Source organism: Erinaceus europaeus, chromosome 2 (genome assembly GCF_950295315.1).
Source record: "Erinaceus europaeus chromosome 2, mEriEur2.1, whole genome shotgun sequence".
Classification (NCBI taxonomy): domain Eukaryota; kingdom Metazoa; phylum Chordata; class Mammalia; order Eulipotyphla; family Erinaceidae; genus Erinaceus; species Erinaceus europaeus.
Window position 1 is genome coordinate 140,127,234 of NC_080163.1, and position 60,948 is coordinate 140,188,181.

At 46.3% G+C, this 60,948-nt stretch overlaps 2 protein-coding genes and 1 non-coding gene across 9 annotated transcripts in view; all 3 read left to right on the forward strand.

Moving 5' to 3' along the window:
* The window catches only part of RANBP10 (RAN binding protein 10), a 73,450-nt gene extending 50,971 nt beyond the window's left edge, over positions 1-22,479 (forward strand). For all 5 annotated transcript variants that reach the window (XM_060185337.1, XM_007517723.3, XM_060185338.1 and 2 more), the window contains 10 exons: positions 5,381-5,403; positions 7,190-7,374; positions 13,411-13,523; positions 15,518-15,626; positions 15,736-15,884; positions 16,080-16,284; positions 17,180-17,301; positions 17,916-18,061; positions 18,297-18,408; positions 18,867-22,479. In XM_060185337.1, the coding sequence (XP_060041320.1) occupies positions 5,381-5,403; positions 7,190-7,374; positions 13,411-13,523; positions 15,518-15,626; positions 15,736-15,884; positions 16,080-16,284; positions 17,180-17,301; positions 17,916-18,061; positions 18,297-18,408; positions 18,867-18,997 (1,295 nt within the window). In that variant the 3' untranslated portion in view covers positions 18,998-22,479. The remainder of the gene's footprint in view (positions 1-5,380; positions 5,404-7,189; positions 7,375-13,410; positions 13,524-15,517; positions 15,627-15,735; positions 15,885-16,079; positions 16,285-17,179; positions 17,302-17,915; positions 18,062-18,296; positions 18,409-18,866) is intronic.
* Positions 22,480-31,713: 9,234 nt separating this feature from the next.
* GFOD2 (Gfo/Idh/MocA-like oxidoreductase domain containing 2) lies at positions 31,714-60,049 on the forward strand. Of its 3 annotated transcripts, none has more exons than XM_007517724.3 (3): positions 31,714-31,886; positions 51,955-52,300; positions 58,551-60,049. In XM_007517724.3, the coding sequence occupies exons 2-3, from the start codon at positions 52,042-52,044 to the stop codon at positions 59,447-59,449; spliced, it is 1,158 nt and encodes a 385-aa protein (XP_007517786.1). In that variant the 5' UTR covers positions 31,714-31,886; positions 51,955-52,041; the 3' UTR covers positions 59,450-60,049. The 3 variants fall into 3 exon arrangements, with proteins under 3 accessions (XP_007517786.1, XP_060041283.1, XP_060041284.1); XM_060185300.1 differs by lacking the exon at positions 31,714-31,886 and adding an exon at positions 32,472-32,493; XM_060185301.1 differs by lacking the exon at positions 31,714-31,886 and adding an exon at positions 38,614-38,716.
* LOC132537297 (U6 spliceosomal RNA) lies at positions 41,104-41,205 on the forward strand. The gene has a single exon (XR_009548754.1). It is a non-coding gene; the product is annotated as a U6 spliceosomal RNA (small nuclear RNA).
* Positions 60,050-60,948: the final 899 nt, after the last annotated feature.

Genomic DNA, 60,948 nt, shown 5'->3' on the forward strand with positions numbered 1-60,948 from the left:
TTTTATTTTATTCCCTTTTGTTGCCCTTGTTGTTTTATTGTTGTAGTTATTATTGTTGTTGTTGGATAGGACAGAGAGAAGGGGAGAGAAAGATAGACTCCTGCAGACCTGCTTCACCGCTTTTGAAGTGATTCCTCTGCAGGTGGGGAGCTGGGGAGTGCATGGTTTTTATAGACCCCATGCAAGAACTCACATACTTTATCATTGAACTTCCTTTTAGGAATATATTGATTGTTCTGGCTCAAATATTTGGTATCCTTCTTCATCACTGTATTAACCTATTATTTGAAAAATATATCTATGTATTTTCATCAAGATATTGATGAAAAATACTGGAAGAGAGAACTGAGGAGATAGTGCTGATATAGTGCACTTGCTTACAAGAGGTCCCAGTTTTGATTCCTGGCACCACTAATAGCAAGAGCTGAGCATTGCTCTGATCAAAAAAGGAATAGGGTGTCAGAGCTAGCTCATCAGGTAAGGTGTCTGCATTGCCTTGTGAACAACCCAGGTTTGAGCCCCACTACCACATGGGTGGTGCTATGATGATGAAGCATTGGTGTTACAAGTCTTCCCTGCTCTCTCTGTCTGAATGAACAAAGTAGCCTACAGCAGCAATCATGCTTCTATGAGGCCTCAGTCATACAGCGCACACAATATATATATATTCCCCTTTTTTGCCCTTGTTGTTTTATTTTGTGTCATTATTATTGTTGTTGTTATTGTTGTTGTTGTTGGACAGAGAAATGGAGAGAGGATGAGAAGACAGGGAGAGAGAAAGATAGACATCTGCAGACCTGCTTCACCACTTGTGAAGCGACTCCCCTGTAGGTGGGGAGCCGGGCGGGGGCTCAAACCAGGGTCCTTATGCCGGTCCTTGAGCTTTGCACCACCTGCGTTTAACACACTGATCTTGTCAGTTGAACTTGTCTGGGTAGACACCAGCTAAGAATCAAGTTATAGGTTAAAACATATATATTCTTATCTTACCCACAAGGATCTTCCTAACACCTTATTAGAAAACATTTTGGGGTAAAAGCCTACAGGAACAGTTGTGCCATCTGCTTTCTCCTGTTGTACTCATTATGGGTAGATGACATGTTTCTTCCTATAAACCTGGACTACGTTGCCAATCTGCTGACCTTTATAGTGTCCTCAAACAGTTTGGAGTTCTTCACTCATGGATGTGGACTATATATTACATTGCTTTCTCAACTCTTTGGAAAGAGAGGAAGACATCATATTCCTGCAAATGTGGGGAGGTGCATTAAATGCCTTTTAGGTTTTTGACCTGATCAGATGTCACCAAGAGATTGAACTTCCTTTTGGTCATTGGTGCTTCAGTAGTGGTGCAAAAGAGAAGAGCCTTATAGTTGCTTTCCTAGTGCCTACAACAGGGCCTGACTCTTGGAAGCTCTTAGCAGGTATTTGATAAAATGATAAGTGAATGAATGAGTGGATGGAGACAGGAGCCCAACATTCTCATGCACAAGTCATCTGTGCACTTTATTATAGAGTCACTTTTATATAGCAGTGTGCTCATTCACAGGCTATTTATACTACCTCAGCCTCACAGACCCCTGACCTTTGGCTCAAGGCAATTATCAGCAAGTCTGAATGTCCTGCTTGCTTCTTGGATCTTTGCCTAGACCTTCTTTCCTGGGACAAACTAGGTCTTGCTGTAATACAGTCTTTCAGAGACTCAAAGACCTCCAGGGCTTGGAGGTGGGGGAGAGTAGTAGTTCCCTTAACCAGTGCAGTAGGGGTTGGAATAGCTTCTTTCTCCATCCTCCTGGAAGCACCCCCAAGACCTTGTTCTTCCTTAGTGCCATTGTTACAGAGAACCAGGAGGTCTGAGTCAGTTATCCTCTGCCCAGAAATGTGATGGTTGCCTCACTGTGGCACAACTGTAGCCGACTTGTACCTAGACCTCAAAGTTTAAGAAACCGAGTGCCTTGGTTTTTCCTTTCCTTCTTGAGGTGTTATCCCCATTTTTCAAATGGACTCAGGTTTGGTAACTGCCATAGGTGTCACTGCAGAAGACTGATAGCATGTGGACTCCCTCTTCTTTCAGGGGGTCCTCCATGAGCTGGGAGTACTGCAGCAGCAGACTGGACATGTTTAGGGTCACAAGCACAGCCACTGTGCAGACCCAGAGGGTGGACATCTGTGTCTCTTCTTGTTACAAAGGGGCTTCCTGATTCCATCCTGCCAGCCCTGTGACTGCTGCCTCTGCTGTGGGACTCAGAAGTGACCTCAGGCAGACGGATCATGGAGTTTATTTCCTTCCCTGAGAAGCAAAATAACCTCAGCAAACATAAACAATCTCTCTGTCATTTGACTTTCTGCATCTATAAACTAGTAGCAGAGAGGGTCGGGCGGTAGTGCAGTGGGTTAAGCAGAGGTCACGAAGAGCAAGGACTGACGTAAGGATCCCGGTTTGAGCCCCCAGCTCCCCACCTGCAGGGGGGTCGCTTCACAAGCTGTGAAACAGATCTGCAGGTGTCTATCTTTCTCTCCCCCTGTCTTCCTCTCCTCCATTTCTCTCTGTCCTATCCAACAACAGTGATATCAGTGACAAGAATAATAATAACCACAATGATAAAACAACAAGGGCAACAGAAAGAGGGCGACTGGCCTCCAGGAGCAGTGGATTTGTGGTGCAGGGACCAAGCCGCAGCAATAACCCTGGGGGCAAAAAAAATTATTTGTAAACTAGTAGCAGAGACAGAGCACATCTTCCAAGATTGTTCTGAGAATTCAGTGGTTTCTTGTAAGAGCCCAGTGCCTAGCACAGAAGAAGCACATGACACATACCAACTAGCTGCCAGGAGTCTAGCCCCAGGTTTACTGAAAGACCTATTGCATGCCATTATCTTTTCTTTCTTGTGGAGTTTTAGTTTCTTTTCTGAGTAGTAATTGGTTGAAGGGAGTAAATTGGGACTTTTACGAGTCAGTGGTTCAAAAAACTTTTTGGTCCAGAAGCTCAAGAGCTTTTAGAAAATAGAAAACTTTGACCCTTGGGGGCTGGGCAGTGGTGCACCAGGTTAAGCACACATAGTGGGAAGCACAAGGATTCTGGTTCAATCCCCGGGCTTCCCACTTGGGGGGGGGGGGGCGTTGCTTCACAAGTGGTAAAGCAGGTCTGCAGGTGTCTTTCTCTCTCCCTCTCTATCTTCTCTCTCAATTTCTCTCCTATCAAAAATATGTGTGTAGGAGTCGGGCGTAGCTCAGCGGGCTAAGCACAGGTGGCGCAAAGCACAACGATTGGCATAAGGATCCCGGTTCGAGTCCCCGGCTCCCCACCTGCAGGGGAGTCGCTTCACAGGCGGTGAAGCAGGTCTGCAGGTGTCTATCTTTCTCTCCCCCTCTCTGTCTTCCCTTCCTCTCTCCATTTCTCTCTCCTATCCAACAACGATGACAGCAATAACAACAACGATAAACAACAAGGGCAACGAAAGGGAAAATAAATAAATAAATGAGAAAAAAATTTAAAAAAAAAACAAAAATATGTGTATGTATGTATATTTTTTGGGGGGTGGGGTGGGGGAGTGGCCACAGGAGCTATAGATTTGTAGTGCAGGTGCCAAGCCCCAATGATAACCCTGGTGGCAATAGAAGAAAAAATTAACCCTCCAAAATGAAAAGCCTGTGAAGACCTTGGAGTCTACTTTGGCCCTGGGTTATTTCTTAATCTGCAGACCACAAATAACTCTGCTGGAAGTATGAAGTCCCTCTCCTGCTCAGGCCATCTCATTTATTTGGTGACCCTGATCCTTCATCTAGATTTCTAGTTCAGGGATGACGTCTCTGGAAACATTCCCTTCTCTTGGCAGGAAGTTTTATAGGAATTTGTAGAAGTCTGACTGGGAGTGAACTGCAGATGGGCAGCTAGCTGCCACCATTCCTGCATCCACCTCTCTCTATCAGTTTAGAGATGAAGTTAGAGCATCAGTCTAGCATTCTTTTTTTAAAAAATATTTTTATTTATTTTATTTTTGAGAGAGAAACACCAGAGCACTGTTCAGCTCTGGCTTATGGTGGTGCGGGGGATTGAACCTGGGACTTAGGAGCCTCAGACATGAGAGTCTGTTTACATAACCCCTATGCTATCTCCCCCGCCCTCAGTCTAGCATTCTAAACCAGTCCCACCACTTCTGCACTTTTATGATTCTTGAAAATTCATAGACTGTCTAAGACTTAACTTTCCTCATTTGTAAAATGGGGACAAGAATGCCTGATTCCCAGAGTTGTGGTATAAAGCATTAGATGAGGTGGTGGTAGGCAGGGATCTGGCATCCATAGTAGTTCCCCATGTATGTGTTGGGTTAGGTCTATCTTTCAGAGATAGATTTGCTTAATTTAGTCCTTCCTAGAAAACTGTCCAAGGGAGTGGGGCAGTAGCGCAGCATGTTAAGTGCACGTGGTGCAAAGCGCAAGGACCCGCGTGAGGATCCTGGTTTGAGCCCCCCGGCTCCCCACCTGCAGAGGAGTCACGTCACAAGTGGTGAAGCAGGTCTGCAGGTGTCTATCTTTCTTTTCCCCTCTCTGTCTTCCCCATCTCTCTCCATTTCTCTCTGTCCTATCTAACAATGAAGACATCAATAACAACAATAACTACAGCAACAATAAAAAAACAAAAAGGGCAACAAAAAAGGGGAAAATAAATAAGTAAAAGAAAACTTTGTCTGAGAGGGTGGGAGTGTCATAAACAATAGCCCAAGTACCTGTAGATTTACCTTTTTAAAAAATATTTATTTATTTTCTCTTTTGTTGCCCTTGTTTTATTGTTGTAGTTATTGTTGTCATCGTTGGATAAGACAGAAAGAAATGGAGAGAGGAGGGGAAGACAGAGAGGGAGATAGAAAGACTTGCTTCACTGCTTGTGAAGGGACTCCCCTGCAAGTGGGGAGCCGGGGTCTTGAACCGGGATCCTTACTCTGGTCCTTGTGCTTTGTGCCATGGTGTGCTTAACCCGCTGTAACCCACTGTGCTACTGCCTGACTCTCTACTTTTAAGCCTGACTCCCTACTTTTAAGTATTTTATTTATTTTAATTTTGAGAGAGATGCGGAGAGAGAGACACAGAGAGAAACACCTGAGAGACACAGAGCTCAGCTCTGGCTTATGGTGGTGTAGGGGATTGAACCTGGGACTTAGGAGCCTCAGGCATGGCAGTCTCTTTGCATACCACTATGCTATCTACCCCCATGTAGATTTACTTCTAACTAGGCTATCCAACAAAGGGACAGCCAGGGTCTAAAGTCACCGACCCCAGCATAGTGGAGATGTGGTAACTTGCACCTCCCTATTCCTTCTTTTTGGGCAAATGAGGGTATTGGAGACCAAGTAACCTGATAATTCTTCCTTTCTATCTGCAGGTATAGCCTTCACAGACCTTCCAGTAAGTACAACTATTTGAATCTCCTTATTGTGTATTTGTGGGAACTGACGGGGGCATAGGGCATGCTGGTACCTGCCAAGTGCAAATTATGGCATCTGGCCTTTTCTCCAACCAGACACTTGGCTATCAACATGAGGATACCCACAGAGGGCACCTGCTGACCTCTCTGGGCACCAAAACCTGGTCTTTCTCTACCGAGCAGTGATTTGTGGCAGTTCCAAAGGCATTTGGGGGCTGGGAACACTGCTAGTGAGATGTTAGTAGCTCCATGGTTCTGTTGGTCTACACCAGCTCCATGAAGCTTACAGCCAGTGCAGAGAATTGTTTCTAAACCAATAGGGAGTCAGGCCCCTATGTGTACCCCATAAGAGATCCCCAAGGAAAACCCATGAGTGCCCTAGGGAATAGAGCTGCTGCCACACAAGATGCCTCCAAGCCACAGACGTGAGCTTCATAGGTCTGTTCCTTGAAGAGGGTAATAGTCCTGGTGGCGTAGTTCAGAGGACATCCTCACTTCCTGCACCCCAGTCCTTTATTATGAGGCATTGTCTCATGTAAGGCTTCCACTCAGAATGCTTATGTGGCTGTCTGTGCCCTGCCTGGTTTCTAGAAGGCAGCAAGATTTGCTGATACTGGTGGCAGCTTTGGGTTCCTAGTGAACTCCATGATGCCCTTTGGGGGGGGGGGGGCATGTTATGATCTAAATAGCCTTCTTAAGCTTAGTTTACTTTACTTTACTTGGGATCCTGTTGGAGCCTCTTGTCTATGTGTGCACTCTACAGGATGAACTGCCACCCAGTCCCAAACCTCTTATCTATGGATCAGAATCCTTCCTCTCCCAACTAGAAGTCCCAGAGAGAGGACACAGTTCTATGAAAAGAGAACAGACACAGAAGATTTCTGATCTTTGCTGTGCAAGAATCTGATTGTGGAGACACAAATGTGTGTGTGTGTGTGTGTGTGTGTGTGTGTGTGGAGTGGGGAACAGAATGGAGGGAAACAGGCCTTATGGATTCAGAGCCCATGGTGGATTAACTCTAGTGTGTAGTAAAGGCAAGTGATAATCAGGACAGCCTGGGAATAGGAGATGGAAGAGAGGACTAGGGAACTTTGACAATGGGGAGGAAGCTAGTGAGGGCCCTGACATACTAGTGGAGAGCAGTAGCGGGCACTGAGTGAGGGTAAAAATTATTCCTACCAGAGAGCAGATGGAGAGCAGAGAACTCCACTAGCACAGAGAAACATGCCTCAGAACCTGCTTCTACAAGAAGAGCCTCTCTTTGTCAGTCGGGGTGCAATGGGAGAGACCAAATCACCTAACCCCTTTAGCATGCTCTACTACCCTTCCCTCCTTTCTTGTCCCCAATCCTTTCCTGCCCCCTCATATGCCCCCCCCCCCCTTTTTGGTGACAAAGAGATCCAGAGTCCCTTTTTTTTCTTTAAAAAAAAAAAAAACCATTCCACTTCTGCAGCTCTTCATTAGCATGCCTGCAGGATGATAGAGTCTGATTGAGGACACAGAGACTGCTTCAGGTGGGGGTGAGGGCTGGGGTCAGGGCAGGCCAAGGCTGTCTCTAGTACAAGGCCAGTAAACTGAGCCTGGCTTGCTTTTCTTTTTCTTCTCAAGCTTCAGCAATTGTGTCTCAAGTAGAGAGATGGGCAGAATGGGCCTTGCAACTCTCTCAGAGTACCACCTACATCTTTCTCCTCTGCACAGAGAGTAGGGGGAGAGAAGGGAAGCTCTGCCTGACATTGCCTTTGCCTGACATTTCCTTCTCCTCCTCAGGCCAATCTCTACCCCACTGTAGGCCTGCAAACACCTGGGGAGATTGTGGATGCCAACTTTGGGCAGCAGCCCTTCCTGTTTGACATTGAGGACTACATGAGGGAGTGGCGTACCAAGGTCCAGGGCACTGTCCACTGCTTCCCCATCAGTGCCCGGCTTGGCGAGTGGCAGGCAGTGCTGCAAAAGTGAGTACACTCTCTCTCTCTTTCCATCTCTCTCTCTCTCTGCCCTGGGCTTCACACACACACACACACACACACACACACACACACACACACACACACACACACACACATCACTCTCCTGCTAGCCCCAAATGGCCTCTAGTGGTTAGTGTGCCTTCTGAAAGATAGACTTCCAAGTTGATTCTGCCTGCCACCTTTCTGCCTCCTTTACCCGGGATACTCAGTTCCTCTCAGTTCTGCAGAGCTACTCCTAGTTAAGCCCTTGTTCCTTCTACTGGATCAGAATGCTCCAGTGTGTAATAGCCCCAGCAGAGCTGCTTTCCTTTCCCAGGTCTTTTTGCAGAGGTTGTGCTACAATACCCTATGGTCTCTTTTTCTGTGGACTTTCTTTTCTTTTCTTTTTTTTTTTTCTTTCCTCCAGGGTTATTGCTGGGCTTGGTGCCTACACCATGAATCCACTGCTCCTGGAGGCCATTTTTTCCCCCTTTTGTTGCCCTTGTTGTTGTAGCCTCGCTGTTGCTATCATTATTGCCATTGATGTTGTTTGTTGTTGGATAGGACAGAGAGAAATGGAGAGAGGAGGGGAAGACAGAAAGGGGGAGAGAAAGATAGACACCTGCAGACCTGCTTCACTGCCTGTGAAGCGACTCCCCTGCAGGTGGGGAGCCGGGGGCTCGAACCGGGATCCTTAGACCAGTCCTTGCGCTTTGTGCCACATGCGCTTAACCCACTGCGCCACCGCCCGACCCCCTGGACTTTCTTTTCTAAATTAAAACTATCCATCATGCTCTGACCTGATGTCACCCCTCGGGGTCAGCACCACCTAAGTTCCAGACACCCATGACAGTGATGGCAGGATAAATCTACCTTGGGCTCAGCCTTCCTGGCTCTGGGATGATTGCTTTCCAGATTGTCCAGCAAGTCAGTCTTACTGAGACTCCCAAATCAGACTAGGTTTGGGTCTCTCTTCCTTATTACAAACTAGACCCAAGTGAGGCAATGACCAACACCTAACTGCCAGCAGGTAGGGCATCTTGCGAGCTTGACCCCCAGGAGTAGGAAGAAGTGGCACTGAATTTCTGCTACCCCTAGTCATTTGTTGCCCTGTAGACATGAGGGTCCTTCTTCTTCTAGCGTTTGCCCTTCTTCCGTAGCCAGTTAACAGCATCAGGTTGAGCCTGATGTAAAGTTTCGAGACCTCCTTTGAATCTGGAGAGGTGGCAGTCGTTGACTATGTGGGTCATAGTTTGTCTGTAGCCGCAGGGGCAGTTCGGGTCGTCTCTGGCTCCCCAGCGATGGAACATAGCGGTGCACCGGCCATGGCCTGTTCGATAGTGATTGAGGAAGGCCCAATCATAACGTGCTAGGTCAAAGCCGGGTTGACGCTTGCAGGGGTCTGTGATGAGGTGTTTGTTCTTTACCTCAGCTGACTGCCAACTCTGTTTCCAAGAGTCTGGAACAGAGAAGTTCAGTGTAGGCGTAGGGGGCCAGATTGGATGACGAGACGTCAAGCGTTGGACAGGGTGGGCGAAGATATCCACGTATATTGGCAGGTCCGGTCGAGCGTAGACGTGGGAAATAAACTTAGATGATGCCGCATCCCGACGAATATCTGGCGGGGCGATGTTGCTAAGAACTGGCAGCCATGGAACCGGGGTGGAACAGATGGTTCCAGAAATTATCCTCATGGAGGAATATAATTTGGAATCGACCAAGTGGACATGGGGGCTACGGAACCATACTGGGGCACAGTATTCTGCAGTGGAATAGCATAATGCCAGAGATGATGATCGTAGTGTGGAAGCGCTCGCGCCCCAGGAGGAGCTGGCCAGTCTTGCAATGACGTTATTCCTCGCGCCCACCTTTGCTGCAGTTTTTATGAGATGTTTGTGAAATGACAGAGTGCGATCGAGAATAATGCCAAGATAGACTGGCTGGGCTTCATGCCGGATTCTCGTATCACCAAGCTGCACATTAAGCTCACACGAGGCCGAGGCATGGTGTAGATGGAAAACAGATGATACCGTTTTAGCAGTGCTAGGAATTAGTCGCCATTTTGTAAATAGCGTAGGAGCCAGAACAGAGCCCTGGGGGAGGCCACTTGAGACAAATCTCCATCTGCTAGACTTGTCACCCAGATGTACCCAGAATCTTCTGTTTTGGAAAAGAAACGATATAGTGTTGGCCACCCATGGAGGCAGGCATCTTGAGATCTTGACCAGGAGACCACGGTGCCAGACCGTGTCATAGGCTGCTGTGAGATCAACAAAGACAGCACCCGTCTTTAAATTCTTCTGGAATCCATTTTCAATGTAAGTTGAGAGGGCCAGGGCTTGTTCACAGGTAGATCTTCCTGGGCGGAAACCAGCTTGGGCGGGTGATAGGAATTTCTCTGTAAGAGGAGAAATACGTGACAGAAGCAGCCTCTCAAGGAGTTTGTAACACACGGAGAGGAGAGAAATTGGTCTATAGCTGGCGGCCAGTGTTGGGTCTTTCTTTGGTTTCAAAACCGCTATAATCTTCGCACGACGCCAAACTTTGGGCATAGACTCAGATTCCAAGATGTGGGACAGGAATGAAGTGAGCCACTTCTTTGCCCAGGTTAAGAATGAGTTCTGGGGTGATGTTATCATAGCCAGCAGCTGTTCCCGGTTTAACCCTCTTCAAAGCATCTTCCAGTTCAGACAGTGTAAAGGGAGAGAGTTTTGGAGATGGACAAGATAACCGGAAGTGGGATGACCACTCATGAGAAATTTCTCTTTTCCAGACTGGGTCTTAGCACGTCCAACTTGAGTTAGGTGACTGGCCACTGAGTTTGGAGATATGGGAGGATGGGAGACGGGAGGGGGTTGGCTACCGGCACCCAGTCTGTGAAGAAGCTTCCAGGCCTTCTTACTTGAGTGGGTGAAGTTCAGACTTTCCGTGAGTTGTTGCCAGCGGGCTTGGCGTGCTGCATCCAGGGAGGCAATGAGATGGTCAGCCACATCTGGGTCGCTCGACTCATCATACTGCTTTAGTAGTTGCTCGCATTCAGCATCAAGACAAGGCGTATAGTTAGCACGTCTCCCACGAGGAATGGCTTGGGAAGCTGCTTTGAAGATGGCTTGGCGGAAGCGCCTGTAGGAATCTTCAGAGGGGATAGAGTTAATTGGAATTGCAGGAATAGATTTGTTGGTAAGATCACTGAACAGACGCCAGTTTGCTTCCCGAAAGTTCCATCTTAGTTTCTCCGAGCACAGAATCAGTGGGAGCTGGAGACCAATGTGGATGATAGCTGGGCGGTGATGACTGTGCAGGAAGATCTTGAGAACTTGTCTCGTAGCGGGAAAGGCTTGGCCGTTGACTATGCATTGGATGCATTGGATTGACCTTCCCATGGTGCATCTCGTGAGTACCCATTCATTGGGGAAACTGACGATCCTTCCTAGCCGACTGAATCCACATGGATCCCAGTCACTTTCAAAGCCAGCAACAAGCAGCTCCTGCCAGCTTTCAAGCTGTTGGTCCTGCTCTTCGAGTCCTCCAACTTAATGTTGAGGGCTGTCCTTTGCCAAACGTGTTCTTATTGGTCAATTGGCGATACAGCATCAGGCAGATGTTATCTGCCTACAAGAAACACATATAGCAGTCGATGAAGCTGCTCGATTCACCATCAGTGGATTCGATTTAATATGCTATAATCTCCATCCTAAACATGGCCGAGCCATCTACGCCAAATCATGTCTTGCGGACGTTTACCATACGGCCTCTTCGACCTTCTACTACTCCATTACTGTTGGAACTATTCAGCTCGTCAATGTATATAAGCCTCCCAGTGCCTCATGGGATAACGAGGTCCTGCCTAGCCCGAATCACCCAGCCATTTACGTTGGAGACTTTAATAGTCATCACCAAGACTGGGGATATTCCTCCACTCGTGCTGACGGCTCTATCTTAGCCGACTGGGCTTCAGCGAATGACCTCTCCCTAGTATACGATCCCAAACAACCAGGCTCTTTTCACAGTGCTAGATGGAATAAAGATTCATCACCCGACCTGTGCTGGATTAGCACAGTCAATGGCCAAGCCTTTCCCGCTACGAGACAAGTTCTCAAGATGAGGGTCCTTCAGTTGAGGTACACACTGTGTTCTTTGTGCCGCCATTTTTTCTTGAGTTATTGGTATTGAGGCAAGCTCCTGGGGAGAGCCAAGGCAGGAGTTAGGTGACCAGACCCTTCTCAGGTCCCAGAGATAAGGAAAAGGTCTTCTCTGGATGGCCAGCACAGTACTCATCCCCACAGCAGAGAGAGGTGGAGCTGTCCCAGCTGTGTGGGGGAGGGACTGATTGGCTTCAGCTTGTAGGACTTAGGCTCAGTATACGGGCGTCTTTGTTTGCATGTGTGTATCTGTGTGCCTGTGTATGTTCGTCTGTATTCTTTGCCAAGACCTGTATTTAATATATACTCTATGATTTCACATAGCTTTGATTTTATGAACATAACATTGTCAACAGTTATTTGCCACAAGTCCCAATACGGGCTCCTCTCTGTGCAAGACTCTGGTTATTTACTCTTTTGTTCATTGTTGTTAAAGTTCAGAGGCTCCAGCAGGCCAGGCTAGTGTCGCGGCGTTAGACAGAGATAGAGACTCGGGGACACACGGCTGGGCTGAGAAGCTGCAGTTTAACCTTTATTCACGAATGGGCAAATCACCATACCATGTGCTTCCCTATCATTCTCCCTCTGCAGCTGCTGCTGGGACTCTGGACGTCCTTAGCATAGGGGGCGGGGAGAAAGCGGGTGCGAAACTAGCAAGGGCCAAACCAATTCTCTCAGAGGTGGGGGGGGGGGAAGGGGAGCAAACCAATATGAACATACCAACAGTTCATGTAGCTACTCCTTTTTTTTTTTTTTTTTTTAAGTAAAGAGTTTTCCTTATAGTCAAGATTATTTTTCTGGTATCCTTTCAAATGGAATTACTGAGTCAAAGGAAAAACTGTACATTGTAGCAGCATGTACTTAGCATATGAACTCATCTGGACTGTTCTGTTAAAAAAAATTGCCTTATTATTCAGAATATAGTAGTACAACTGTATATTTTCATGATAATAGGTTGTGTTTATTGACATCTTTGTGCCAAGTACTTTATGTGTTTACCCTTAAAACATGAGGACACACAACTGAACTTCCATTTCTCCTGTCAGTCCTACAGATACTTGTGTTTGTTGGTTACAGTGACATCAGAAACATGTGCACACCAAAATAACCACCCTGTGCACCTGAGTGTGGGGGTTCACACACATACTCAACATGCCACTGTCAAGACAACTTCAGGTGGGATTAAGTGGTCACTGGACATCAGGCTTCTCCAGACCACTCCCCCACCAAAAAAAAAAAAGTGTTCTTACTGGATATGCTATTGTCCGATACCTTGGCTTCTTAGGCTCCTGATTTGTGGAATGTAGCAGAGTAACTTGGATGTGGGTTAGCTCCCCATCACTCTCAAGAGCCAGCACTCCTGAGGATCAGGCTCACCTGGTGAGCCAGAATGCTACTGTCAGGTGCTCGGGGCAACCTGTGGAGTAGCCCCTGTGTCTGTAGAAGGTATGCATATTGCACATGTTATCTTTGTCTGGGCAGCCGCCAGACTACTTAGTTGATTGTCATTTTATGAAGCCTTCAGAGACACTGCTGGCCATCTCCAGGCTTGCTGCAGCTCACAGGAGGCAGCACTTCTGTAAGCAGGTGGTGTGTGCACTTTAGTTATCATATTCGCTTACTTGTGGGCAGCATCTCACAGAGAAGCTGAGGCTATTCCTCCAGACTGTGAGCTGTGAGCACTGACCGCAGTTCGTGTCAAGCCATCCCTCCCCAGCCTGACTGCATGAGCCTTGGGGGAAGTTTTCTTTTTGTTTCAGTCCCTTTATTCTCATTCTGTGAAAGGTGTACCTCCAAGATGTGTGTAGAGAAGACTTCATGGGGAGGTAGTCTGTCCCTTTAGGTGGTCAGTGAGAAATGCAGTTCTTGAGTATCACCTGGAGCATTTCCTTTCTTCTAGCATGGTCTCATCTTACCTGGTGCATCATGGGTATTGTGCCACAGCCACCGCTTTTGCCAGAATGACTGAAACCCCGATTCAGGAAGAACAAGCATCCATAAAGAACAGACAAAGTAAGGTTAATTCTCCTCTCCTTTCCTCTTCCACCCCCATCCCTTCTTCCACACACAAATACCTGTCCCTAACTCTGCTCTTTGGCTCATAACAGTATTGGTTGACCTGCCAGGAGACCATTTGACTCTGGTCCATACCGTCAAGCTACTAGCCTAGCCCCAGACCATTCCCTGGGCCTCCTTTCAAGACAGTGTTGACTATATGGCAGCTTTTACAGCATGAGGATTCCTGTGGTCTCCCTAAGGCAAACACTCTGCTGCTTATCTTCTTACCCCTGAATCCATGGTCTTCAGGCAAGAATGTGTTTGCATCTTATCAGACCAGTGCCCTGCCCTTGCCACCATTTACTCCACTTATTTGGTAGTGCTTGCAACTGACCAGAAAGAGAGAACTGACGTGTCCTGCTGCTGTAGTAGCACTTCTCCCCATTTCAGCTTCTGGTTCTGCCCTTTAAAGGTAACTAGACAACTAAAAGATGGAGCCAAAGCAAGTCTACTGACCTGTGTACTACTTAGGGTTGTATTTTTGTTTTCATGGAAGTGGATACTGAGAAAAAGGAAATAGCTCAAGAGAAAAAGATTGAAGGAAGAAAGAGGGTATGAGTGTGTGTGTGTGTGTGTGTGTATGTGTGTGTACATACATATGTACATATGTGTCTGTGTGTGCTTGTCTCTCTGAGCCTGTCATCTCTTTGTATGTGCATGTATCTGTCTTTCCTAGATAAGCTGTGACTAGACAGAAAGAAATTCCAGACTTGGGACCTATGAATGATCTGAATCAGAAGTTACTCCCAGCAAAAAGCACCAGGCCCCAGGGCAAGAGCAAAATGCTGGTAACCTAAGCAGTATCAATATTAGAGATGTCAAAGAGCCACCCAAGAAGTGGGACAGTGGATAAAATGTTGGACTTTCAAGCATGAGGTTCTGAGTTGGAACCCTGGCATCACATGTGCCAGAGTAATATGCGCTCTCTCTCTCTCTCTCTCTTCGCTCTTCTCGCTTTCAAATAAATAAATTTAAAAAAGAGAGAAAGGAAAAATATGCCTCTCCTAGCAGGAAGCATACTGCAGCCTCTGAAAATTGCCAAGATGTGATCCCCAAGAATACAGATCCTGGAAAGATGACAGAGGACCTAGTGGAGGTTGTATTGTTATGTGAAAAACTGAGAAATATTATGCATGTACAGACTATTGTATTTACTGTTGACTATAAAACATTAATTCCTCCAATAAAGAAATTTAAACGGGGGAGGGGCAGAGGGTAGATAGCATAATGGTTATATAAACAGACACATGCCTGAGGCTCCAAAAGTCCCAGGTTCAGTCCCCAGCACCATCATAAACCAGAGCTAAACAGTGCTCTGGTTAAAAAAAAAAAAAATCTGATCCCCAGCCCAGAAGCCAGTGTGATCCCACTGCTACTCCCCCTTGGGGCCTAGAAAGTAAGAAGTCTATCTGAAGTGGAGCTGCTAGGGCCACCAAGCTGCCTGCAATGTCCATTTCTAGATCATGTTCCCCTAGCTAGAAAGCTCTCTCCCAGCCCACTCCTAGGCCCCTGGCAAGCTGTATTCCATAGGAGCAGGCCTCTATACTTCCTGCCTCAGGACTGAGAGACTTTTCCCCTCTTATTCTTGGAGGGTTCACTTCTTCTTCTAGCGTTTGCCCTTCTTCCGTAGCCAGTCAACAGCAAAGCTGTCAGGAGCTGCTTGTTGCTGGCTTTGAAAGTGACTGGGATCCATGTGGATTCAGTCGGCTAGGAAGGATCGTCAGTTTCCCCAATGAATGGGTACTCACGGGATGCACCACGAGAAGGTCGATCCAATGCAACCCAGGGTTCACTGATACTTAGTTACTTGTCGAGCTGGATAGCCAAGGTCCTTTTTTAGCTTCCTCAGCTGGCTTAGCAGCTGGTCCATGCTTGGGCCCCACATGCAGGCATGTGACTATGTGGCAGGTCTGTAGCCCCACTCACTGTTGTGTTCTTGTCCTCTACAGAGATCCAGAGGCTGGTGCTCGAAGGCCGTGTGGGTGAGGCCATTGAGACCACACAACGCTTCTACCCAGGGCTGCTGGAACACAACCCCAACCTGCTCTTCATGCTCAAGTAAGTTTTGGGTACCACCAGCTCCCCCATAGCCCAGCCCTTCTCAGACGGTGGTAGAACATTCAGTCCAGACCAAGCACAGAGCACTGCCGCTCTGCTCCTTCTGCAGGTGCCGACAGTTTGTGGAGATGGTGAATGGGACCGACAGTGAGGTCCGCAGCTTGAGCTCCCGAAGCCCCAAGTCCCAGGACAGCTACCCTGGCTCCCCCAGCCTCAGCCCCCGACACGGCCCCAGTAGTTCCCACATGCACAACACAGGTCAGCCACACTCCAGAGGGCTCTGGGAAGAACTGGTGTGGAGAAGAAAGGCCACTCACATGCCCTTCCCTGGGCTGGGCTTAGAGCTCGCTGCTGGATTTTGGGGGGAGGGAAGTGGGACTACTGTGGATATTCCTTAGGCCTTACTTGATGGCAAGCTACCCCCCCTTCTTCTGACTGTCTCCCCACTTCCAGGAGCAGATAGCCCCAGTTGTAGCAATGGTGTTGCATCGACCAAGAGCAAACAGAATCACAGTAAATACCCTGCACCCAGCTCATCATCATCATCTTCCTCATCCTCGTCCTCCTCGTCCCCATCCTCTGTCAACTACTCCGAGTCTAATTCAACAGATTCCACCAAGTCCCAGCACCACAGCAGCACCAGTAACCAGGAGACCAGGTACCCATCTTGCTCTGCTTCCTCTTCCATCGTGCTCTGTGTCAGCTGGGCCAACTGCAGTTTATCCTTTGAGTGTGTCACTCTTGCCCAGTGCCGTGCCACCCCACCCCACCCCCATCCCCAAGTCGAGCATTGGCTCCTGCTTCTGACTCTGCCCATGATTTAGCTCCTACTTACCATGACCATGGCTTTCTCCAGAGGTACTAAGATTGCCAAGCTGAAAACATGGTCTCTTCCATGAAGCCAGACCTATAGAATCCAAGGGTCTGGACCAAAAGAGTCTTCCCTAGGCTTGGCAAGGCTGGGTAAGCAGGGGACTTAGTCTACAAACTGCAGGTTACTTTCAGCATTCAGGCCTAAAAGCACAGGGAGATTCCCAGCCCAGAGGCTGGCCTGGTTGTGGTTCCCAGAGAACTCTTTGGGGGTAAAGGGGCAGATGTAGAAACAGTGTGACAACCTGGGTCAGGGGAGGGAGGGTTACAGAAGTAGCATTGTTGGGCGGGGGTAGATAGCATAGTGGTTATGCAAAGAGCCTCAGGCCTGAGGCTCCAAAATCCCAGGTTCAGTCCCCCGCACCACAGTAAGCCAGAGCAGTGCTCTGGTGTTTCTCTCTGTGTCTTTCTCTGTATCTCTCTCAAAAATAAAATAAATAAAAATACTTTTTTTAAAAAGTAGCATTGGCACAAAAATAAGAGGTATACTGAGTACTGAGTATAGCTGGTGTCACTAGTAGGGGCCACATGTTAACATCTAGGGAGTCTGAGCTGTCCTTTCATGCTCTTGGGGGCTCTTGGTTTACTCACAGCAATACATGACTAACACCTGAATGGAAGGCAAACCAGGCTGCCCCAGCCATGTGTCCTTGGTTAATTCCCACCTCAACCCTTCTTCATAGCGACAGTGAGATGGAGATGGAGGCAGAGCATTACCCCAATGGTGTACTTGAGAGCATGTCCACACGCATTGTCAATGGTGCCTACAAGCATGAGGAACTGCAGACAGATGAATCCAGCATGGGTAAGGGCTGTGCCCCAGCATGATCCAGAATAGTGTCCCATGTGTAGGTAATGTTCAGTCTGATGCCCTCTTCTTAGCTTGGGAGGGGGTTTGCATGGGTAGGCTTTGGCACCTTGAGAAGTTTCCAGACCTGGTCTACTTCCTCTTTGCCCAGTCTTGAATGGGTGTTTGGAGTAGGAAGGCCAGGACCTGCTGGTAAAACCAAAATCTCAGCACCTGCAGCTGAGAAAGTAAAGTAAGTTGGTGGAAGTGGACACACTTCTGAGCATCCATGCCTCTGGCAGGGTACAGGAAGGGGAGGTACTGAGTCATGTCACTAAGAGCACCTCAGCTATGAAAGTACTCAGGCTCAGGGGAGCAAGTCTCTTAGCCCAAGACAGAAGCCTTTGATTGTGGGACCGGGGCAGTGGAGCAGGGAACACTGCCTGCTTTCTGCCTGATAGCTTTTCGTCTGGCAAAAGTTGTAGCTCAGTGCCCCCCGACACTACCATCGCTAGCCACCACCAGGTCCATATTGCCATTGACAATAGAGATTTCCTTTTAGGCCCTGACACCAGCCCTCCCCTTCTCTCCTTACCCCTCCTGACGTATTCTCTTCTGGGCTCTGGATACAGATGACGGGCATTCTCGGCGGCAGCTGTGTGGGGGCAACCAGGCTGCCACAGAAAGGATTATCCTGTTTGGCCGTGAGTTGCAGGCACTGAGTGAGCAGCTGGGCCAAGAGTATGGCAAGAATTTGGCTCATACAGAGATGTTGCAGGTACAGAACAAGTCAGGCTCTCACCCAGAGTGGGTATTCCATTTGGTGGGAGTGGACAGGATGACTTTGCATGGGAAATCCAGTGGGACAGCCAGAATATACAGTCCTCTTTCTGTTGTCAAATGTCTGACCGCCAGACCCTTTCTCAACTCTGGGGAGAGCAAAGCACCAGCTGACCTACAGTCAGAGTGTATGTATGCTACAGTGATTTCAAAAGTGCCTCACTGTCCCTCAGGATGCCTTTAGCCTGCTGGCATACTCAGATCCCTGGAGCTGCCCAGTTGGTCAGCAGCTTGACCCCATCCAGAGGGAGCCTGTGTGTGCAGCTCTCAACAGCGCCATTTTAGGTGAGTGAATCTAACCGAAACAGAAGTTGGCCCAGAGTGCCTGGGTAGTTTCCTTCCCCTTCTCCCTAGCCAGAGCTGAATGTCTGTCCAAAGCAAGGCAATGAATTTTGCCCATATATAATCTGGTAACCCACAGGACTCTGGGCTCCCATGGCTAGACCTAAACTCTGACCTCCTGTTACGCAGCTGAGTTGACTGCCAACTCACGATGAGCCCTAGGCTGTGGCCAGGTTCTAGGTCAGCCAGCTGCTCTAAATTAAGCTGAAGTCTGTCATATTCCTGGCATTCTTGTCCTGTCCTGGCTACAGGACAATGGCCTGATGACTGAAACACAAATATATAAATAATATATTTTATAAGATTCTGTCTAATCCCCCCACCTACCATTCCCAAGAGAACTTTGACCTGGGCCCAAGACCTGTGCAGGAAAGTGACCAGGCCTTGTCTTTCTTCCACAGAGTCTCAGAACCTGCCAAAGCAGCCCCCTTTAATGCTCGCCCTGGGCCAGGCATCTGAATGTCTACGGCTTATGGCCCGAGCAGGCCTGGGATCTTGCTCCTTTGCCAGAGTTGACGACTACTTGCACTAGCTGACTACACTGGCAGGCCCTGCCTGGCCCTCCCTCGGCCTCAGAGCTGGAGCAGCCCTGTCTGGAGGCATCTGGCATAGGGACCTAGAAGCCATGGGCAGAGTCCACTCCTCCTGCTTGGCCTCTCCCCCATCATCCCCTCTTTCTTTCCCTTCTTTCCTTCCTTCCATCCTTTCTTGATTCTCTTCCTCTTCCCTCTTTTCTTTCAGCCTTCTTTTTTCTCCTTACCTTTTGTCCCATCCTTCCTTTCCTCCCTCCCTCCCTCTTACCTTCTCCCTTCTTTCCCTCATGCCCTTTCTCATTCTTTCTTCTCTTCACATGCAGTGGCCTGTGACACAGTATTGGCTGGTTACTCTCATGTAGCGCCTTCTACTTTGAAAAGGGGGGAGGGTGTTTGATTTGAGGAAGGGTTAGGGTTTTTAATTTTTTTTTCCTTCTGACTGAGCCACCAGTATTTATCTCTGGAGAGTTTGTGCTGAGCTGGTTTCTGCTAATTTAGTGATGAAGTCTATCCAAGTTGATGATAGCTTATTATTTTCATAAGTAAAAAAAATGAGATGATATATATAAATATATATTAAAAAAAAGACACAGTATTTATCATAGTGTTAGTGGTCCAGCACCTCTTGGGTGAGGCTGTCCAGACATCGTATGTTTTTATTTGAGTCCAACTCATTAAAAACGAATTATCTTTGTCACCTCAGCCAAATGATTTATTTCAGACTTCTCCTTCATTGAGCCACAGGCCCAGCTGCAGCCTAGGAAAGCCAGATAAGATGGGGTGAGGGTGGAGGTTACTTAGTGGGCTGGTTAGACTAAGCTGGTTTACAGCATCATAAGTAGCATGGGGCCCATGGCTCCTAAAAGCTGGACTAAGTAGAAGTGATAAGTTGGCCCAGGGCTACATAGCAAAGCAAGGGAGTAGAGGGTCTGTGGCCAGCACATTTTCTACCATTCTACCCTGCCTCTTTCCTATCTCTTCCCTTTTCAATGTCTTGCCTTCCCTTATTTTTAAGATGGCCAAATAATTCACTTACTCTAAGTTGATTGCCTGGAAACTACCTGCCTTCGACTCAAGAGCTGCTGTATGTCAGGCTACAGGGAGGAACCCTCCATTCCCAGGACAGAGGCCCTTGAGTACAGAGCTGTCTTCTTCCTGCCTGCATCTTCACTGTCTGCATAGATCTGATGGAACCGATGCTTTCTGTTGGGAAACTAGGACTTTGTGGAGGCAGACTCTTGGGCCGCCGGTCACTTGAAGTGGATGAAACCCATGTCCCCCTATGCCAGGCATCATTGCACCATGCCAGGCAGCTCCCTGCAACTTTGCCAACAACCACTCTGAGGAAAGACTGTTTTGAGTATTTGCTGACCAGATGAAGGGACTTCGTGAGCTTTACACATGTTGTTCCAGCCTTTTCAGATGGTTCCTTGCAGCTGGTGGGACAGCAACAGTCCTGGCGCTGCAGTCAGAGAATCAGGAGAGAAAGGGCCGAGATGTCTGCTAGGACGCAGGCAAGCCATTTGTGGAGAAAACTGACTGCCCTGGAGGAGGAAATTGAGGTGGTCAATCCAGAGGAGCACCAGGAGGGATTGGGAGATCCCCACCTGCTTCACAGCTTTCAGAGAGAGTTGGGGGGGGGGAGAGAGAGTGTGTGTGTATGTGTGTGTGTGTAAAGGGGTGGGCACAGACAGCCCTTATGAATGAGGTCAAGGTCAGAAGTTGAACTTCCAATTGTTGCCTAGAGATGTGGGTGAAGCAAGCTCCTGCTCTGTGAGTGGACACAGACATGGTTGGTACGGCCCATGCTCTTCAGTGTCCACCACGCCCCTCCAGACCTACAATACAGCTGGACAATGAGAGAAGAAGTGATTATGTCGGGCCTTCTGCTGGTGATGGGGTCAGGACTCTGGCCCTTTGCATCCCCGAGTTCAGAACTAGGTTGTTGCCTTTTCTTGGTCCCCACCCAGAGTCAAAGCTGGCAGCCTGCAAACCATCAGGGAGGTGTTGTCCTCTCTATATAGGAAACAGCCTGTGCAGGGTTGGAGATATCTAACTCTTAGACCAGAGGTTGGAAACATCACACTATGAAAATAGTCAACGCCTAGCAGGATTGATGTGTTAAAACCAGACGCTTTTGTATTAGAATGGGGTTCAGAGAACATCTACTCCATCAGTCCTTTCCTTGTACAGGTAAGGAAACAGGCCTAGGAGATTGAGTGGCTTGACCAAAGTCACACAGCAAATTAGCGTTAGAAGTAGGATTAACCTCAACCCACAGGGTTGAGGAACACAACTTAGTCCTAAAGCTGAATGGTGGGTGAGAGGTTAGATCTGCAAGGCCCCTAGCAGAGTCTGAGCAGCTAGTACCTTCAGGGGTGTATCAGGGATGGGGATGGGTGCCTGGGCTTGATTTGTGGAGCCACTGAGAGAGGGCCCAGAAGGGCTTAAGACAGCTATGTGCTGCTTCGGGTTGGGTGTCTGCCTGGCTCACACTCAGTACCCATGGCCACCTCCTCATTTTCTGTGCCTTATCTCACTGTTTCAGCTGAGTCCAAGTTGTTTACTTTGTTCCTCTCAAGAGGGGCTCTCAGTTGTCCCAGATGGACAGCTTACCTTCGGGACATAAGCCTTTGCCCCACAAACCGTGGAGAGGACTAAAACCAAGCTGCTTGAGCCTACTGTCATGCTGATAGTCCAGGCCTGTCTGCCAGCCAGAAGAACTGCTTATGTGCATCCAGTCCTCCCAGCCTGCTTCTTAGAGCCTTGAGTGGGGAAGGCGCTGGGAAGGAGCCCTGGAGAAAAACTGAACCTAACATATGGGGCAGCAGGAAGACCTGGCTCTGTTGGGTTGCTCAGCTCTGGGGTACAACCTTCCTATTTATCTCTTCCCCTTGTGGCACCAAATGGTCACTTTTGCAGAGCAGAGAGTGGCAGACCACACAGAAAAAGTCAGAACCCCTCATCTGCTTGAGTTTGTGGCTGGGTTAGGACAGGGACACTGAGAGATGGAGAAGTGGGGACTTCCCAGCCACCCAGCATCTTCCTCCCCCTTAAGCACAAAAAAGGTGAGGCAGAAAAACTGGCAAGAGCTGAAAGTTTCTTTGGTTGCTCACAACTCAGGTATGCATGCCATGTGGCAGCCAGGCAGCAGAGCCCTACTTGACCGCTGGTCTCTGCACCCAGACCTGTGGTCAGACCATGAGCTCAGGCTGCTTCAGGCGCCATCTCTTCACATAAGTTTTTCCTCCATTAGTAACTACAGCTGAGACTGACATCCTCCACAGTGTGCACACTGGTTCTGCCATTGTCCTCGCAAGTTGATATACTTGGCATTAGCATGAAACTTGTGGGCATGGGAGGGTTTAGAGAGAATTCTAACAAAACATCCTATTAAATCGTACTTGAGAAATGAAAGAAAAAAAAAGTCCTGTTGTATTTTGACAGAATTATTTTTATTAAAATACACATTCATGAGCAAGTCATGAGTTTCTGGTGTCTGTTTTAGGTCTTGTTGGCAACCTCTTCCAGGCAAACCATCCTGGAAGACGTGGCCTCTTCTCAGCTTACCTCTCATGGACACAAACCCCTTGTGCCTCTCAAAGACCCTCAAATTTTGGGCTGGTAAAGTACATTCCTTATCATGCCTGAGGCCCTGGCTTTGAGTCCAAGCACATCAGAGCTCCATAAAGGAGGCTGGGCAGTGGCACACTGGCTTAAGTGCACATAGTGTTAAGTACAAGGATCCCAATTCGAGCCTCCGGCTCCCCACCTGCAGGTAGGTCGCTTCACAAGCCGTGGAGCAGGCCTGCAGGTGTTTGTCTTTCTCTCCCCCCTCTGTCTTCCCCTCCTCTTTCAATTTCTCCTTGGCAACAACAGCAACAACAAAGAAAAGAAAAAATGGCCACCCAGATCAGTGGATTTGTAGTGCAGGCACTGAGTGCCATCAATAACCCCAGAGAAAAAAGAAAAATGGAGCCACGCGCAGCGGGTTAAGCGCATGTGGCTCAAAGCACAAAGACCAACTTAAGGATCCCTGTTGAAGCCCTTGGCTCCCCACCTGCAGGAGGTTTGCTTCACAGGCAGTGAAGCAGGTCTGCAGATGTCTATCTTTCTCTCTCCCTCTGTTTTCCCCTCTCAATTTCTCTCTGTCCTATCCAACAATGACAGCAGTAACAACAATGGAGGGTCGGGGGCTCAGTGCTTGCACCATTTCCCCCTTTTATTGCCCTTGTTGTGGCTATTATTGTTATTGATGTCATTCGTTATTGGACAGGACAGAAATTGAGAGAGAAGGGGAAGACAGAGAGGGAGAAAGACACTTGCAGAACTGCCTCACCGCCTCTGAAGCAACTCCCCTGCAAGTGGGGAGCAGGGGCTCGAACCGGGATCCCTACACCTGTCATTGTGCTTTGCGCCGTGTGCGATCAACCCGTTGCGCTACCGCCCGACTCCCTGTTTTTTTTTCTTTCTTGTTTTTTTCCAGAGCACTAATCAGTTCTGGCTTATAGTGATGCAGGGGATCTATCTCTCATTTCTCTCCTATCAAAAGAAGGGGGGCAGGTCATAGTGAAGTAGGTTAAGTGCACATAGAACAAAGTGCAAGAACCAACTCAAGGATCCCGGTTTGAGCCCCCTGCTCCCCACCTGCAGGGGGGACACTGCAAAGGTGGGCGTGAGGAATAACGTCATTGCAAGACTGGCCAGCTCCTCCTGGGGCGCGAGCGCTTCCACACTACGATCATCATCTCTGGCATTATGCTATTCCACTGCAGAATACTGTGCCCCAGTATGGTTCCATAGCCCCCATGTCCACTTGGTCGATTCAAATTATATTCCTCCATGAGGATAATTTCTGGAACCATCCGTTCCACCCCGGTTCCATGGCTGCCAGTTCTTAGCAACATCGCCCCGCCAGATATTCGTCGGGATGCGGCATCATCTAAATTCATTTCCCACGTCTACGCTCGACCGGACCTGCCAATATACATAGATATCTTCGCCTACCCTGTCCAACGCTTGACGTCTCGTCACCCAATCTGGTCCCCTACGCCTACACTGAACTTCTCTGTTCTAGTCTCTTGGAAACAGAGCTGGCAGTCAGCTGAGGTAAAGAACAAACACCTCATCACAGACCCCTGCAAGCGTCAACCCGGCTTTGACCTAGCACGTTATGATTGGGCCCTCCTCAATTGCTATCAAACAGGCCATGGCCGGTGCACCGCTATGTTCCATCGCTGGGGAGCCAGAGACGACCCGAACTGCCCCTGCGGCTCCAGACAGACTATGACCCACATAGTCAACGACTGCCACCTCTCCAGATTCAAAGGAGGTCTCGAAACTTTACATCAGGCTCAACCTGACGCTGTTGACTGGCTACGGAAGAAGGGCAAACACTAGAAGAAGAAGGGGGGACACTTAACAAATGAAGCAGGTCTGCAGGTGTCCGTCTTTCTCTCCCCCTCTCTGTCTTCCCCGCCTCTCTCAATTTCTCTGTCCTATCCAACATCAACAAGGGCAACAAATTGGGAAAAAATGGCCTCCAGGAGCAGTGCAGGCACCTCCAGCAATAACCCTGGAGGCAACAAGAAGAAAAAGGGGGGGGAGGGAACAAGGAAAAAAAAAAAAGGCCCAGGAAGCCACTCAGGTGGCATTACATTTGCAAGGCCCTGGGTTTATCCTCTGGTGCCATGTTTTTAAGGGGGGGGGATGTTGACAGTGGAAAGATTGCTAAATATGCAAGTGTTTGAAACTCAAGAAACAGTGCAATGATTAGGGCACTGGACTTGAGAGTATAAAAAAGACTGAATTCAAGTACTGGCAACCCATATGCGGACCATATGCTCTGGTCTCCTCTCTTCCTTCACCCTGTGTTAATAGGATAGCATGATGGTTATGCAAAAGGCTTGTTTATATTCAAGTCCCCAGTGTCCCAGGTTCAGTACCTCACACCACCATTAGTCAGAGCTGACCAGTTGTCTGGTAAATAAAATGAAAATAAATAGAACCTTAAAATTCAAGTGTTTGTAGAAGAGGGTAAGTGTGTAAGTTTCATTTTTCTTCCCCTTATTAACCGGAGCACTGCTCAGCTATGACTTTTGGTGGCACTGGGGATTTGAAGCTGGATCAGCTTTCATTTTAAGTAAAACCGCAAATTTAACTTCAGAAAGATGAGTCTCATATTTGAAATGAGATTGTTTTACTTGCTTTTTAAAAATAATCTGAGTATAGAAGAAGAGAGAATTAGGCATCATTATACACATGCTACTGGGGGTCAAACTGGGTACCTCATATTTGGAATCCAATGCTTTATGTGCAAAAGAGATTTTTTAAATATATTTTTTTATATTTTCCCTTTTGTTGCCCTTGTTTTTTATTGTTGTAGTTATTGTTATTGATGTTGTTAGATAGGACAGATAGAAAGGGAGAGGGGAGGGGAAGACAGAAAGGGAGGGAGTTAAGACACCAGCAGACCTGCTTCACTGCCTGTGAAGCGATTCCCCTGCAGGTGGGGTGCCAGGGGCTCAAACCGGGTTCCTTATGCCGGTCCTTGCACCTGCCCTTAACCCGCTGCCGCCCAACTCCCAACAAGAGATGTTTCTTCATTAATTTATGTATTATATTATGAGAGGCATACTCTTACACAAGGTGTGTGTTGGGAAGGAAAGAAACCAGAGCACTATGACAACACATGCAGTGCCAGGGAATGAACCAGGAATGTCAGGCATGAAGGTCCCTTCTTCTACCACTTGAGTTATTTCCCCAAGGACTTGAAATGAGATTTGCAGGGCTGGAGAGATAGTATAATGGTCATACAAAAATACTTCCAGGGGGCCAGGTGATGGCACAGCTGGTTAAGTGCACAGACGCAGGTTCAAGCCCTTGGTCCCCACCTGCAGGGGGAAAGCTTCACGAGTGGTGAAGCAGGTATGCAGGTGTCTCTCTCCCTCTCTATCTACACCTTCCCTCTCAATTTCTCTGTCTCTATCCAATAATAAGTAAATAAATTCTAGAAATACCTTGCACTTGGCGCCACCTGCGCTTAACCCGTTACAGTATTTTTAAAAATTTATTTACCTGTTATTGGATAGAGACAGAGAAATTGAGAGGGGAGGTGTAGATAGAGAGGGAAAGAGACACCTGCAGACCTGTTAACTCAAGTGGGTCAGGGCAATAGAACCCTGGGTTAAGTGCACATAGTGTGACGCACAAGGATCCCAGTTCAAGCCCCTGGCTCCCCACCCGCAAGGGAGTTGCTTCACAAGTGGTGAAGCAGGTCTGCAAATGTCTTTCCCTATCCCTCTCTATCTTCCCCTCTATCAATTTCTCTCTGTCCTATCCAATAAAATGGTAAAATGAGCAGTGTATATGCAGTGCCAGGACCAACCCCCAGCAATAACCCTGGAGGCAAAAAAAAAAAAAAATCTTAACAGTTATCTAAGGTCCCACGTTAAAACACCAGCACCACCATAAGCCAGAACTAAGCATTGCTCTGGAAAGGAAGAAAAGAGTGAAAGGGGCTGCTGGGTAGTGGCACACCTGGTTGAGCACATATGTTACAATGTGCAAAGACCTGGGTTCAAGCCTCTAATCCCCACCTGCAAAGAAAAACTTTGTGAGGGAACTGGGCAAGTAGCGCAATGGGTTAAGCGCAGGTGGTGCCAAGTGCAAGGGCCGGAGTAAGGATCCCAGTTCAAGCCCCCGGCTCCCCACCTGCAGGGGAGTTGCTTCACAGGTGATGAAGTAGGTCTGCAGGTGTCTATTCTTTCTCTCCCCCTGTCTTCCCCTCCCCTCCCCACTTCTCTCTGTCCTATCCAACAACAGTGACTTCAACAACAATAATAACCACAACAATAAAATGGTCAACAAAAGGGAATAAATAAAATATTTTTAAAAAATATTTAAAAAAAAACTTTGTGAGTGGTGAAGCAGTGTTGCAGGTGTCTCTCTGTATTCCTATCACCCCTTCTCTTTTGATTTCTGGTTGTCTCTATCCAATATTTCTCCAGAAAGGAGAGAAAGAGAAATATGAGTGGAACAAAGAGAAGAGATTTTCAATAAATTCCATATACAATTACTCCAAACAGTAGACAGAGCTATTCTGATGCTTTTTTTTTTTTTTAAACTCCAGGATTATCGCTAGGGCTCAGTGCCTACCCTACGAATCCACTGCTCCTGGAGGCCATTTTTCTCATTTTGTTGCTCTTGTAATTATTGTTGTCATAGCTGCTGTTGTATAGGACAGGGAGAAATGGAGAGAGGAGGGGAAGATAGAGAGGAGAGAAAGATAGACACTTGCAGACCTGCTTCACCGCTTGCAAAGTGATGCCCTGAGGGTGGGAAGCCAGGAACTCAAACCAGGATCCTTTCACTGGTCCTTGCGCTTTGCCCCATGTGCGCTGCACTACCGCCCACCTTCCCTGATGCTTATTAAAGTGTTTCCTGTCAGTCTGAAACACTCTGTTTACACTCAGCCCTAGTTATGCTGTTTAATTAGATGTCTCTGGAAAATAATCTTTCTCAGCTTCAGTTTCCATATCTTTAAAATGTAGCTAGGGCCACGCAGTGGCATGCATACTCAGTACAGTATGTGTGTTACAATGCACAAGGACCTGGGTTCAAGCCCTCGGCCCCCAACCTGCAGAGGAAGAAGCTTCATGAGCAGTGAAACAGTGCTACAGGTGTATCAATCTTTATCTCCCCCTTCTCAATTTGTCTCCAAAATTAATATTTAAAAATAAGATGTAGCTAATCTTTCTACCTAGTGGAGATAGAGAATGGTAGCATGTGTATGCCACTGCTTGCTTGACACATGAAAACACAGTACATTTAAGTATCCTTCCTCCATGAGTATGTTACCTGGTTTGACTGGCCACACCAGCCTCATTCTACCTCCTGCCGTAAAGGTACCATGTATGAAAGGGATATAGTTACACTGTAGTTTACTTGGAGATTGAACTGGCAACAGATTAGAGCAGTAAATAAGGAAAACAGAAGGCCACTGCAGTAGACCAGACACAAGAGGGCAGGTTTGAGAACTGTTTGAGAGAGAAATGTTAGTACATGGGGCTGAGGAGATAGCATAGCAATTTATGCAACTTTCATGACTAAGGCTCAGAGATACCAGGTTTAACTCCTGGCACTACCATAAGTCAGAGCTGAACAGTGCTCTAGTCAAAATAAGTAAATAAGTAGATAAATAATTACTATGTTAGGGAGATAAGATAAGCAAAAGACAGTTTAGTTGCAGGTCTCTAACTGCAGTGATGGAATGGGAAATGGTGCCACAAGATAGTATAGAGAGCAGGAAATAAAAAATTAGCTGGGGGCCGGGTGTTGGAGCACCTGGTTGAGCGCACATGTTGCAATGCACAAGGACCCAGGTTGGAGCCCCCGGTCCCCACCTGCAGAGGGAAAGCTTTGCGAGTGGTGAAGCAGGGTTGCAGGTGTCTTTCTGTCTCTCTCCCTGTCTCCCCCTTTCTCTCAACTTCCGACTGTCTTTTTATTTTTTTAATAAAAAAATTATAATAGTGGTCCGGGAGGTGGCGCAGTAGTAAAGCTTTGGACTCTCAAGCATGAGATCGCGAGTTCAGTCCCCGGCAGCACATGTGCCAGAGTGATGTCTGGTTCTTTCTCTCTCCTCCTGTCTTTCTCATAAATAAATAAAATCTTTTTAATAAAATTATAATAAATATCAAACCTGACTTAAAAAAAATAGCTGAAAGTCACCAAAAGATTTGCTGAAGAGCAAGCGGAGCTTTATCTCAGAGATATGACTTCTGGAACTGGGAAAAATATTCAGTGGTCCAGTCTTTTCATAATGAGCATCACCAGACAGTGGAAAGATCTAAAACGTCTGCAGCCTGGGAGGTGGTGCATTGGCTAAGGAATTGGGACTCTCCTTAGTTCAGTCCTTGACATCACATGTGGCAAAATGATTGATTCTCTACTTCTCTCATGCTAATGAATAAATTTTAACTTTAGAAGTAAATAAGCAACTCAGGAGGTGACACAGTGAATTAAGGGTTGGGCCCTCAAGCATGAGCTCCTGAGTTTGATCCCCAGCATCTTTTATATCTCAAGAAGAATGGAGTAAAGAGAGGCTGGGCAGTAGTGCAGCGGGTTAAGCACACATGGTGCAATGTGCAAGGACTGGCACAAGGATCAGGGTTCAAGCTCCAGCTCCCCACCTGCAAGGGAGTCGTCTCACATAAACCCCTGTGAAGCAGGTCTGTAGGTGTTCATCTTTCTCTGTCTTCCCTTCCTCTCTCGATTTTTCTCGGTCCTATACAGCATTAACAATAATACAATAACAACAAAAGATTTTTAAAAATGTTCACCAGGAGCAGTGGATTCATAGTGCAGGCACCAAGCCCTAGGGATAACCCTGGATTAAATAAATAAATAAATAATAAAAAGTAAAGTACAAAATTCCAGTGGTTCTGAACCAGTAGTGGTTTTTCACCTTAGGTGACATTTGGCATGTCTGGATATGTTCTGGTAGCTACTAGGGTTGGGGTGCTCCCAGAATCTAATGAAGAGAGGCAAGGAATACTGCTTAAACATCCTACAATATAGACAGCCCCCTACAACACACAGTATTATCAGGCTCAAAATGTCACGTCAGCAGTGCCTCAGTTGAGAGATCCTGGCTAATGTTAAATTTTAAACAATGAATGGTTAAAAGGGGGCCAGGTGGTAGCACACCTGGTTAAGCGCAAATATTATAAAGTGTGAGGACCTGAGTTCAAGCACCCAGCCCCCACCTGCAGGGGGAAGACTTCTGGACTGGTGAAGCAGGTCTGCAGGTGTCTCTCGGCCTATCTCGCTTTCTATCTCCCCCTCCCCTCTCAATTTCTGTCGTATCAAATACAGTAAAGAAAGACTGTAGTGCAGCGGGTTGAGTGCAAATGGCACAAAGGGCAATGACTGGCTCCCCACCTACAGGAGGGTGGCTTCACAAGCAGTGAAGTAGGTCTGCAGGTGTCTATATTTTCTCCCTCTTTGTCTTCCCCTCCTCTCTCGACTTCTTTCTGTCCTATCCAACAATGACAGCAATAATTACAACAATGATAAACAAGGACTACAAAAAGGGGGGGGGGGAAGCTTCCAGGGGGAGTCAGGCAGTAGCACAGCAGATAAAACGCACGTGGTGAAAAGCACAAGGGCCAGCTTAAGGATCCCGGTTCGAGTCCCGGCTCCCCACCTGCTGGGGAGTCGCTCTGAAGGTGTCTATCTTTCCCCCTCTCTGTCTTCCCCTCCTCCATTTCTTTCTGTCCTATCCAACAGCGATGACATCAATAAAACAACAAAGGCAACAAAAGGGAACAAAAAAGACTTTTCAAAAAAAAAGGCCTCCAGGAGCAGTAAATTTGTAGTGCAGGCACCGAACCCAGCAATAACCCTGGTTGCAAAAAAAAAAAAAAAAAGGCTGGAAGGTGGATAAAATGTTGGACTCTCAAGTATGAGGCCCTGAGTTTGATCTTCAGTGGCACATGTACCAAAAGGATGTCTAGGTCTCTTTCTCTCCTATTCCTCTCGTAAATAAAATAAAAAATGGTTAAGTTAGAAACGTCATAGAGGTGCAGGAGGTGGCGCAGTGGATAAGGCTTTGGACTCTCAAGCATGAGGTCCCAAGTTCAAGAGTTTAACCCCCGGCAGCACATGTACCAGAGTGATGTCTGGTTCTTTCTCTCTCTCTCTCCTATCATTTCTCGTGAATAAATAAATAAATAAATGAGCAGTATCAATACATTAAAAAAAAAAAACGTCATAGAAAAGAAAAAGCACATTTTCATTTTAACTCGGCTTCCTTTCTGCCCAGCTGTTCAGAATCCAGGATAACAACGTCATGCTGATGGGGGGGTGAAGTCATAATTTCTCATCATTAACAAAGTTAGCAGAGGCAGAAAGTCACGCTACTCAGGTCTCAGGGGCCACTGCCTCAGGTCAATTCACAAGCTCTGTCCATGGGTGTCCAGGCTCACTAGGACACCGAGCAGGGGGGCTCCCCAGGCAGAAATAACTCGCCAATCACACATCTCCAACATAAACTGTTTTAGTGGATAGTCTGGTGAACCAAGGGGCAGTCTTGTTACTTGGAGGGTAGGTGAGAAGCCCGATAATGAGATCAAGGAGACTGAAAGCAACGAGTCCTAAAAGCACTGAATATGTAAGGAACAACCACAGAACACTCAAGAGGAAAAGGAACCCAGACTTGAGAAAAACTGAACAGAGAGCTAGTGTTCTGCAACGACGTCGGTCTAACACCTGAGGTCCCTTCACTCCCAGACAACCAAGGCTCACCGCTGTTTCCAGAACCTCTTCGCTCTTGACTTCCAGAAAGCAAACCCTAAAGAAGCTGAGGGTGATGGCGGTGGGGAGGTAGATAGCATAATGGTTTGCCTGAGGCTCCAAAGTCCCAGGTTCAACCCTTCTCACCACCATAAGCCAGAGCTGAACAGAGCTCTGGGAAAAAATCATGACAGAGATAGATTCGATAAAATGATTTTAAAAGAGAATTTGAGATTGGAAGGCCGCCTCCACCGCCGGAAATAAATGGCCAAGAGTGCAATCCGACCCCTTCACGGCCTACCCAGCGCGTTGAGCATGCGCAGTTCTCAGTCCTGGCCCTGCCCCGCGCGGCTCCACCTCCACCAAGGAGCATGCGCAGACCCGCCGCCGGCTCGTCCCTCCCTTCCCAGAGCCCCGGGTTCCTTAGAAACCGAGGGGCGCGTTCCCAGTGGCGGCGCGCTGGGCTCTGCGCCCGCGCGTTCCCGTTCGCCTCCTTCTCGGCGGGCTGGCTGTGGGGTGCGGGCTGCGGCCGGGACACGTCCCGACTCCTCTTTAATGTAGTGCGGCGCCGGGTGGGCGATGCCGGAGTGCCAGGTGAGGGGCGGCCAGCAGCGGCCGGGAAGGATGAAGGGGGGACGGCGCGGCCAGAGCGGGTGCTGCCGGGCCTCGTCTACCAGCCGGCGCCGGGCCGGGGGCGGAGACGCGCGGCGCCGGGCTGGAGCGGCCCCTCGGCTGCCAGTTCTCGCGCGGAGCCGGGGGTCTCCCCGGAGCTCGCCCTCCCCGCCTCAGACATCCGGGCTGCTAGTGTGGCGGTAGGTGGCGGAGCCTGGCCCGTCCCGGCTCGGGATGCGGGAACCCGGCTGCCCCGGCTGGTGCGGGACGCAGCCGCCACCACCTGCACCCGGAGTTACACCGCTGTCGGGGGGCGGCGGGGGGAACTATGAGGTGCGGGAGCCGCAGACAAAGGGCTCGTGGGACAGCCGGCCCACCCCCTCTGCAGAGTCCGAATGAGATGGGACTTTGGGTGGATTTCAGCATTTCAGGAAAGAGGGTGTGCAAGTAGCAGGTGAGGCAAGAGAGCACCCAGAAGGTTCTCACGGCAGACCCCCTCTCCCCCAGTCCCTTCCTGCCCTGCCCTGTCTGTCCTCGCGACCCTGGCCTGCCTTTGAAGCTCCAGATGAAGTGACATGCGACACAAAAGGTGCTGTGAGCTCTTGCCATCCAAGCAGTGCCACTTACGAATGGTGGGCAAGGAAGAAGGGGCGGGGAGGTCAGAGCTCCCGAATGGTTGTGCGAGTTTTCCTCTGCCCTCTGCAGCCGAATCCGAAGAGCAGGCAGGACAGGAATAAAAAAGTTTTAAAGCTGCATTCATTGGTGAGATACCAAAGAAGGTGATAAATCGTCTTCTTTAAGGCTCATTGTTCCCATAGTGTCAGCGTTAAGGGCAAGGCATTTGATTGAGAAAGAACATGTGCCCCTTTTGAGTATTCCCTAGCCAGGTCAGACACCACCCAGAGGATCTTTGTAAGCTGCCTGGCACAAAGGCCCTACTAGGAAAAGCTCCTAGTGCTCTGATCCTTCAGTTGAAGAACTGTGTACATTGAAATGCTGTTATTGTGATAAGAAGAGATAGGGGGGAGATGGTTGTATTCAAGGATGAAGAAGTTAGATTGACCCTTGATAAGAAAGTCATTTCCTTCTGAAAAAACTACCCCAAGGAACAAGAGTTTTAAGGCCATCCACCTTAAAGAATATGTGTGTGTAGGGGAGAATACTATTTGGACATTAGAAATGTAGAGCATCTGACGACGGGAACAAGAGGTGGAAAAAATTAGCAACATTTCATTCAGTGAAACCTCCAATGTACAAGTAAAGAACCTGTTGTGAGAGGTTTTTCTCTTACCACCTGGCTGTCCTACTTTTCCTATGGAAAAAAAATTGGTCTGGGTCTGATCAGTTATTTTTATTTGGCAGACTTTTTTTTTTTTTTTTTTTAGAATTTTGGTTTTTTAATAATACAAGAATCCACTATTAGTAGGATTAGCAGTGAGGGAAAAAGCCCCCCCAAAAAAAGATATTGTAGTATGAGGAATATTAGTGTGTAATTTTTAAGAGATTATCACTGATTCCAATTACCAGTTTGTTGGCATAAAGGAGTGCTTGATAAAACTAATTTTTAATGTATATTGTACTTTGTGATACTCCCCCCCTTCAGTCATAGAAGATATATTGAAAGTATAATGTTAATTGGTCAAATTATAGAAACAAAGCATCTTCCTAGATAAATCAGTGCTAGACTATAACTATGGGTATTGTGACTATGTATTTTATTGACTTTCCTTGTATCTGGAAATATTTTGTATAAACATCTTAAGACATATAAAGCATTGTCAGAAGATTATGCAATTTGTGGAGAAAAATAGCACAACGAAATCTCATCAGGAAAACTTCATGAAAATTATTGTATTTTGTGTAGAAACCTTTACTACAGGTAAAGGTTTGACCCACATAAAAGACCAAAATCAAAGTAGGGAAGCAATTACTGTCTGCAGAACTGAATGGAGTGTGGGAGGGTACTGCTGGAGAAGGCACTGCTTAAATGTGGTGAATATGTTCATGGATTTGTGTGTGTGGTTTTGGGTTTTTTTTTTCCCCCCTCAGCTCTTGAATTACAAAGATACTTTTTTTTCAGAGGAGCAAAATGAACTTAAAGGCTTTCATAGTGATTTTTTTTCTCCCTTTGCTGTGGTAATGAAACCTCTGACAAATAATTACTTAACACCTAACCATTTACCCAAGACAGCTGAGGGCAGTTATCAAATCTGGCCTGTAATATAATAATCAACAGTATTTAACAAGCCAAAGTACCAGATAAACCAGTCATGCTAACAGATCTACTTTCACTGAACTGATTTTGTTGCTATGCAGTAAAAGAACAAATGAAATGTGGTTACTATGTCATCTGGTGTTAGAAGCTGCTTTGTAGACATTTGTTCAGAAGATGTAAGAGTAAGAGAGACCACTAACTTAGAAGAGCCTTTGTGATGCCTGACAAGTCACTCATATTTATTATAGTAGGAGGTTTGGGTCCAGAAATGGCAGTGGATAAAGCATGAGGTATCCCATCTGCCAGAGTGATGCTCTGGTTTTCTATCTTCCTCATGGTAAGTAAATAAATAGATCTTGGGTGGTCGGGAGGTGGCAGAGTGGATTAAATGCTGCACTCTGAGTCATGTGGTCCTAAGTTTGATCCCTGGCATATGTGCCAGAGTGATACTCTGGTTCTGTCTCACTGATTCTTATAAATAAGTAAATATTTAGGTGGGGGAAATAGCATAATGGTTTGCAAAGATAATCTTTTGCCTAAGACTCCAAAGTCCCAGGTTCAGTCCCCTGCACCACCATAAGCCAGAGCTCTGGTAAAAAGAAAAATAAATAAAACAAAAATAATAATATAAAATAAATAATTTTTTATTTATTTATCTTTTAAACCAGAGCACTGCTCAGCTCTGTTTTATGTTGGTATGGGGATCGAACCTGGGACTTTGGAGCCTCAAGCATGAGAGCCTCTTTGCATAACCATTATGCTATCTACCCCTGCCCAATAAATAAATCTTTAAAAAAGAAATATTATGCGGTGGTGCATCTGGTTTCTTTTTCTCTTTTTATCTTATTTTTACCAGAGCACTGCTCAGCTCTAGCAGATGGTGGTGTGGGGGATTGAACCTGGGAGCATTGGGCATGAAAGTTTCTTTGCATAACTGTTATGCTATCTACCTACACCTGTGGCACACCTGATTAAGCAGTGCTCAGGGAACCAAGTTCAAGCCCCCAGTCCTCACCTACAGAGAGGAAGCTTCCTGAGCAATGAAGCAATGCTACAGGTGTCTCTCTTTTCTCCCTCTCTATCTCTGCTTCCCCCTCAACTTTCTTCTGTCTCCTCTAAATAAATAAATATTTTTAAAATTGTAAAGAAATAGTAACATAGTAGGAGGTTTAATTCAAGGATAAGTCCACTATTGGAATTTGATAGGACGTAGGGGAAAAATGGGAGATTTTGCTGTTTTGGGGGATTCCTATACAGATAATTATTATTTATATACACAAAAGTATCATAGTATTTTATTTGTCATCACAGTACTTCACTGCTCTAGGTTGACATTTTTCCAAATAGAGAGATAGAAAGAAAAATACCACAACACCAAAGCTTCCTTCAGTACAGTGGGGACCATATTTGAAACTGCGTCTCAAACATGTCAAAGCAGGAGCACTATCCAGGTGAGCTATCTTGCTGGGCCAAAAGTATCAGTTTTGGTAACCTGAGAAGTGGTATAGTGGATAGTCTTGGATTCTGAAGCATGTTTGATCCCTGCTATCATATATGCTCAGGTTCTGTCTTTCCCTCTGCTTTTCTCATTAATAAGTAAGTCTTTTTTAAAAAAAAAAATCAGCTTTGGGGGCCAGGCACAGTGGGTTAAGTGCACATGGCGCCAAGCGCAAGGACTGTGCAAGGGTCCTGGTTAAAGGCCCCAGCTCCCCTCCTGTAGTGAAGTAGGTCTGCAGGTGTCTATCTTTCTCTTACCTTCTCTGTTTTCCCCACCTCTCTCAATTTCTCTCTGTCCTGTCCAACAACAGTGACAACAATAAAAATAACAACAACAAGGGCAACAAAATGGGAAAAATGGCCACAGGAGGAGTTGATTCATGGTACAGACAACGAGCCCCAGCAGTAACCCTGGAGGCAAAATATATATATATATCAGCTTTATATTAGTAAACTTCAGGAGATTCTGCAAGCTCAGATTGCTTGAAAAACCTAGAAACTAATTATTTTTAAAAGTTAGGCCTGAAAGATACTTGAAATAAGTTTAGGATTGAAAGTCAGAATTAGGGGATTCAGGCAGTAGCGCAATCAGTTAAGACCAGCGTATAGATCCCAGTTGGAGACCCCAGCTTCCCACCTACAGGGGGCGTCGCTTCACAGGAGGTGAAGAAGGTGTTCAGGTGTCTGTCTTTCTCTCCCCCTCCTCTCACCATTTCACTCTATCCTAACAACAATGACATCAATAACAATAACTACAACAACAATAAAAAAGAAGGGGAGTCAGAATTACAAGAGATACTGAGAAAAGCTTCAAAACAAGACTTCCCATGCGGGAGTCAGACAGCAGCAGAAGGGACTGGCTTAAGGACCAGTTCAAGCCCCCGGCTCCCCACCTGAAGGGGAGTCACTTCACAAGCGGTGAAGCAGGTTTGCAGGTGTCTATCTTTCTCTCCTCTCTCCATTTCTGTCTGTCCTATCTAACAATGACGACAACAATAACTACAAAAAAAAAAAAAAAGGGCAACAAAAGGGAATAAATAAAATAAAAAAAGACTTTCTACGTTCTAGTATTTACTTAGGAATTAGTGACTAAGTCAGGAATGAGTTTACTAGAGTTCTTTTTTTTTTCTTTAAAGATTTTATTTATTTATTAGATAGGAGGAGAGAGAGAAAGTACCAGACATCACTCTGGTACATGTGCTGCCGGGGATTGAACTCAGGACCTCATGCTTGAGAGAGAATGCTTTATCCACTGCGCCACCTCCCGGACCCCTAGAGTTCTATCTCTTCAAACTAAGGTGTGAAAAATGGAGCAGATATTTCTATTTTATTGTGATGGAAACGAACATTTAGAAAACATGGATTGGGGCTGTGTGGTGGCACATCTGATTGAGTGTACACTTCACAGTGCACAAGGACCTGGGTTCAAGCCCCACCTACAGGGGGAAGCTTCATGAGACATGAGCAGGTGTCTCACCCTTTTCTCTCAATTGCTCTCTCTCTCTCTCTCTCCCTCTCTCTCTCTGTCTCTCTCTCTCTCTCTATATATATATATATATATATACATATATATATATAATAAAATAATAAAAACTTAAAAAGCAAAGTGGGGGGAGAGGACAGTAAGTGGCACAGTGGGTCGAATACCAGAATTGCATGTATGAGGAGCCCTAGATCACATATACCAGAGTGATACTCTGGTTCTCTCTTTCTCTCTCTTTTAATTTCTTTATTGGGGGATTAATGTTTTACAGTCGACAGTAAATACAATAGTTTGTACATGGATAACATTTCTCAGTTTTCCACATGGTTCTCTCTCTCTCTCTCTCTTTTTCTTTTAACCAGAACACTGTTCAGCTCTGGCTTATGGTGGTGTCGGGATTGAACCTGGGACTTTGGAGTCTCAGGCCTGAGAGTCTGTTTGCATAACCATTATGCTATCTACCCTCCGCCCCCTCTCCCTTTTAAAATATATTTTTAAAATACTTATTTATTTCCTTTTGTTGCCCTTGTTATTTTATTGTTGTAGTGATTGTTGTTGTTGATGTTGTTGTTGGATAGGACAGAGAAATGGAGAGAGGAGGGTAAGACAGAGGGGGAGAGAAAGATAAGACACCTGCAGACCTGCTTCACCACCTGTGAAGCGACTCCCCTGCAGGTGGGTGTCGGGCTAGCTTCGCAATCTCCCGACAGGTGGGGAGCCGGGGACTTGAACCCGGATTCTCATGCCGGTCTTTGCGCTTTGCGCCACGTGCGCTTAACCTTTTTTTTTTTTTTTTCCCCCTCTAGGGTTATTGCTGGGCTCGGTGCCTGCACCATGAATCCACCCCTCCTGGAGGCCATTTTTTCCCCTTTTTTGTTGCCCTTGTTGTAGCCTCGTTGTGGTTATTATTGCCATTGTTGATGTTGTTTGTTGCTGGATAGGACAGAGAGAAATGGAGAGAGGAGGGGAAGACAGAGAGGGGGAGAGAGAGATAACCGGGGGCTTGAACCAGGACCCTTACGCCGGTCCCTGCGCTTTGCGCCATATGCGCTTAACCCACTGCGCCACCGTCCAACCCCCGCGCTTAACCTTCTGCGTTACCGCCCGACTCCTGGTTCTCTCTTTTTATTTATTTATTTATTTATTATTGAATAGACACAGAAGTTGGGTGGGGGGCCCTGTAGGTGGCGACCCAGGACTTGAACCCAGGTTCTTGGACACTGTGGTATGCGCATTTAACCAGGTGCACCACTGCCTGCCCCGCCCCCTTTAATAAATAACTAAATGTAAGAAGAAAGGGAAGGAAGGACAGACTTTTTAAAAAGAAGAAAGAAAAGGGAAGAAAGCCAGCAAGGTAGCCTATGTGGATAGTGCTCTTGCTTTGTCAAACAGACAACCTAGGATCCAGCCCAGTCCCTACCGCACTGAAGGAAGCTTCCATTAATGGGCTACATTTCCCTCAATCCTAATCTGCCTCTCTGTCTCTTGTCTGCAAAAAATTAGCCTGGAGCAGTGAAGCCACAGTGACAACAGCACAAATCAGAAAAGAGAAATCAGTGTGGAACTGCTAATCACAAATTTAAATAACAGCTGGACAGGAAAGAAGGAAGGAAATAAGTGAGTGTACCTACAGTACTTAAATCAAACCTCGTCTTTACTTGCTTATTTATTTTATAGTTCCTGTTCTTAGAACAATAATTTCAGTTGGTGCCTTTGAGTACTAACTATCAATTCTCAAAAGTAGCCAATGACAAAATGCTACTTTTTGACACTCAGAATATTCTGAGATATATTGGGAGGTGGGGGTGGGGGTGTTTGCTCACATTTCTTTCTGTCTCTCAGAGCCACTCTCCAAAGCTTCTGTAAGCATTTCTTTCCAAGTGGTACCATGGATTTGAAATTATAGCTATAAGGAACCAGGGACTTGATACTGAATGAGTCTTCCTTTATGACCTGAAATAACTGCTCAAATTGTTAGCTCTCTGTTTTGAATGAAAATAGATTACTACACAGGGTGAGCTATAGCATAATGGTTATGCAAAGAGACTTTCATGCCTGAGGTTCTCAAGTCCCGGGATCAACCAGAGCTGAGCAGTGCTCTAGTAAAAAAAGAAAAAAGAAAATAGATTACACAAAAATGGAACCAGAAAATACCGCCACTTTGAGACTTACGGCATTACTTTACAACCTCAATTTTTTTTTTACTTTTATGTTATTTATTTATTTATTTATTTATTGGATAGAGACAGCCTGAAATTGAGAGGGAAGGGGGTGATAGAGAGGGAAAGAGACATCTGCAGCACTGCTTCACCACTCACAAAGCTTTCCCCCTGCAGATGAGGACTGGGGGCTCGAACCCAGGTCCTTACACGTTGTAGCATGTGTGCTCAACCAGGTGCGCCACCACCCAGCCCCCCAACCTCAATCTTTTTATTTTACTTATTATGTTGTTAGGATTTGACACCAACACAATCCCACTGCTCTCAGCAAACTTTTTTCCGTTTTTTTTTTTCTTTCCCTCCAGGGTTATTGCTGGGCTCGGTGCCTGCACTATGAATCCACTGCTCCTGGAGGCCATTTTTTCCCCTTTTTTGTTGCCCTTGTTGTTGTAGCCTCGTTGTGGTTATTATTATTGCCATTGTTGATGTTGTTCGTTGTTGTTGGATAGGACAGAGAGAAATGGAGAGAGGAGGGGAAGACAGAGATGGGGAGAGAAAGATAGACACCTGCAGACCTGCTTCACCACCTGTGAAGCGACTCCCCTGCAGGTGGGGAGCCGGGGGGCTCAAACCGGGATCTTTACTCCGGTCCCTGCACTTTGCGCCACCACCCAACCCCCCCTTTTTTCCGTTTTTTTCCAGATAGTGAGAAAGAGAGGAGAGAGAACATGGCACAGCTCGCTAGCTTGTGAAGCTTTCCACTTTATGTGGTTCTTCTATGTGGTGGCCAGGGGCTCAAACCCAGTCTTTGTTCATGGTAAAGTGTGCATTTGTTCCAGTGACTGCATCCTGATGTCTCCCCGTGACCCTCCCAACCCCACCTTTTTTTTTTTTTTTCCATGAGAGAAACCAGAACACTGTTCAACTCAGGCATATGGTGGTGCTAAAGATTAAACCTGCTATCTCTAGAGGTATCTCAGGTATGAACGTCTGGTGGGCTAACTCTGTGGTAGCTCCCCAGCCCTTCCAAATCTTTACTATTTACTTTCACAGTTGTATTTTTCTTTGACTGATAACCTGAGACAGACTATGAACTTATGAACCATAAAACCTTAATCTATATAATTCATAATGAAAACAATGGAAAAATAACATAAACGGGGTCGGGTGCTAGCACAATGAGTTAAGTGCACATGGCACTTAGTGCAAGTACTGGCATAAGGATCATGGTTGGAGAGTCGGGCTCCACACCTGTGTGTGTGGGGGGAGTCACTTCACAAATGGTGAAGCAGGTCTGTAGCTGTCTTATCTTTCTCTCCCCCTCTGTCTTCCCCTCCTCTCTCCATTTCTCTCTGTCCTATCCAACAACAATGACATCAATAACAACAATAATAACCACAACAGCAACAAAAAAACCCCAAGAGCAACAAAAGGGGAAAATAGCCTTCAAGAGCAGTGGATTTATGGTGCAGACACCATACCACAGTGATAACCCTGGAGGCAGAAGAAAAAAAAAAACTCATCAAAGTAGTGAAGAAGGAAAAAAAAAAACACAAAATACAAAATTTGATTCTAAGTGCATAGGACAAATGTAAAGACTTAGCCACCAAAACAAAACATAATGCACAGTAGGTGGCTCAGCAGATAAAGAAAGCATTGAACTCTCAAGTATGAGAGACTCAAATTCCCAGCATTGCATGTGCTAGAGTGATGCTCTAGTTTCTGTCTCCAAATAAGTAAATAAATACTGTTTAAAAGAACACACAGTTGCAAACCCTCTGAAAATTCTCTCTGTGAGCCCTTATTTCTTTTCACTTTATAACTGTACTTAAACTGATAGGATTCTTACTTTAACAGCACATATACTAAAATTGGAAAGATAGAGAAAAATGATCATGGTCCCTGCACAAGGATGACATGCAAATTCATGAAGTGTTCCAATGTAAAAAAATAAAATAAAATAAAAATGATTGACCTTGGAGGTGGTACAATGGCTAGAACATTGGACTTAAAAGCATGAGGTCCCAAATTCAGCCCTGGCACCACGTATGCCAAAGTGATGCTCTGGCCTGTGTTTTACACACAGCCCCACCATTAATAAATGAATCTTTTTTTTAAAAAAAATTTATTTGTTCCCTTTTGTTGACTTTGTTTTATTGTTGTAGTTATTATTGTCGTTGTTGGATAGAACAGAGAGAAATGGAGAGAGGAGGGGAAGACAGAGAGGGGGAGAGAAAGACACCTGCAGACCTGCTTCACCACTTGTGAAGCGATTCCGCTGCAGGTGGGGAGCCAGGGTTCGAACCGGGATCCTTACGCGGGTCCTTGCTACTGCCCGACTCCCATAGATGAATCTTTAAAGAGGGAAGGAGTCGGCTGTAGCGCAGCAGGTTAAGTGCAGGTGGTGCAAAGCGCAAGGACCCGCGTAAGGATCCCGTTTTGAGCACCCAGCTCCCCATCTGCAGGGGAGTCGCTTCACAGGTGGTGAAGCAGGTCTGCAGGTGTCTCTCTTTCTCTCCCCCTCTCTGTCTTCCCCTCCTTTCTCCATCTCTCTGTCCTATCCAACAACGGCATTAATAACTACAACAATAAAATAACAAGGGCAACAAAAGGGGATAAATAAATATAAAGAAAATAAAAAAATAGCTTTTTTCCCAAGAGGAGAGTACAGATATCCATTTAGAAGGTGGAAAACAAACTTCAGCAAGTTAGATTTGTATATTAAGCTTTTATTGTTATAATTGAAAAGCTCATGTTCTTCCTAGGACTGCAGGCAAATCTGAAGTATATAATACACCTCTCTTTAGGGTTGGCTACTTCACATATATCCTATAATCTCAAAGATTTAAAGGCAAAATCAGAGTCTTTGTTACCATGGCTGCCACGGAGAAAGGTCTTTAAACACTGTATTTCTGTGTCCATGCAGTCCTGGGTGTAGCAAAAAAATGAAAATAGAGGTCCAAGGGATCTGGCCTGTGTCATGACTTTGCCCCAACTCAGCTGGTATAATGCTGACTGGCAGTCACAAGTGTTGAAGATTTATTGAGGAAAGGACTCTGATAACTGACATTGAGTCATTAAAGTGTGAGGAGAGCACAGGAGGGGGGTTCATATTTGAGGGAAAAGGTGAGTTCAGATTGAAAGAAGCCTGGTAGGTCATATGGGTGAGGATTCCCTTTTTTCTTTTTTATTTAATTTAAAAAATTTTTAAATTATATTTATTTATTTTCCCTTTTGTTGCCCTTGTTTTTCATTGTTGTTGTAGTTATTGTTATTATTGATGTCGTTGTCGTTAGATAGGACAGAGAGAAATGGAGAGAGGAGGGGAAGACAGAGAGGGCGAGAGTAAGAGAGACACCCGCAGACCTGCTTCACCGCCTGTGAGTCGACTCCCCTGCAGGTAGGGAGTCGGGGCCTTGAACCGGGATCCTTAAGCTTGGTCCTTGGTGCTTCTCGCCACCTGTGCTTAACCCACTATGCTACCGCTCAACTCTCCCTCCCTTTTTTTCTTTTTAACTTTTTTAAATTTTATGTATTATTGGACAGAGACAGAAATTGAGAGGAGAGGGAGAGAGACAGACACCTGCAGCTCTATTTCACCACTCATGAAGCTTTCCCTCTGCAGGTAGGGACCTGGGGCTTGAACCTGGGTCTTTGTGCACTGCAGTGTGTGCGCCTAACCAGGTGTGCCACCACCTGGCCCCGTAGTTGAGGATTCTTACGGTACTTAGAACTGTAGAGCCAGAGCAAGTTGTTGAAGGTGGAGACAGAAGTTAAAAATGTTTGCAGGGAGGTCAGAGTGATGTTAAAAGATTCAAGTGCTCTGAGGGGAGGGAGAGGGGAAGTAGGGTAGCTCAGCCTGTTAGAGCACCAGTTTATATATCTGAGGTCACCATGGTCACATGGTTCTACCTTAGGTTAGAGCTGGGCAGCACATCTTTTCCCTCCCTCCTCTTTCTCTCTCTCAAAATACATACTTTGTAAAAATTTATCTGGGAGAAAGTAGGAAAGAGGATGTGACTTGGAGGTTAATGTTTATCTGCAACTCACTGTTAAAACATTTTTTAAAAATATTAAATATGGACTGGGAAACAACATAATGGTTATGCAGAGACACTCACACCTGAAGCTCTAAAGTTCCAGGTTCTGTCCCCTGTACCACCATAAGCCAGTGCTGAGCAGTGCTCTGATTTTTAAAAAAAATTAATTAATTAATAATGATTAAATACATTAAAAATCGGGGCCAGGTGATGTCATACCTGGTTAAGTGCATATGTTAGTGCACAAGGATCCAGGTTTGAGCCCCTGGCCCCCACCTGCATGGGGAAAACTTCATGAGCAGTTAAGCAGTGCTGCAGGTGTCTGTCTCTCTCCTACTCTGTCTCCTCAGCCCTCTTGATTTCTGGCTGTCTCCAACAAATAAATAAAGATAATAATAATAATTATATATATATATATATATATATATAATACACACACACACACACACACACTAAAGTGTTGACTCTGAAGCATGAAATCCTGAGTTGGATCAGATCCTTGGCACCAAATATGCCAAAGTTTTCTCTCCCTATTATAAGTAAATAAATCTTTTAAGAAATAATGACCCAGGAGGTGGTGTAATAGACAAAGGCATGAAGTTATGTGTTCAGTCCCACATGCACCACAGTGGTACTCTGGGTCTCACTTCTGCCCCACTATATAAATACATGAAGATTTAAAATCACAATAAGCACCATTATCTTGTTGGGTCAGGGAGATAGTGTAGGAGAAGTGCATGTGACTTGCATTCAAGAGGTTCCAGATTCACCAGGTCTGGCTGAGGAGAAACAATCATTTAAAAAGTAGTAATACCATAAGGATCCCGGTTCGAACCCCGGCTCCCCACCTGCAGAGGAGTCGCTTCACAGGCGGTGAAGCAGGTCTGCAGGTGTCTATCTCTCTCTCTTCTCTGTCTTCCCCTCCTCTCTCCATTTCTCTCTGTCCTATCCAACAACGACAACAACAATAATAACTACAACAATAAAACAACAAGGGCAACAAAAGGGAATAAATAAATAAAATAAATATTAAAAAAAAGTAATACTAGTAAAAACTTTAAGATAATCTTATTATTTTCAGATTAAAGGGGCAGAAGTACTCGGTGGGGAAAATAGCATAATGATTATGCAAAAAGACTCATGCCTGAGGCTCTAAGGTACCAGGTTCATAAGGTACCAGGTTTAATCTCCTGACACCACCATAAGCCAGAGCTGAGCAGTGATCTGGTAAAAATTATAATAATAATAATAATAATGTAGCTAGTAGATACTTTTTTTCTACTGTAATCATGAGGTGAATTTGAGTTTTAGACCTAAATGTGATCCCCAGATACCTCTATGGGTGTTAAATTTGCTTCTTTATGACCTGATTTAGTTGAACCTTTTGGACATTGGTGGTTACACCTCATTGACCCGGTCTTTAGGCCTTTCACTTAATGTGTCTCCTGGAGAAACTAGAAAGGGGTGGGTGGGTGAATGAGTGAGAGGGAAAGGGAACTAGTGTATTATGACCTGTTCTGGGTATGCTTTCTCATTTGGTTATGGCTGCCTGACAGTTAACTGCTGCCATGTCAGCTTGTGGAGCTAGGGGAATTGTATTTCTTTCCTTTGTTCTGTTTGTGTTTTTGCTGGCATAGAGAGGCCAAGAATCTGTGACCATGACATTGAGTTATTATAGAGGCTATTAAAAATAAACTAATCAGGAGTCAGGTGGTAGCGTAGCAGGTTAAGCGCATGTGGCACAAAACATAAGGTTCAGCGTAAGGATCCCAGTTCGAGCCCCACCTGCAGGGGGAAAGCTTCACAAGTGGTGAAGCAGTGCTGCAGGTGTCTCTCTTTCCCTCTCTATCACCCCCTTCCCTCTCGATTTCTGGCTGTCTCAATCCAATAAATAAATGAATATTCAAAAAAGGGGGGTTGGGTGGTAGCTCACATGTTAAAATGCACAAGGACCCTGGTTCAAGCTCCCAGTCCCCACCTGCAGGGAAAAAGCTTTTTGAGTGGTGAAGCAGTGCTGTAGGTGTCTCTTTCTCTCCCCTCTCAATTTCTGGCTATCCCTACCCAACAGATAAAGATAGTTTTTTATTTTATTTTATTTTATTTATTTATTCCCTTTTGTTGCCCTTGTTGTTTTATTGTTGTAGTTATTATTATTGTTGTCGTTGTTGGATAGGACAGAGAGAAATGGAGAGAGGAGGGGAAGACAGAGAGGAGGAGAGAAAGATAGACACCTGCAGACCTGCTTCACCGCTTGTGAAGCGATTCCTCTGCAGATGGGGAGCCGGGGTATCCAACCCGGATCCTTAACGCCTGTCCCTGCACTTTGCACCATGTGCGCTTAACCCACTGCACTACTGCCGGACTCCCCCCAATTTCTATCTGTCCTAATAGACAGACAGACAGACCTCCTTAAAAAAGGAGGGGGGAGATAACATAATGTTTATGCAGAGACTCTCATGTCTGAGGCTTCAATGTCCCAGATTTAGTCCTCCACACTACTGCAAGCTGAGCAGTGCTCTGGTAAAAAGGAAAGAGAAAGAGAGGGCAGAAAGAGAGATACAAGGGGTCAGGCAGTGGTGCCTGACGGGGGGGAGGGGAGAGAAAGATAGACACCTGCAGACCTGCTTCACCGCATGTGAAACGACTTCCCTGCAGGTGAGGAGCCGGGGCCTTGAACCGGGATCCTTATGCCCGTCCTCGAGTCTCACGCCATGTGCACTTAACCCGCTGCGCTACAGCCCGACCCACAGAAATATATATTTATTTATTTATTTATTTATTTATTTATATATATGTAAATATATATTAAAGATTATTTATTTATGAGAAAGATAGGAGAGAGAAAGAACCAGACATTATTCTGGCACATGTGCTGCTGGAGATCAAACTCACAACCTCATGCTTGAGAGTCGAAAGCTTTACCACTGCACCACCTCCTGGAACATCAGAAATATATTTTTAATAGCCTCCAGGAGCAGTGGATCCGTAGTGCAGGCACCGAGCCCCAGTGATAACCCTGGAGGCAAATATGTATATTTATATATATTATTTTATATGTAAATATATATTTTTTTAAATTTATTATTGGGTAGAGAGAAATTGAGAGGGGAAGGGGTTGCTAGAGAGGGAGAGAGACACCTGCAGCACTGCTTTACCTCTTGTGAAGTTTTCCCCTCTGCAGGTGGGGACCAGGGGCTTAAAGCTGGGTCATTACGCACTAATGTGTGCACTTAACCAGGTGCACCACCACGTGGCCCCTTAAGTTTTCTACTACACATATAATAATTTTTCTGTGGAGTCGGATGGTAGCGCAGCGGGTTAAGCCCAGATGGTGCAAAGCGCAAGGACGTTAAGGATCCCAGTTCGAGCCCCAGGCTCCCCACCTGCAGGGGAGTTGCTTTACAAGCGGTGAAGCAGGTCTGCAGGTGTCTTTCTCTACCCCTCTCTGTCTTCCCCCTCCTCTCTCCATTTCTCTCTGTCCCTATCCAACTACAACAATTAAACAACTGCACCACCTTCTGGACCACTGAACCAAAATTCTTTGTGGGGTGTGGAAGATAGGAGTTCTGGCTTCTGTCATTGCTTCTCCACTGGACCTGGAAATTGGCAGGTCGATCTGTACCCCCAGCATGTTTCTCTTTCCCTAGTGGGGTAGGGCTCTGGAGGTGTGAAGTTCTAGGACACATTGATTAGGTCCCTTTCCTAGGTGCCTTACAGATTTTAATTCTGAACTCTTAACTTCCTTCTGAAATAGATAACAATTACCTCCATTTTACAAATGAGAAAAAAGAGGGTCAGAATGATTAAGACCCATACCTGAGGGAACCCAGGTGGTAAGTGGTAGGGCCAGGATTTGAGCCCAAGGCAGGTGGTTGCAGACACCATGCCTTTAACCTCTGCCCTGTCTTCCCTTGTCAAAGTATGTGTCTTGTCAAAGTATGGGTAGCCAGTCCTGTCAAAGCATTTTCTATCATTCGTTCTTGACCCACAGGTAATAACTGAAATGTCTCTGAACTAGACAGGGTTGAATGTTGAACTCTTTGCAGACACATGAAAGTTTTGATTTATTATTGGACAAAGAGAAATTGTTCAGGGGTATTAGTGGCAAGAAATAGGGAGATTTTAGGAGAAAAGATAAACAAATTAGGAAAACCAGCTGTTCTTGCTTGAGCAGGAAATACCTTCTCATCCATCCTGCCTTTCTTCATGCCATCTGGTATCCTCAGAGGCCAGGGTGACACCACTTTATGGGTATTGATGAAGTTGCCCTTTGAGTCAGTCAGTAAAACAGAAGTTATTGAAGTTTCTCCTAACCCATTAGTTGGTTTAAACCACAGTGTAAACACACTGCTCAATAGTCACTGAAGGGTTTTTAAAGGAAGGGAGCATGGGGGTGGGGGTATCAGAGCACATGTTTTGCAAACCTGAGGCTCCAGGTTTGATCTTTGACACTGCATATATCAGAACTGTGTTCTGGTCTCTCTCATAACGTAAGTAAAATTTGAATATAAGTTAAAAAATACATAGGATGAGAGTGATATAATACTGTTTATATTTTAGAAAGTTATCAATATTTTCTTGTGTTTTTATTTAGTTATTATTAGATAGAGACAGAGAGAAATTGAGACGGGGGGAGAGACAGAAACCTGCAGCTCTGCTTCACCACTTGTGAAGCTTTCCCCCTGCAGGTGGGGACCCAAGGGCTTGAACCTGGGCCCTTGTGCACTGTAATGTCAATGCTTAACCAGGTGTGCCACTGCCTGGCCCCCTTATCAGTATTTTTTATCATAGGAAATGGATGAAGGAACAAAAATATGAAAACCAAAGATCAGTAGAAAGTTGCAGGGGTCGGGCGGTGGCGCAGTGGGTTAAGCGCATGTGGCGCAAAGCGCAGGAACCGGCATAAGGATCCCGGTTCGAGCCCCCGGCTCCCCACCTGCAGGGGAGTCGCTTCACAGGCGGTGAAGCAGGTCTGCAGGTGTCTATCTTTCTCTCCCCTTCTCTGTCTTCCCCTCCTCTCTCCATTTTTCTCTGTCCTATCCAACAACAAATTGCATCAACAAGGGCAATAATAATAACCACAACGAAGCTACAACAAGGGCAACAAAAGGGGGGGAAAAAAAATGGCCTCCAGGAGCGGTGGATTCATGGTGCAGGCACCGAGCCCAGCAATAACCCTGGAGGAGGAAAAAAAAAAAAAAAAAGAAAGTTGCAGTGGGTCTGTGGAGACAACATAATGGTTATGCAAAATGACTTTATGCCTGGCCTAAGGCTCCCAGGACCTGGGCACAATCCCCATTACCACCATAAGCCAGAGCTAAGCAGTGCTCTGGTCTCTTTCTCTGCATCTTTCTCTCTGTATCTCTTTCTCATTAAAATAAAATTTAAAAAATAGTTTTTATAAAGTTGTAGTGGGAGGGGAGGGCGGTGTCGCAGTGGGTTAAGGGCACGTGGCGCAAAGGGCAAGGACCTGCGTAAGGATCCTGGTTTGAGCCTCCGGCTCTCCACCTGCAGGGGGATTGCTTCACGGTGGTGAAGCAGGTCTGCAGGTGTCTGTCTATCTTTCTCTCCCCCTCTCTGTTTTCTCCTCCTCTCTCAATTTCTCTGTCCAACAACCACAACAGCAATAACAACAACGGGGAGTCGTCGGTAATGCAGCGAGTTAAGCGAACATGGTGCAAAGCGCAAAGACCTGTGTAAGGATCCCAGTTTGAGCCCCCGGCTTCCCACCTGCAGAGGAGTCACTTCACAAGCAGTGAAGCAGGTCTCCAGGTATCTAGCTTTCTCTCCCCCTCTCTGTCTTTCCCTCCTTTCTCCACTTCTTCCATATCTAACAATGACATCAACAACAATAATAACTGACAATAATAGAAAACAACAAGGGCATCAAAAAGGGAAAAAATGTAAATAAATATATATATATATATAAATTTTTTAATTAAATAACAACAACAACGATGATGATAAACAACAAGGGCAACAAAAGGGGAAAAGTGGCCTCCAGGAGCAGTGGATTCATAGTGGAGGCACCAAGCCCCAGCAATAATCCTGGAGGAAAAAAGAAAAGAAAAGAAAAGAAAAGAAAAGAAAAGAAAAGAAAAGAAAAGAAAAAGACTTTAAAAAGTTGTAGTCAGCCAGGTGAGGGGTGCTGAAAACTAGACAGGGACAGTGACAGAAGGTGACTGAAAAAGGGGTGGGGGGGGGACTAGAAGGTGCTGTGGTAGGTAAAGCACTGGTAAATATGAAATCCCAGTTTCGATTCTTAGTATCAGATGTGCCAGTGTGCCCTGGGTTTGTCTCTCTCTCTTACTCTCCATATACATATATACATAAATATCTTAACAAAAATGAGAAAAATTAAATTGGATGGGTGAATTTAAGAGATAATAGTGAGGTAGTAGACTTGACAAAGGCTTACTCTACAGGTAAGGGAATAAGGAGAGATACGGTACACCTTTCTGGGTTGAGGAACTAAGTTGATGCAGAGAATATAGGCAGAAAGTATTCAGTGGGGGGGGGTTTGATGACAGTAACTTCTTTTTTTAATAAGTATTTATTCCCTTTTGTTGCCCTTGTTTTATTTTGTAGTTGTTATTGTTGTTATTGATGTCATCATTGTTGGATAGGACAGAGAGAAATGGAGAGAGAAGGAGAAGACAGAGGGGGGAGAGAAAGACACCAGCAGACCTGCTCACTGCTTGTGAAGCGACTCCCCTGCAGGTGGGGAGCAGGGGACTTGAACCAGGATCCTCAAGCTGGTCCTTGCACTTTGTGCCACCTGCGCTTAACCCGATGCACTACCTACCGCCTGACTCCCAACTTTTTTTTAATAAACTTTTTTTCTATTTCCCCCCCTTTTGTTGCCCTTGTTTTATTGTTGTTGTAGTTATTATTATTGTTATTGATGTCATCATTGTTGGATAGGACAGAGAGAAATGGAGAGAGGAGAGGAAGACAGAGGGGGGGAGAGAAAGACTCCCCTGGCTCCCCACCTGCAGGGGAGTCACTTCACAGGCGATGAAGTGGGTCTGCAGGTGTCTGTCTTTCTCTCCCCCTCTCTGTCTTCCCCTCCTCTCTCCATTTCTCTCTGTCCTATCCAACAACAACAACAGCAATAACAACAATAAAACAACAAGGGCAACAAAAGGGAATAAATATTTTTTTTTAAAAAGGGAGTTGGGCGTTAGCACAGTGAGTTAAGTGCAGGTGGTGCAAGCACAAGGACTGGCGTAAGGATCTCAATTCCAGCCCCCCCCCCCCCACTCCCTACCTGCAGGGGTCACTTCACAAGCAGTGAAGCAGGTTGTGCACATAGCAGGTCTGCACGGAAGCAGGTCTGCAGGTGTCTCTCTTTCTCTCCCCCTCTCTGTCTTCCCCCCTTCCTCTCTTGATTTCTCTCTGTCCTACCCAACCATGACAGCAATAATAGTAACAACAATGATAAACAACAAGAGGAACAAAATGGGAAAAAATGGCCTCCAGGAGCAGTGGATTAGTAGTGCAGGCACCGAGCCCCAGCAATAACCCTGGAGGCACAAAAAAATAAAAAGAAAGAAAGAAAGAAAAGAGAGCTAAAGGGGGAAAGGGATACGCCACAGCACCAGAGTTTCCCCAGTGTGAGAGGCCCAGATGCACATGACAGAGCAGGCAATCTCCCAAGTTACCTATCTTGCTGACCCTGTTTTATGTTTTTAGGGACACAGAGATGACCATTATTAAAAAATTATTTTTAAAATTTTTATTTACTTATTTTCCCTTTTGTTGCCCTTGTTTTATTGTTAGTATTTTAGTAGTTAGTATTGATGCCAACATTGTTGGATAGGACAGAGAGAAATGGAGAGAGGAGGGGAAGACAGAGGGGGGGGAGAAAGATAGACACCTATAGTCCTGCTTCACTGCTTGTGAAGTGACTCCCCTGCAGGTGGGGAGCCAGGGGCTCGAACCGGGATTCTTACGCCGGTCCTTGTGCTTTGTGCCACCTGTGCTTAACCTGCGCTACCGCCTGACTCCCTCAAAATAATTTTAAACAATTTGGAAGTAGGGAGGGATTGGTTATTATTCTAAAACTCCCCCCCTTTTTTCATTCTATTTTTCCTCATTCCCTGAAGTCTGTAGATACATACAGCTGATCTCCTTTAAAAAAAAAAAAAGGTATGGGGGAGGTTGAAAGGGGGCAAGTTTGGTGCAGCCAGTTGAGCACACCAAGTACAAACACCTGGGTTTGAGCCCCTGGTCCCACCTGTGGGGAGGAAGCTTCACAAATGGTGAAGTAGTGCTGCAGGTTCTCTCTTTCTCTCTCCCTCTCAGTTTGTCTCAAGCCAAAATAAATAATAATTGTTTTTTGAAGCTTATTTAGGAGAAAGTGGGGCGGAAAAAGAGAGCTAGAGTATCATCTGGAACATGGGATGCCAGGGATCTACTAAACTTGGGACCTCATGCTTTCGAGTCTAGTCAGTGATTGATCACTGTGCTACCTCCTGGGTCACATTGCTCAGTATCTAAGTCTCTTTGAGAGAAGTCCCTTCAGCTTTTCATTTTGGAGTAGTCTTTATATGTGCTTCTATGGCAGACAACTGTTGGTTCCAAATAGATCAAAAAAGTAGCCTCAGCTGAGGTTGCCCTCTACTAATAGCCAGTGTAACATTTGCTGTTTCAGGAACCATGTTTGACCAGGACTGTGGGAACGTCATACTCATGCTGGAAGCCCTTGTGAGGAGATGAGTTCCTGAACAGAGAAACTGGCATGAAGATGCTCCCAGGAGTGGGTGTGTTTGGGACGGGCAGCTCCGCCCGAGTTCTGGTCCCACTGCTGAGGGCAGAAGGGTTCACGGTGGAGGCCCTGTGGGGAAAGACTGAGGAGGAAGCAAAGCAGCTTGCTGAGGAGATGAACATCTCCTTCTATACCAGCCGGACCGATGACGTCTTGCTGCATCAAGATGTGGATCTGGTGTGCATCAATATCCCTCCTCCGCTCACCCGGCAGATATCTGTGAAGGCGCTCGGTAAGAATGGCCAGGGCATAGCAAAGGGAAAGTGTGTCTCCTTCTCTGTGGTCCTTTGAGTGTCACTACTCCTCTAGTCCTGGATGGTCTTTATTGCTCTGGGATCTGCATGTAGTTGTATTCTAGGACTTCAGCCACCCCTAGGGCAGTGCCAGAGGAAGGTTTATTGGGAATGGGAGTCATACAGCTTTAGGTGCAAATGTGCCAGTGTCTTGGAAAGTCACAACCTTCTCCAACCTTCCACACCTCCCATAAGTAAGTTTCTAAGTAAACATTAAGGAAATACTTTAAATTTTTTTAATTATCTTTATTTATTTATTGGATAGACAGCCAGAAATCTAAAGGGAAGGGGGTGATAGAGACGGAGAGAGAGACACCTGCAGCCCTCCTTCACCACTCACAAAGTTTTCCCTCTGCAAGTAGGGACTGGGGGCTCAAACTCAGGTCATCAAGCACTGTAATGTGTATGCTCAACCAGGTGCACCACCACACAGCCCCATGAAATAAGTTTAAAAATAAATATTATTTACTTATTTATTGATTGATTGATAGAGACAGAGAGAAACTGAGGTGGAAGTGGGAGAGAAAGAGACACCTGGGTGCTGGTGCACCTGGTTGAGTGCACATGTTACAATGCAAAAGGTCCTGGGTTCTAGACCCCAGGCCCCACCTGTAGGGGAAAGCTTTGCAAGTGGTGAAGTAGGGCTGCAGATGTCTCCTATCTCTCTATCTCCCCCTTCCTCTCAACTTTTGTCTCCAATAAATAAATAGATAATTTTACCCCCAATAAAGAAATAAAAATTTAAAGAAAAGATAATTTAAAAAAATTAAAAAGTGACACCTGTAACACTGCTTTACCATTTGTGAAGCCTCCGTTCTGTGGGTAGGGCTCAGAGGCTTGAGCCTGGGTCCTGGTGCATTGCAATATGTGTGCTCAACTCTGTGCACTACCACTCACCACCTTCATTCTGTTGTAACATAGGGCCACCTTACTGTGTGTTTTTTTCCCTCTCTTTCTGTCTTGCCACCAGGGTTATCATATGAGTCCACCACTCCTAGCAGCCATTTTCCCTCTTCTTCTCCTCCCCACCTTCCTCCTACTCCTACTTTATTTGATAGAACAGAGAAATCTTGAGAGGAAAGGTAAAGGGAGATAAAGAGGGAGTCAGGCAGTAGCGCAGCTGGTTAAGCGGAGGAGGCGCAAAGCGCTAGGACCTGCTCAAAGATCCTGGTTTGAGCCCCCGGCTCCCCACCTGCAGGGGAGTCGCTTCACAGGCGGTGAAGCAGGTCTGCTGGTGTCTATCTTTCTCTCCCCCTCTCTGTCTTCCTCTCCTCTTTCCATTTCTCTCTGTCCTATCCAACAATGATGACATCAATAACTACAATAAAACAGCAAGGGCAACAAAAGGGAATAAATAAATATTTTAAAAGAGAGAGACAGAAAAAGAGAGACACCTGCAGACCTGCTTCACCACTTGTGAAGCTTCCCCCCTGTAGGTGAGGAGCAGGGGCTTGGGCCAGGATCCTTGTACATGATAACATGTGTACCACTACCCAGCCCCCAGGAAACACTTGTAGGAGTTGGCCTGTCAGACAGACTAGAGATGAATATATTTCAGGCAATGGAAAGTTGATTCAAGTCTGAGTTCTGAGACATGGGTACAGGGGAATTAGTTGTCATCGATGTATTGGTTCTTCCATTTCTATGGCATGTTGCACCATGGAAAGGAAAGAAGGGTGTATAGCAAAGCTGCCATTTCCTATGTTTTGTCAGGCCTTGTCTAGATGGAGCATACACCCTTCCTGCCAGACTTTTCTGTCTTGAATACCAGCAGGCAGGAAGGCTTGCTGACAGCTCTGGTTTCCCTAACAGGAGCCACAGGACAGCCAGTTCACTTCTCCACTCCCTCAGGAAGCAGTTGGCAGGGCAACCTCCTGCCCCTGCCTGGGTGTGGCTTGCTAAACTGTTCTCCTGCATTTCCTGTTGGGCTTCTCTTTCCTGTCAACTTAGATAAAGTTTTCTCTTCACCTTCTACAAATCAGAATATGATTTAAAAGGAAGGGAGACAGGCAGTGGTACACCCAATTGAACATACCCACTACCATATGCAAGGATCCAGGTTCGAGACAGCCCCCCCCTCACCTGAAGGGGAGATGCTTCATGAGTGGTGAAGCAGATTTACAGGTGTGTTTCTTTCTCTCTATAAATATTCCCCCTTTCTTCTCAATCTCTCTCTGTTCTATCAAATAAAAGGAAATAATGGAAATAAAATAAATGGAAATGAAGCCATGTAATATTCATCTAGCAATGTTTTATATGCCTCTATGTACTGGACAATGCCCTGATATTGTTCTGGGCATTTAAAGTGATGTTAGCTCAGTGTTTTCTTTGCTTTTGGATGGCACAGTCTAGTTGGAGAGACTAGAAATAACATACATAATAAATGTGAGTGAGAATAGATTTCAGTAACAAATAAGATAACATATAATTAATTAACAGTAATTGTTCAGCAGAGCACCACTTAGCTCTGGTGTATGGTGTTGCTGGAGATTGAACTTGAGTGGCGCACCTGATTAAGTGCACACTTTACAGTACACAAAGACCCAAGTTCAAACCCCTGGCTCTCATCTGCAGGGGGAAAGTTTCCTGAGTGATGAAGCAGTGCTGCAAGTGTGTGTGTCTCCCACTCTACCTCCCCTTCTCTTCAATTTCTTTCTGTCTTTATCCAATAGTAAATAAAATATCAAAAAAAAAGAGAGATTGAACTTGGGACCTTAGAGCCTTAAGCATGAAAAAAAATATATTTTTTTGCATAACCACTATGCTATCTCCCCAGCATCATAGTAACTTTAAAAAAAAATTTAATTATCTTTATTTTTTGGATATAAACAGCCTGATAGAGAGGGAGAGGGAGAGACATCTGCAGCCCTGCTTCACCACTTGTGAAGATTTTCCCCCCTGTAGACGGGGACTAGGCGCTTGGGACTAGGCGCTTGAACCCAGGTCCTTGCACATTGAAACTTGCACTCAACCAGGTACGTCATCACCCGGCCCTTGCATCATAGTAACTATTTCTTCTTTTTTAAATAGTTTATTTTATTTTTGAGGGAAATGCAGAGAGAAAAAAAAAAGAACCACAGAGCACTTCTCAGGTCTGGTTTATAGTGTTGCAGGGGATTGAATCTGGAACTTTGGAGCCTAAGGCATGAGAGACTCTGCATAACCATTATGCTATCTCCCCCACCCAGTAACTATTTCTTTCTTTCTTTTTTTTTTTTTTTTTTTGCCTCCAGGGTTATTGATGGGGCTCAGTTCTTCTTCTAGCGTTTGCCCTTCTTCCGTAGCCAGTCAACAGCGTCAGGTTGAGCCTGATGTAAAGTTTCGAGACCTCCTTTGAATCTGGAGAGGTGGCAGTCATTGACTATGTGGGTCATAGTCTGTCTGTAGCCGCAGGGGCAGTTCGGGTCGTCTCTGGCTCCCCAGCGATGGAACATAGCGGTGCACCGGCCATGGCCTGTTCGATAGCTATTGAGGAGGGCCCAATCATAACGTGCTAGGTCAAAGCCGGGTTGACGCTTGCAGGGGTCTGTGATGAGGTGTTTGTTCTTTACCTCAGCTGACTGCCAGCTCTGTTTCCAAGAGACTGGAACAGAGAAGTTCAGTGTAGGCGTAGGGGACCAGATTGGGTGACGAGACGTCAAGCGTTGGACAGGGTGGGTGAAGATATCCGTGTATATTGGCAGGTCCGGTCGAGCGTAGATGTGGGAAATGAACTTAGATGATGCCGCATCCCGACGAATATCTGGCGGGGCGATGTTGCTAAGAACTGGCAGCCATGGAACCGGGGTGGAACGGATGGTTCCAGAAATTATCCTCATGGAGGAATATAATTTGGAATTGACCAAGTGGACATGGGGGCTACAGAACCATACTGGGGCACAGTATTCTGCAGTGGAATAGCATAATGCCAGAGATGATGATCGTAGTGTGGAAGCGCTCGCGCCCCATGAGGAGTTGGCCAGTCTTGCAATGATGTTATTCCTCGCGCCCACCTTTGCTGTAGTTTTTATGAGATGATTGTGAAATGACAGGGTACGATCGAGAGTAACACCAAGATAGACTGGCTGGGCTTCATGCCGGATTCTCGTATCGTCAAGTTGCACATTAAGCTCACGCAAGGCCGAGGAATGATGTAGATGGAAAACAGATGATACCGTTTTTTGCAGTGCCTGCACTACAATCCACTGTTCCTGGAGGCAATTTTTTCCCCTTTGTTACCCTTGTTTGTCATTGTTGTTATTGGTGTCTTTGTTGTTGAATAGGACAGAGAAATGGAGAGAGATGGGGAAGACTGAAAGGGGGAGAGAAAGATAGAAACCTGTAGACTTGCTTCACCGCCTGTGAAGCAACTCCCCTGCAGTTGGGGAACCGGGGACTTCAACTGAAAATCTTACCCCGGTCCTTGTGCTTTGTGCCACCTGTGCTTAACCTGCTGCGCTACCGCCCAACCCCTCCCCCCCATGTGAAGTTGTAAGAGCCAAGGGACTGGGCAGTGGCACACTAGTTAAGTGCATATTACCATGACCGAGGACCTGGGTTCAAGCCCTCATTCCCCACCTTCGGAGGACGTTTAACAAGCATTGAAGCAGGTCTGCAGGTGTCTGTCTTTCTCCCTGTCCATCTCTCCTCCCCCCTCAATTTCTCTCTGTCTATCCAATTAAAAACTTTTTTAAAAAAATATACCAGAAATGGTGAATTCATAGTGCTGACATTGAGTCCCAGCAATAACCCTGGTGGCAAAAAAGAGTGAGATATCTGGGTCCAGGACTAGTTTGTCATGAAGCTAACCACCACTATCCCTGACCTTTATGGTGGAAGATTCAAGGCTTTGCTACTTGTTCTGGTTGCTTCCCTGGTATATATATATATATATATATTTTTTTTTTCCCTTTTTGTTGCCCTTGCTGTTTTTCATTGTTGTTGTAGTTGTTGATGTCGCCCTTGTTAGGACAGAGAGAAATGGAGAGAGGAGGGGAAGGCAGAGAGAGGGAGAGAAAGATAGACACTTGCAGGCCTGCTTCACCGCCTGTGAAGCGACTTCCCTGCAGGTGGGGAGCCGGGGGTTCGAACCGGGATTCTTACGCCGGTCCTTGTGCTTTGCGCCACGTGCACTTAACCCACTGTGCTACCGACTGACTCCTGCTACCCTGGTTCTAAGGGTAAGAGTTTGTCTATGATCCCCAATGAGTTGGGAAGGATAAATGTTCACTGAAGTAAGCAGGAAAATGAGTCTGTCCTTTGATTTGGACTATGAAAGTTTTGACAGAAATGAAAGACTGTCTTTTGCAGGGAGCTCTCTCTGAAGATGTGTTACATGGAGGCTATTCACCAATCACTAGAACAATTGTTCTACATGCACCTCCACCCGGCACTCTCAGCTAGAACTATTGTTATCACATCAGACTTACATGTCTGAGGCCCTGGTTTAATCCCCAAGCACCACCATAAACCAGAGCTGAGTAGTGTTCAGGTCCCTCTCAAATAAGTAAATAAATACAGTGTCACATCCACCTCTGAAGCCCACCTGTATTAAGTACTATCCTCCAGAGGAACGGAACCAATACAGAACATAGAGAGAAGGAAATAGAAATTTATTTTAAGGAGCTGGTTCATGTGAATACAGGAAATGACAAATCTTCAGAGCCAGGAATTGGCTGGAAATACCAGGAACAGTCTGGAGCTGGAGGCTTGTCTTTTTCTTTCTTTTTCTTTTTTTTTTTTTTAGGCCTTCATTTGATTAGATGAGGCCCACCTACATTATGGCACCTCATCTGCTGTACTCAGAAGTCGGCTGGTTTAAATGCTAATTACATCTAAAAAAAAAAAATACCTTCTTACCAATGTCTTGACTTGTATTTGATATTTACCATAGCCATACTGATCTATAAAGTTTGCCATCACAGTGTCCTTTGTTACTTCCTGATCCTGCTTTGTATCTTTTGCCTCTGCTACTTTCATTTCCCCTAAGAACTTACTCCTCTTTATCCAGCCCATAGCTTTCTCTAGTCCCAAACACTGGGTACCATTTTTCAAGTCCAAGCTTAGTCACCTTTTCTTTTGTTCCAGCCTACCACCTACTGTCACAGGGAGCTTTCCTGAATCTTCTTTAAAAAAAAAAATATATAGAAGTCTTCCCCCCAGGGTAAACTTCTTGGAACTTTGAAATTACCTGTTATGTCTTGTTCTCAGGTATTGGGAAGAATGTGGTTTGTGAAAAGGCAGCTACATCAGTGGATGCCTTCCGGATGGTGACAGCCTCTCGCTACTACCCCCAGCTGATGAGCCTGGTGGGGAACGTACTGCGCTTCCTGCCTGCCTTTGTGCGCATGAAGCAGCTGATTGCAGAGCACTATGTGGGCGCTGTGATGATCTGCGATGCCCGTATCTACTCGGGCAGCCTGCTCAGCCCCAGCTATGGCTGGATCTGTGATGAGCTCATGGGAGGTGGCGGCCTGCACACCATGGGCACCTACATTGTAGATCTGTTGACCCACCTGACAGGTCAGAGAGCCGAAAAGGTGCATGGACTGCTCAAGACCTTCGTGAGGCAGAATGCAGCCATCTGTGGCATCCGGCATGTCACCAGTGACGACTTCTGTTTCTTTCAGATGCTCATGGGTGGAGGTGTATGTAGCACAGTCACACTCAATTTCAACATGCCAGGGGCCTTTGTGCATGAGGTTATGGTGGTGGGCTCTGCAGGACGCCTTGTGGCCCGGGGGGCTGACCTCTATGGGCAGAAGAACTCTGCCACACAGGAAGAACTCCTGCTGAGGGACTCACTGGCCATGGACACAGGGCTGCCTGAGCAGGGCCCCCAGGACGTCCCACTGCTCTACCTGAAGGGCATGGTGTACATGGTGCAGGCCTTGCGCCAGTCCTTCCAGGGTCAGGGGGACCGCCGCACATGGGACCACTCCCCTGTCTCCATGGCTGCCTCATTCGAGGATGGGCTATACATGCAGAGTGTGGTGGACGCCATCAAAAGATCAAACCGATCTGGGGAGTGGGAGTCTGTGGAGGTGCTGACTGAGGAGCCTGATGCCAACCAGAACCTGTGTGAGGTGCTACAGCGGAATAATCTGTGAGCCTGCACATGGACTTCCTGCCTCGGGACAAAGGGAACAGGGCGGGACAGGGAGCTGTGAAGCGGGGGGCTTGGCTTTCATTTAAGGAGTCAGTGTGGGCAGGGTCCAGCTGAGGCCAAAAGTGGCCCTGGAAAAAAGCCCTCTAAGCAGCTCATGTCCTCCTCAGACTCACAGCCTGTGATGTTCCTGTTGCCAAGGCTGAGAGGGCGAGTACAGGCTGAAGCTGCCACTAGGTCTATGCATAGTTGCGCTGGTGAGCAGGGCCAGCAGAAGCTTCAGCCTGATTTGTAGTCCTAACTGGATGAGAAAGCACAGCCGGGAACCCAGTTAGCTGACTTCTCCGGGCCTGAGGAGATATAACAAGAAGCCTTGTTTCTGTGCCCATTCTGGGCTTGGACATCTCAGGAATGTTGAGAGCAGGAGTCCTCCCTTCCTCCTGTCTGGCCTTCAGGCTGCCCGTGCCATGTCAGGAAGAACATATTCTTTAGGTGAGCTCTCAGGAGCTGATGACTTAGGGCAGGGAGCCTCTCATTTGGAAGAGAGGATACAAGGGAGGGCTCTGAAACACCGGATGAATATTAATAAAGAGGTCAGAAAATATGGCACCGTGGCAGTGGTTGTTTGCTTCCTCGCCTGGGCTTCTTCAGTAGTGAAAAGCTTGTTTGTTGCTGAAGATAATTTCTATTATTAATATTAATGAGAGAGAAAGAGGAAAAAGAACTAGAGTATTGCTGACATATGTGATGGTGGGATTGAACTCAGGACCTCATGCTCCAGCTTACTGAACCACACTGAAGATCTTTTTTTTTTTTTTTAAGATTTTATTTATTAATGAGAAAGATAGGAGAGAGAGGGAGTCGGGCTGTAGCACAGCGGGTTAAGCACACGAGGCGCAAAGTACAAGGACCGGCATAAGGATCCCGATTTGAACCCCGGCTCCCCACCTGCAGGGGAGTCGCTTCATAGGCGGTGAAGCAGGTCTGCAGGTATCTGTCTTTCTCTCCCCCTCTCTGTCTTCCCCTCCTCTCTCCATTTCTCTCTGTCCTATCCAACAACGACTACAACAATAAAAAAAACAAGGGCAACAAAAGGGGATAAATAAATAAAATAAATATTAAAAAAAAAAAAGATAGGAGAGCGAGAACCAGACATCACTCTGGTACATGTGCTGCCGGGGATTGAACTCAGGATCTCAAGCTTGAGAGTCTAGTGCCTTAGCCACTGTGCCACCTCCTGGACCACTGAAGATCATTTCTATTCTTTTTTTTTTAATTTATTTTATTTATTTATTCCCTTTTTGTTGCCCTTGTTGTTTTATTGTTGTAGTCGTTGCTGGATAGGACAGAGAGAAATGGAGAGAGGAGGGGAAGACAGAGAGGAGGAGAGAAAGATAGACACCTGCAGACCTGCTTCACCGCTTGTGAAGCGACTCCCCTGCAGGTGGGGAGCCGGGGTTCAAACCGGGATCCTTATGCCGATCCTTGTGCTTTGCGCCACCT

Bases quoted from the DNA above. Each gene is read 5' to 3' on its own strand.
- GFOD2 (XM_007517724.3), top strand. From the start codon at position 52,042: ATGAAGATGCTCCCAGGAGTGGGTGTGTTTGGGACGGGCAGCTCCGCC. The intron at 52,301-58,550 runs GTAAGAATGGCC...TCTTGTTCTCAG, and splicing joins GATATCTGTGAAGGCGCTCG to GTATTGGGAAGAATGTGGTT.